This window comes from Lycium barbarum, chromosome 7 (assembly GCF_019175385.1).
Source record: "Lycium barbarum isolate Lr01 chromosome 7, ASM1917538v2, whole genome shotgun sequence".
NCBI classification, from domain to species: Eukaryota; Viridiplantae; Streptophyta; class Magnoliopsida; order Solanales; family Solanaceae; genus Lycium; species Lycium barbarum.
This window is the reverse complement of record NC_083343.1, coordinates 126,629,744-126,699,356: the sequence shown is the minus strand read 5'-3', so window position 1 is coordinate 126,699,356 and position 69,613 is coordinate 126,629,744. Positions and strand designations below refer to the sequence as shown.

At 33.6% G+C, this 69,613-nt stretch overlaps 8 protein-coding genes across 18 annotated transcripts; 3 read left to right on the top strand and 5 right to left on the bottom strand.

Annotated features, from left to right (window-relative positions):
• Positions 1 to 2,660: 2,660 nt before the first annotated feature.
• On the top strand, positions 2,661 to 9,170 carry LOC132604268 (uncharacterized). 5 transcript variants are annotated; one of them, XM_060317701.1, is made up of 9 exons: positions 2,663 to 2,826; positions 3,284 to 3,547; positions 4,071 to 4,133; positions 5,529 to 5,583; positions 6,981 to 7,045; positions 7,351 to 7,464; positions 7,855 to 7,983; positions 8,333 to 8,405; positions 8,553 to 9,170. In XM_060317701.1, exons 1-8 carry the CDS (start codon positions 2,749 to 2,751, stop codon positions 8,369 to 8,371), a joined length of 807 nt encoding a protein of 268 aa, XP_060173684.1. In that variant the 5' UTR covers positions 2,663 to 2,748; the 3' UTR covers positions 8,372 to 8,405; positions 8,553 to 9,170. The 5 variants fall into 5 exon arrangements, 4 of the variants coding, with proteins under 4 accessions (XP_060173685.1, XP_060173684.1, XP_060173683.1 ...); XR_009568689.1 differs by having other exon boundaries at positions 2,661 to 2,826; positions 7,351 to 7,472; positions 8,333 to 9,170; XM_060317702.1 differs by having other exon boundaries at positions 2,661 to 2,826; positions 3,289 to 3,547; positions 8,333 to 9,170.
• A 9,344-nt stretch (positions 9,171 to 18,514) lies between these two features.
• LOC132604267 (guanine nucleotide-binding protein subunit gamma 2-like) lies at positions 18,515 to 22,416 on the top strand. Its single transcript, XM_060317699.1, has 4 exons — positions 18,515 to 18,861; positions 20,479 to 20,531; positions 20,986 to 21,030; positions 22,112 to 22,416. Exons 1-4 carry the CDS (start codon positions 18,673 to 18,675, stop codon positions 22,191 to 22,193), a joined length of 369 nt encoding a protein of 122 aa, XP_060173682.1. The 5' UTR covers positions 18,515 to 18,672; the 3' UTR covers positions 22,194 to 22,416.
• A 260-nt stretch (positions 22,417 to 22,676) lies between these two features.
• LOC132604266 (phytochrome-interacting ankyrin-repeat protein 2-like) lies at positions 22,677 to 26,379 on the bottom strand. Of its 2 annotated transcripts, none has more exons than XM_060317697.1 (3): positions 25,344 to 26,379; positions 23,706 to 23,877; positions 22,677 to 23,173 (listed from the first exon to the last, which is right to left on the bottom strand). In XM_060317697.1, the coding sequence occupies exons 1-3, from the start codon at positions 25,464 to 25,466 to the stop codon at positions 22,959 to 22,961; spliced, it is 510 nt and encodes a 169-aa protein (XP_060173680.1). In that variant the 5' UTR covers positions 25,467 to 26,379; the 3' UTR covers positions 22,677 to 22,958. The 2 variants fall into 2 exon arrangements, with proteins under 2 accessions (XP_060173680.1, XP_060173681.1); XM_060317698.1 differs by having other exon boundaries at positions 25,358 to 26,379.
• Positions 26,380 to 30,523: 4,144 nt separating this feature from the next.
• On the top strand, positions 30,524 to 33,117 carry LOC132604265 (uncharacterized acetyltransferase At3g50280-like). The gene is made up of 2 exons (XM_060317695.1): positions 30,524 to 31,421; positions 32,194 to 33,117. Exons 1-2 carry the CDS (start codon positions 30,562 to 30,564, stop codon positions 32,720 to 32,722), a joined length of 1,389 nt encoding a protein of 462 aa, XP_060173678.1. The 5' UTR covers positions 30,524 to 30,561; the 3' UTR covers positions 32,723 to 33,117.
• A 1,294-nt stretch (positions 33,118 to 34,411) lies between these two features.
• LOC132604264 (alkylated DNA repair protein ALKBH8 homolog) lies at positions 34,412 to 40,304 on the bottom strand. 4 transcript variants are annotated; one of them, XM_060317691.1, is made up of 8 exons: positions 40,234 to 40,304; positions 38,548 to 38,860; positions 37,655 to 37,756; positions 37,436 to 37,522; positions 36,235 to 36,360; positions 35,786 to 36,076; positions 35,279 to 35,344; positions 34,412 to 34,800 (listed from the first exon to the last, which is right to left on the bottom strand). In XM_060317691.1, the coding sequence occupies exons 2-8, from the start codon at positions 38,842 to 38,844 to the stop codon at positions 34,726 to 34,728; spliced, it is 1,044 nt and encodes a 347-aa protein (XP_060173674.1). In that variant the 5' UTR covers positions 38,845 to 38,860; positions 40,234 to 40,304; the 3' UTR covers positions 34,412 to 34,725. The 4 variants fall into 4 exon arrangements, with proteins under 4 accessions (XP_060173674.1, XP_060173676.1, XP_060173675.1 ...); XM_060317693.1 differs by having other exon boundaries at positions 40,239 to 40,273; XM_060317692.1 differs by having other exon boundaries at positions 40,102 to 40,234.
• A 3,451-nt stretch (positions 40,305 to 43,755) lies between these two features.
• On the bottom strand, positions 43,756 to 46,586 carry LOC132604263 (large ribosomal subunit protein uL30w). Its single transcript, XM_060317690.1, has 7 exons — positions 46,433 to 46,586; positions 45,344 to 45,513; positions 45,164 to 45,261; positions 45,020 to 45,077; positions 44,420 to 44,499; positions 44,237 to 44,339; positions 43,756 to 44,156 (listed from the first exon to the last, which is right to left on the bottom strand). Exons 2-7 carry the CDS (start codon positions 45,509 to 45,511, stop codon positions 43,941 to 43,943), a joined length of 723 nt encoding a protein of 240 aa, XP_060173673.1. The 5' UTR covers positions 45,512 to 45,513; positions 46,433 to 46,586; the 3' UTR covers positions 43,756 to 43,940.
• A 2,181-nt stretch (positions 46,587 to 48,767) lies between these two features.
• Positions 48,768 to 50,306, bottom strand: LOC132601914 (transcription factor bHLH53-like). The gene is made up of 2 exons (XM_060314963.1): positions 49,729 to 50,306; positions 48,768 to 48,965 (listed from the first exon to the last, which is right to left on the bottom strand). Exons 1-2 carry the CDS (start codon positions 50,302 to 50,304, stop codon positions 48,768 to 48,770), a joined length of 774 nt encoding a protein of 257 aa, XP_060170946.1. The 5' UTR covers positions 50,305 to 50,306.
• Positions 50,307 to 51,210: 904 nt separating this feature from the next.
• Positions 51,211 to 58,127, bottom strand: LOC132604262 (rop guanine nucleotide exchange factor 14-like). Of its 3 annotated transcripts, none has more exons than XM_060317687.1 (8): positions 57,655 to 58,121; positions 56,092 to 56,261; positions 54,494 to 54,844; positions 53,710 to 53,864; positions 53,277 to 53,351; positions 52,933 to 53,184; positions 52,083 to 52,430; positions 51,211 to 51,774 (listed from the first exon to the last, which is right to left on the bottom strand). In XM_060317687.1, exons 2-8 carry the CDS (start codon positions 56,171 to 56,173, stop codon positions 51,586 to 51,588), a joined length of 1,452 nt encoding a protein of 483 aa, XP_060173670.1. In that variant the 5' UTR covers positions 56,174 to 56,261; positions 57,655 to 58,121; the 3' UTR covers positions 51,211 to 51,585. The 3 variants fall into 3 exon arrangements, with proteins under 3 accessions (XP_060173670.1, XP_060173671.1, XP_060173672.1); XM_060317688.1 differs by having other exon boundaries at positions 54,494 to 54,829; positions 57,655 to 58,115; XM_060317689.1 differs by lacking the exon at positions 53,277 to 53,351 and having other exon boundaries at positions 57,655 to 58,127.
• Positions 58,128 to 69,613: the final 11,486 nt, after the last annotated feature.

The window sequence follows — 69,613 nt, the reverse complement described above, 5'->3', positions numbered from 1 at the left end:
TAAGAGCCCGTTTGGCTTAGATTATAAGTTGCTGAAAACAGCTTATAAGCTGTTTTCGGCTTTTTTGAGTGTTTGACTGGCTAGTTTATAAGTTATTTTGTGCTTAAAATAATCCCAAAAAAATAAGTTGACCTGTTTGGATAGGCTTAAAAAAAGCAGCTTATAAGCTGAAAACAACTTATAAGCTGTTTTTTTTAAGCCCATCCAAACAGGCTCTAACGGGCAAGGTGCATGGGTTTTAAAGTGGCACCTTAAATATGAATTTTGGAGCAATCTGATATAAAATATCCCTACATGTTTGATTTTCTTTCTTTTGTTTGCACGGATTGCCCTTTATTTGGGCTAGTCTTTAATTTTTGCCTTTCAAATTGGTGGTCTTTAAATTTTACCCTCGCCTAACACTCTAAGGTTGTGGGTTTGAACTCCAGCTCAGTTAAAAAAAAAAAATCGCAAGGCAGATTTTCGCCAGGCAGACTTTGCAAATCTGCCCAGCAAAATTCTGCCTTAAGATAGAATTTCGGCTGCACAGGTAGAAATTCTGCTTGTGAAGGCAGAATTTAAAGACCACCATTTTGAGGGGTAAAAATTAAAGACCACCTCCAGCGAAGGGCAATCCTGCAAATTGCCGATTTTCTTTCTCATCTTTCTTTAACAACTTATAAGCTATTTTTTTTTTAAGTCAATCCAAACAGGCTCTAAGGGGCAAGGTGCATGGGTTTCAAAGTGGCACCTTAAATATAAATTTTGGAGCAATCTGATATTAAATATCCCTACATGTTTGATTTTCTTTCCCATCTTTCTTTTGGTATCAGGCTCCAGTACAACTTTTGCCACATTCTGACAGTGAGTTGTCCTACTAATTTATCATTTTGATATTTAGATGGCTTGTTTTTAATTTAATTTGATAGTGTTTTTGCTCCTTCTATTTTCCAGGATTTGATTTTTTTCTTTGTTTTTTATTTTATGTAATGAGTTAAATTGGTTTTTTGTCTTGGTGGGTGGTTACGGTGATTTGATAAGTTCTCAAAGAATATGAACGTGGAGAAGGAATTGTCTCATCGTATGTAATTAGTTGATTCTTCATCGCTGTTATTTTTGCACACGGGAAGTTTAATTTCTTTTTTTGAAAAATAAATCAGTAAAATTATATTTGATCAAGACAGAATTATATATTGAGAATAAAAACTAACCTTAATTGTGTCTAATTTAGGAGATTTAATCGCAATGAGAAGGCGTGCAAATTATGTTTGTGTAATTTGCTCGAAATAACTCATTTTGTTATGTTTTGAATCATATTTTAAATGAATAATTTGATAGCAAGGAAGACAAAATTATTCAATGACGGCTTTTACAATATATTTGGTTCTTGATCAAATTGGAAACATCTATATATATATATAGATGTTTCCAATTTGATCAAGAACCAAATATATTGTAAAAGTCGTCTTAGAGACATAGCCCTGGTGACATGGCACTCTCTAAGACCAGAATAAATTTTCACCCTTTTTCTCTATTTAAAAATTGAAACAAAATCTTAAAAATATGGAAACTCTTCGGAAAAGTTGTGTCCTAATTAGTGACAAATCTCTCCACTAACCGTTGACTTCTTCTTATTAAAAGAACGTCAAACTCCAAGCACCAAATAAGCATGGAAATCATTCAACGCTCCCCAATATACTATCACACAAAAAATAGTGATAATTTTAAACTTTTTCCATGCAAACGTAACAAAAAATCAGATAACATTTGAAAATTAAAATTCTTTTACTACTCTTACACTCCGCCAAATCGCAATGGAGTTGAGACTCGAACTATCGGACATAACTGATCAATTGTCGTAATATTCCTAATCCTCTAATTTTTCATCATTCCTTTAGAGGCGCTGCATCTTCTTTAACAGGGTAAATATTTATTTTCCCCCAACTTTTATATCTAAATAGTACATATAACTAAATAATTAAGTGGTTGTACGAAGCGGGACAAAAGGGAAAGAAAAGGCAGTAGAGTATTTGAGGAGGATTGTTGAGAGGGAGTTTGAAAAACAGAAAAGGACTAGAAAAAGAGCATTAAAAGGAAAAAATGAAAAAGGGATTTTTTTTTTTTGGAAAATAAATACATAACAGAAGTCAATGGACAACCTATGCAAATGTTGGTATTGCCACTTATTTCATTTTCTTTTTTGTTTTTTTTAATTATTTACTTTTGGTTCCATGCTTTTGTTATTTGAATAGAATTAGTTTTCAAAAAATCATCTACTTTACTATCTTATGAAAGAATAAAAATAAGCTAAAGAAAAATTACCTATTTATATAATTAAATTAATATGATTATGTGTTAAACCCCGTCAGACACATATATCAAAGTGAAAATTTTCTTCAAAATTATTTCTTATACAAATTTTGATAGTGAAAAATGTATTTGAATGTATGCTCTAATACTAATGAAGATGTTTTATTTGTGATTTAATTAATTATTCATATGTTTGAAAATTTTATCTAGACCAAAAGTGTATAAAAATGTTAATTTTAAGTTTATTGATGTTTTTCACACCGCGCAGGGTAATATTATTAGTAATTCTATAAGGTAAATTAAAAAGAAAAAATGAGGCACGTGGGGACATGGAGGGTACTACTATACAGAGATGTTTAGAATATAGATTATTCAATTTTAATGAAGGAATCACAAGGTCAATGAAAATGTCTCATTTGGTACATACACCCCAGGCTGGGCGTAGAATTGTTGAAAGATATGAACGATGCCAAGGAATCCTCTTCTTCAGAGTGTAATTGCTCTACTGAATTTCAGAATTCACAACAAATGGATTGGGTAAATATCAATTCTTTTTCAATCTTCCCCTTCATTTATGCTTTTATAGCAATTTGCACATGTAAATTTTGAATCTTTACAAGTTGGGTACTGTTTTAATCAGCTCAGTGTTCAAGATTCTCTAAAGGGACAGCTGATTAATGAAGATGTTTAGTTCTTTTGCATCAGTAGTAATTTTTGCACATGTAAAATTTGAGTCTTTACAAGTTGGCTACTTTTTAAATCAGCCCACGGTTCAAGATTGTCTAAAAATGTAAAGTTTTTGGCTTTAGTAATAATTTTTGCACATGTAAAGTTTGAATCTTTACAAGTTGGGTACTGTTTTACTCAGCTTAGTGTTCAAGATTTTGTAAAGGGGCAACTGATTACTGAAGATGTATTTTTTTTTTTGGCTAAAGTAGTAATATTTACACATGTAAAGTTTGAATCTTTACAAGTTGGGTACTGTTTTAATCAGCTCAGGGTTCAAGATTCTCTAAAAGGGCAACTGATTACTGAAGATGATTTCAAATGGAGATTACCCGCAAGAGAAAAAGAAGGGAGCTGTGAAATACTGAAGTATGTTGGTGGGGTTGACTTAAGTTTCTCAAAAGATGATTCAACTATTGCCTGTGGCACCCTTGTTGTGTTGGATTTGCAGACTCACAAAGTTGTTTATGAAGATTCTTCTATTGTTAGACTTCAAATCCCATATGTTCCTGGTTTCCTTGCTTTCAGAGAGGTCTTGTACATATACTCATAAGTGATTATATTCCATCCGCCCCAATTTGTTTGACATTATTTCCCTTTTTGTTCGCCAAAAAAATTAGCAACTTTTCTATATTTAGAAGCTAGTTAATGTTACATTCACATATTGTGGTTCACATTACTTGTTTGAGGTTCCACTGGATGTAAAAACAATTGTTTGGTATCCATATTCTGCTTATGTGTTTAAAGTTCCAATATTTCTTATTAAACTCGTGTACAGTCAAACAATGTCAAACAAATTGGAACGAGGTAATATGCTTCGTTGATGTCTATTTCTGCAGTCCCTTATCATTTTGCGACAACTTTGAAACATATAATGATGATTTTCATGGAAATTGTTTAAAATAAGAAAATGATTAGATTTGGCAGGATGTTGTTTCTATGTTTCATGAGAGATTAATCTTTTTCGATATCTAACTTATGTAAATTATAATTTTTCTTAACATTCTTGTGTAATGTGAACTGACTTGGCATATTTATCCAACTAATTCTTTTAGGCTCCTGTACTCCTGAAGCTTTTGGATAAAATGAAGAACAATGGTCATCCTTTTTACCCCCAGGTATTTGATTAGAAATTTCTTCCTTTGTTACCCCTCTCCTTGCTTATTTCTCATTCTGCAAATGGTGGACAACTGTTCTAAAGTCTATATACTGACTCGAATCAGCTAAATGTTATGATACAAGTGTTATTTTTCACATTGATTGCTTACTCTAAGTATGTTATTTATCCAGTAAATAGAAACTTTAGAGCTATATATATTTCTCTTCAAGAAAGACATTGTTTTGGATTTGGTCAGGTTAAACCAAATCTGCACCTTCCTTGCACCCTCAGAACTCTTCTCCACACCCAACCTGCTCCTGGTTATAGACAGGAATTCCAATATCAACCTCTAATGAGATAGAGGAAGGAAAAAAAAAAAAAAAGCTAAGAGGAATTACCTGCTAATCACTAATCAGTAGTGTAGAAGATTTCGTTCCCAACCTGGAGGACGTCGAGTTCTACAAACAAGAGCCTCGTGGTTCCAATTTAAATCAACTAATGGGCAGCATAAGAGGGCTAAAAACATATATACAAGTGCCGAGTAGTAGTTTACTTAATTACTTAAGGGGAAATTTTGTCATTTAACTTAGATTTCCAATGCATACACAGCCAGGAAAGGGTTTATGCTACAAGATGTGTTGCCTATTGGTAATTCTAATTCTATCTCCTCCCTTCCTCCTCTTGATTACTTAGTCCCGACATAGGTTCAATGTACGTTATTGAGTTGGATAGGATTCTGCCTTTGACATGTTGTGATGAAGCTAAGATCTTATGCCTTTCCCGCATCTGAATTATAAGAGAGTCGGTAGAAAGTTGTCACTCCAGAAAATGCGAAAAGAATGAAACAAAGCTAAAAGAGATAACTTTTTCATTGTATGAATGGAAAGAGACCTAAAGTTAAAAGAAAGCTAGGAGTTTGGATTTCCTTCAAATCCTTCAACCTCTTTGGAATCAGAATTCTGAGAAAGTATTTTGCCAGCATAAAAAAGTTCTCAGCATTCTTGCAAACTAAACGAAACAGCAGGAGAGTTTACTCCTTATTCCCCCAAAAGAAAAAAACAGGAGAGTTTACTTTCCCCCACTTTTGGTTTTGTAATTTCTTGTATGTCTAATTTGCTGTTGCTGAAAGATACAGTTGCTATGCTTCGATTTTCATTATTCTTGGCTAACAGTTCGTTCATGCTTTGAATTAAGAATCCTGTGGTTATCTTTCAGAGTTTCACTCTTCTTTCATTTAATTTGAATAATGAATATTCATGCTCTTCCTTCCACCCTCAATGGTAAAACTTTTGACAGTAATGATGAGATCTAGGATGTAGTGGTACTACAGCTTCCTGATCCCTTACTCCCACACCACCGGGCGTTGTTCTGTTGAGCTGGCTATTCTAAAAGTTAATGCCTGACATCTATTTAATGCTTATGTTCACAGCTGCTGATAGTTGATGGCAATGGATTGCTTCATCCTCGAGGCAAGTTCTTTTGCTATCTGAAGCTGGAAAAAAAGAGAATCCTAAGTGTATCAGATTATTTATGAATTATGACTCATCATTAGAAGATACCATGCTTGCTCCATTTTTTGTGTATAAGGTACTCTGCAACATAAAGAGATCATCCATCATCGTGATCATATCTGGCATCCTATTCTTCAACTTTGCATTTTATACTCAAACAGTCAAACTTGTGTCATAATCCAAACAGTTACTAACTTTTATTCTTAAAACCCATTTTAAGAGAAATATCGGCTTGCTTAGTTAATTTTATTCACACGGAAGCTGAGTTTCCCATATCTCTGTACCCTTTTTTCTATTTTATAGCCTCTTAACGCATATTGGCTAGTTTTCCTCAGATAATAAATCAGGAAATGATTATTATCTTTAGATATTTCTGTATTTTCGATCTCCATTTTTATATGTGTGTGGCTAATGCATTCTTCAAAACAAAAGAGACTTGGAAATTAATTTGTTCTCAACCTAATGTGATACTGTAACTGTTTACCTGATTCAAAAAGTACATACTGTAACTGTCTTGATCATTCTTTAAGACTTTCAGTCACATGGAGATCCATGCACTAAATTTGCGGCACTAAGTTGAGTCTGATATTCGTGTTATCAGAAGGAGATGATTAATGAAATCATAATCATCTTGATCCTGGTGATGATTTGAATGGATTTAAAAGGCAGTCACATGCTAGTGCTAAGAGTACTTTTTTAGGTAAATGAAAGCTGAGTAAGGGATTAGATGCATTTTCCAGATAAGAATTCGAATTATAGTTCATAGTGTTGTTTCTGGCAAGTTGCAATCTTATGTAAGAAAGGGTATAGAAACTAAGGATACCTGCCCATCTTTTATACATGTAGTACATAAGATATGCACAAGACAAACCATAACTTGATTAAGAAAGTCACTCAAGTGTCCATAAAGATGGTAAAACTGCATATGTACTCCCATGTTTCAAAAAGGAATTTAAGTAGTTTGCCGCCTGAATCTAATTAACAAGGTCTGTACTGTTTCAACCCCAAGCTCTGCCATCGCTTTGCAAAGATATTTCAGCTTTAGTCATCGGCTTGCATGGTATAATTTTAAATTCAGCTCTTGTTTGATGTGTTTGGGTTTTAAACAGTTGTTCATGAAATCTAATAAGAAATAGTGAGTTTGATTTTACTGATTAGTTTATCTGCTATCGGTTTTTGTATCACACTATCACTGACTGTTCTACTTGGGAGATTTGACATATTTGAGTTCATATGGACTTGAATCAACTGGTTTCTAAGTATGAAGAAAGGGATTCCTCCTGTTCTCATTGTTCTACATGCTTTTTCACACTTATTCTTGCTAAAGCCTCTACAACTCCCATTATGTTTTACAGGTTTTGATTTGGCTTGTCACATTGGCGTCTTAGCTGATCTTCCTACTGTTGGTGTGGGAAAGAATGTAAGTTCAAACTTCTTTGTCCACCTGAAGTTTCATACAAGATATGCACAGACTCAATCTACATAGGCTTTTGTTAGTTCCCTTTTCTTGCCCTGGGATTCAGAAATAATCAACTGACATTACTCTATGCGGAATACTGAACTGGAAAAAATACTGTTATTCTGCCCGTTGACTTGTTTATATAATTTTTACTTCTTGTTGATACATAAACTTAGCTCAAAGCTATTACATTATTCTTGTATAATTAGTTGCAACATTTTGGAACTGGTTTATAAATATTTCTTGTTCTTCTTTTCTTTTTCCAGCTGCACCATGTGGACGGTCTTACACAATCTAGGGTAAGAGAACTCCTTCAAGCAGTGGACTCTCCTGAAAATGTCTTGCCCCTAGTTGGGGACTCTGGATGTACCTGGGGAGCGGTAAGGAGGTTGTTAATTTTGTAGTGTAAAATTTTATGTTTCATTATTTTCTAATGAATGCTCCCATGAATCACCCTTCAGAAAAGGTGTGGATTTTGAGGTTCTTTCTAACTAGTAACTACATATTATACCTTATGCTTCCAGTATGCTGTATGGGCTTTCCACATTGATACTCTGTGGCATATTATGTATAATTTTACTACACACAGAACATTATGTTATGCTATCCCATGGGATATGCAAAATACTCTTTTAACCACTAGTTCCAGAAATCACAAAATCAGCTGTATCTTTGGGTTGACTCAATTACTTGTGAGTTTTTTGCTTTAGTATCTATTGTATTTCATCACAAGGTTCAAATTAGGTGTAAGTTGATTAAATCCTATGCAGGCAATGCGATCATCTCAGGGCTCTTTGAAGCCTATATTTATTTCAGTTGGTCACCGAATATCTCTCGCCACTGCCACTGAAATTGTGAGGATGACTTGCAGATTTCGTGTTCCAGAGCCCATCCGGCAGGTAACTATTAGAAGTTATTTGCACAGTTGCTGGTGGTGATGTCTGATTTCTATATGGCTCCGGCCCTGTTTGGCATAAGGAATTAGCATTATCTCTTGTTTAGAACTTCTTTTTTATTTATAAAACTTTTGCCAATTCTTTTTCTTGACACACACGTCTATCAAGTATGGTCCAACAGGTTGAAAATGAGGCCACATGCATTGTAGTTAGCATCGTTTCATCTCTTTCTAATAAAGAGTTGACAGAGACTCAACAGTATTTCTTCAATATGTTCTAATTGGTTTATGGGTTTTGGAATACTAAGATATTTATACTTTATAATTCAATTCTTTTACTTCTGATGTTGTAGGCTGATATAAGATCAAGGGAGCGCCTGCAGAACAATTAATGATTATGTCCATAATCGCTTCTCTATATATTTGGTAGGTTCTGAGTTTGGTGAATTACAATTAGTAATGTTGGTAATATGATTCAAGAGTAATAGGATGTCGAAATATTATAAGAGGTTGAGTTCAAGAGTTGCTGAAATAAATCAAATTCACCCTTTTTCGTGCTTTATTGTTTTCAAGCTGGAAATTTCTGCTACGTTTGACATGGTTGCGGTCAAGGCAAATGAAGGATCAAGGTTTATGTTGTCTTTGCTGTGTGAACAGCAAACTGATAGTGTTTTTTATAGGATGATTGACAACTTCCTGCTTCAAGATCTGTAGATATACTTACTACTTAAATAGTCTTCCGACCACAACCGACCCTCTTTTCCAAACTCCAAGACCTCATTGTAACCTGTCTCAACATGGTCCAGGCAAGCTTAATTTGGTATTTGTGTCACTCAGGGATCGAGGATATTATGCTTCAATTTGGCCAGGATCAAAGTGTCATTTTCTCGGTCCGTCTTCTGTTAGTGTTTTTTCATTCATACCATGGAAAGCTCGACTAAACCAGGAATTGTATAGGAGTAATGAAGAAGAGAGAAGGCAAAGAACATTGGATTCTGTAGGTACAAAACAGAGAGAGAACATTAAATTCTGAGAGAAGAAAAACATTCATACAGCTGCTATTTTCCATTTCATATTTGCTTTAGGATATCAGCATTTTTGTTAGCTTGTATAACTTATGCATGTCAGGCAAAATATGCGCACAAGTTGGCCTGGACACCACGGTATAAAAAATAAATAAATTATAAACTCTGTATGGATTTTCTTAGAACACCAACTCAAATTTTACACGTGCCCGTAATTGTGCTTCCTATGAATTATTTTATTCCAATTTTTAGTCGTGATTAGGATTGTTTATGGTTCAGTTTGGTTCGATTTTTCACCTTAAGCCAAATCAACCATGTCGATTAGAACTGAACCAATGGACAAAGCTATAATCTACTGAAGAACAAGTTGTTTATTTTCACAAAAATGTTTTTTTGGAATTTTTGATTAAGTCGAAGGTTTAGTACCTTCTCCGGATAAAAAAGACGTGTCCAACAAAAGATTTTTTTACTAATGATAATACCATTTTTATTTTTCAATTTATTCATGATCTAGATAGTTCTTTCTGGATATTTTTCGTCTTCTCAGTCTCAATATTTGCACGATAATTGATGCAACAATTGTCACAATAAAACATAAACATCCTTACATTAGACTAATGACACATGAAAAAATGTCTCCCACAGTGCTCAAAATTTTGATAATAATAATAATAAAAAGAGTCACATTTTAAGCATTTATACGGCTTCTTACATAACATTCAATGTGGTTTGGCCCTTTCGCGAATTTCACGCATAACCGAAATTTAGTAGAATTATTTGAAGTCCATAAGTGAGATGGAGTGCAGTAACTCTACGTCCACAAACCCTTCCACAACTCCACATCCACAAACCCTTTCACAGCTATTTGAAGAACTTGAAGCTTCTGACATTTCATAAACAAGTGAAAGAATAAGAGAGAAAAGTGAGGGGTTGTACGATAAGTGTGGAGTTTCAAAATGCAGTTGCAATAAATCATTGGCTAACATAAAGTGCACTACAAAAAAAAATCTGAGAACTATTTGTGCCATAATATTCAGGAATTTCAAAGGCTCAAATATGCCCCTAACGTTTGCGAAATTGAACAAATATGCCCTCTAATATTTTCCGTTAACTCAAAGGCATGTATGGCAAAAAAAAAAAATTTAGGGGCATCTTTGCACCAACCTTTTAACGACGGGCAAATGTGTACAATTTTGCAAACGTTAGAGGCATATTTGAGCATTTGCCGTTGTTCAAATGATGACAGTTTTGTTCATTAACACCTTTTGTTACATATTGTTTCATAACATGTCTTAGTATATCATATTGCTTTGTATCTTATTGTTAGGATGAATACAACGTTTGAATAGATTGTATCGTCTACTGTTAAACTCAAATAAAAAAAGAGGGTTTTCTCTTATAAATCCGCTAAATTCCGGCTTTTTTTGGGGGGCATTTGAATCGTTAATCAAACGTTGGATTGAGGTCAAGCTTCTTGTATTAGAGGAAAAGCTCGTTGGTCAAGGTTACACTGATGGTGAAATGGCTGAGAAGGTTCTAGAAGCGGGACGAAGCCTTGAAGCTGCTGTATTGAAGAATGCTGAAGAAATCACTTCATAAGTGTAACTTTTTTGTTCCTGTTATTAGATAGATAAGCAATGATACATAAATATACCTTCAAATTTGGCCTCAGCTAACAACTATGTCCTCCAATTTTAGATTTGCACAAGTAGACACCTTAACTATATAAAGTTGGACATATAAACACAAATGTTGACATGGCACCTTCAAAATTTATGTGTCACATCAGCATTTGTGTTTATGTGTTCAATTTTATATATGTTGAAGTGCCTACTTGTGCACATCTAAAGTTGGAGGGCATACTTGCTAGCTGATATCAAATTTGAAGGTCTATTTATGTATTATGCCTATTGATAAAGTTCTATCTTGTATGCGGGAGTAATTTCATATGTGCATTGTTGCTACTCATGCGAATTATACTGCGCTAAAAGCAATTCATAAACATATTGTTCAAAGATTAGTTCTACAGTTTTGTTTACAGGCATTGTTGAATCTCTACATTTGACAAACTAGTGGAGTATATTTAATTGTTATTTTTACTTTGATCAATAAAATACGTATTGTACACTTTTTTCTTTAATCACGTGTCGTCCGAATTGAATTTTCTTGGTAAGATGTTTAATAGGATGGCTAATAATGTGTATTGTTATGCACGTCTACTCTTTTCTTCATTGGGATTTTTTTTCCACAAGGGTAGAGGTAGCCTGGTATGTGGAATTTTGGCCCAAATTATGTATATATATTAAGAAATGCATTAAATATATCAAAAACTAAATTTTGAGCCAAATTACTAACACTTGAAATGATCGGCCTTAAAATCCAGAATTTATAAATTTTAAATTTTAAATCAGTTTTTATTTTCCCACATAATTTTTCCTAATAGAGTTTTAATGAAAATGGACAGTGTTGTGAACAAATTGAATTGAATTGTGGATGACTGTTGAACATTCATATACGTACCTATCTATTCTATCAACCATGTGAACTATACGTGTATGCATTAAATATTCCACTTCTTTCTTGTGACTTCATTCCGGCCGTTTAAATGCTTTGAAAATTGAAAGGCATACTCAAATGGGGCATCCTATTAATTTTCTCCGGAATTGATTTTTCATGTTATATTTTACTTCTCTAAAATAACATTTTACCTATAACAGCAGTGACATTTATTATAGCGGTACACTCTTTGTAAAATTACCTCTCTATAACAGCCATACTCGAATATTTTGTAAAAATATATTATGTATAAAAATAAAATATTAATATTCATGGTAATCATCAAGAGAAAGCAATTGCATTCCTTTTTGCTGAAAGTTTGTATAAAAATCTTCGTCAATTCAAGCGTTATATTATCAAATAAGACATTAGACTTTACGAAACAACCTACACGCGTAGAATTCTTATGTCAACTGGAAATATTTAAATTTTCAATTAATTTAACATCTGTTCCTTGGATTTTGATTCTTTATCGGCACGGTACAATTAGTTATGGATTTATTTGTCACTTCAATTTTTAATTAATGAAATAAAATTAATTGAGATTTTAAACTTAACAAGTATTTTGTTTTCGTTTATAACATAAAAAGTGTAGAAAAATATTTTTTTTGCATACTTTTATTTATAACAGCTATATCAGATCCAAATATTAAATGCCAGTATACATACATAACAACACCTCACTATAACAATCATGAAATTTTTGGACAAACGCCGCCATTATAGGGAGATTCGACTGTATAACAATTTCAGACTTCTTCCTCTATATAACTAGTTACAATTGTTGTATATTTTCTATTATTTTATAACATAGACCATTTTGTTCCAGCATTTTTTTTCCTTTATGCATTATGTATTTGAAATTACTTTAATTAATCTGGAGTCGTGCAATCTTTCATCCAGTAAAAGGAGAAATGTTTCCTACTAAATATTTCTTCATTTAAAAATTCAAACCTATTATGAAATATTAGAATAATATGGTGGATGTCCAACTCTTAAAGATTTAACTCCCATAACTCCTCCATTACTTCCTCACCATTATGTGGTTATTACTCTCACACCTCCATGATCTCCCCCATAACTATCTCATGATGTCAATTGGTAAATTGGTAAATGTCATCTTTAAGACATCCTTTGTAACTCTACCTCTATGTAATAGTATAAATAGAGGTATATGATGTGATACGAAGACATACTTGAAAACACTTATACACACTTGATACTTGGAAGAAATAAGAAATACTCTCCTCTCTTGTCTCTCTTTATCTCTCTAATTATGTTGCTTTCATCCTTTAATATTGTTACTCTTTTAGTTTGATTTTACAACACGTTATCAGCACGAGTCTCTAACCTGTTGAGTTATGTATGTCTACGAAGTTGTTCTACATTGAACTGTTTTTCTCAAAGCTATGCTTCGCTCCTTCATCTGTTCTTAAAACCACTGTTTGTAACCACAACTTTTTAAGGATCAAAGAAAAAATTATGTTTCCAAATTAGCAGAAAATGTAACACATATATGGATGTGCTATCATTTCCTTTACGTGATTGTCCAGTAGAAATTTTATATATTCTAAGATTGATATTATATTACTGTTCTTTAATTAAAGCTATTCTGGCATATAAACTAAGCAGAAACCAGAATATGACATCTCATACATATGCTGGTAAGTAAGTTCTCATCTAAAAGATTCTACTTTTATGACAATTATCAACCACAACTTGACAAGTTATCAAGCTATGTAATAGGTTGATTATTTATTAAATGTTTGGTTGTTTCCATTTCCCTGTCTGCTTGGCCCTTTGTCAACATATTCACATTGAAAGATTTAGGATTTTTAAGTGGCAGTAGATTATACAATCTACGGAAAGAATTCTTTATCAGTTATATATGTTTATTGATTTGTTGTCAATTACAAAGCTGATATTTATTTAGTATACCTGGTAATATAAATATTAGTCTACTTATGAGTAAAAATTTTTCGTTGATAAATTTTCTCTCTATTTCGTTGATATAACTGAGACTGCTTATATAATATATGAGTAATAAGTATTTCTAATAATTGAGAGTGCATGAGTTACAATATTGATATCCAAAAGGATGCTATAACATCAAGATGATGAATAAATGCCAGATTAAGAGGTATGTTAATATCCACTATCTTCAATTAAATGTCTTTTACGTGTTAGTTTTCCAATCCAGAAAAAAAAAGAGGCTAGTACTGACACCCTTTGATGTTTAATTTATTGATCTTGAAGTTTTATATTTTAATACAATTTGTGAACTTATGAGCATGACAATCTGTATAGATCTTTGTGTCTGGATAATCTTTCCTTCCGAAGAAATTATTGGTAAGTCTTCAAATAGTCAATTAGGATGTGTTAAATATTTTGTTCATTCAGTACAGATGTAAATGGTTATATATTTTATAATCTTTGTTTATGTTTATAATCATAAAGTGGTAATATTTTTAAAAGGTTCGAGATTGATCTCACTGTACTTTGGCCTAGTATGTCATTGGTTGAGGGTAAGACGGTGGATTCAAATCCTACCGCACCATGAGGATAAGACATCGGGTTAAAGTCTCGGTGCACCATGATTATAAGATGTTTGGTTTGAGTCCCATCGATTTATGGCCTAACACGCCTTTATATGGATAAGACGTTGGGTTTGAGTCCCGATGCACAATATTAATGATATAGATGACTAAGGCAAAATAATGTGTATTTGATGAAAAAAATCATAAAGGCCGTTCCACTTGATATGCTCCATTCTGTGAGGGGAATGTGGTAGCAGTGCATAATAAGTCTGAAAGAAGACAAATAGTTAAATATGTGAATGAATGTGGGCGTGCCAATGGACGGAAATAATAATAACCATCATTGTGATGATTATAAAAGGAAGAACATTATGGGTTCTCAAAATGGTCCTAATAAAGGTGAAGGTAATTTTTGTCATCAATATGGTATGAAAGTTGGCTACGCGGTTGTCGTGCGACCTAACTTGATGAAAATTTATAAATCCTCCGTCAAAGCAAAGGGTACAATTTCAAAGTGATGTCGAGGTGGGTCTTTGAACATGATAAAGACAATGGGCTTATAACGAAAATTTATGAAGCACGTATATATGACTACAGTCCATTCCTTGAACAGAATATTGTGACTTGTGATGAGCATCGTGAATGCTCGCCCATTTTGAAAGTGAAATGTGAATAAATTATGGATAAGGACGTGCTCATGTATGGTTGGATAAATACCACAACTCTCCTCTACAGGAGGTTCGAAAAAAATAAAAAAAAATTATATTGGCATAAACAGTCATTGGTCACGTATTTTTAGTACGTCATAAATATTGTGGTATGCCTCATCTTGAATTGCCGAAGGGTAATAGCCGGAAATAAATCTTGCATATAAAGGTTTTGACCATGACCATAATGACAATTACTCCCTAAAAGGAGATGTTCACCGAATGGATGGTATTATGAACTATGTGGTAGTACATAATTAATTAGGAGCTCTGGAAAAGCTAATATGTTATTACCTGGAGGAATGAAATTGTCCATAATATTGGTGTTGTAGTAAGTCTCAAAAGAAACTTTTTAAGTTTCAAAGGCATTGACCAGAAATAAATTATATTGAGACTATAAATTATGGGAAGGTTTAATATCTTTATATTACTACAACTACAGCCAGGAAACAAAATGTATGTGAAATGTTGCCCGTTTTTCCTCTGAATTTGTACCACATAAATATAAGCATGATGGAATCACATGCTATGGAGGTTGGCATGACCGGTTGACCATCCCGGTTCAGATGTGATGCGAAAATAATTGAGAATTCATGTGGTTATATTTTGAAGAAATAAAGAGATTCTTCAAGAATTCTCTTGTGCTACTTGTTCTCATGATGACAAATTGATTAATTTACCAGCTAAGGTTGGGATTGTATCCCATGATTTTGGAACGTATAAAAGGTGATATATATATGGGCCCAGTCACCTGCCATGTGGACCGGTTTACTATTATATGGTTTTGATAGATGCATCTATGTTATGGTCACATGTGCATATGATATCAATTTGCAATTTGATTTTTGCAAGGTTGTTTGCTCAAATTCTTAAATTAAGAGCACCATTCCAAATTATAAAATAATGTTGATAATGCTGTTTTATATCCAAGTTGGTTTAGCAGAAATTGTATGCCTCCAATTATAGCTAAACAATTGGTTATGAGAACAAACTCCCAAAAAGAAATTTTGCGATGAGATATGTTATTTAATATGTAGCAGCACTTGTACGCATCAAGCCAACAAGTTATAAAAAGTTCCTCCATCATAATTGGTTTAGGGTCAGGAACCAGATAATTCCTATCTAAAAATTTGAATGTGCGGTATATGATTCAAGTGCTCCACCACAACGCACAAAGATGGGTCCCCAAATAAGGTTGGGAGGTAAATATTAGATTTCCTAACATTAGGGGGAGGGATGATAAGTGGCTGAAAAATAAGGTATATGTAATGAATTATCACTGATATGATCCTCCTTGAAAAGATAATTCAGGTTAACTGCCAGACGTATTGCTGACCCAGAATTAAATATTTTCCAGCTGCAAATGCTCCAGTTAGAATTAAAGTCCTTGAAGGACAAAATCTATGACGATAGACCAATCAGTTCCAACCATAAAACTCCTTGAAGAAGGAGAGGAGCAAATGATCAAGATGGTCATAATAATGAGGCAAGTGCTTTAAAAGAGCATCACGACATAACACTTCATAAGACCTTGGGAAAGGTTCATATACATGAAAACGATAAAAAAAAAACGAAGAGATCTCGATAACTTATGTCGAATTGGAACCGATATCAAATGACCGTCGACGGTATCTTTGAAATAATGTAGCGCTCGACATTATAAATGGTGATGAGGATATTGAATTCAAATCTGTCAACGAATGTGGACAGATATAATGATTGGCCAAATAAAATACGCAGTTTAAATATATTTTGTTTCACTTGGAAAAGTGATGTTTTGGACCTATAGTCGAAGGACCTCAAGGTACAATGTCAGTGGGGTACAAATGGGTTCTTGTGCGAAAAGTAAAATGAGAAAAAAAAAATCGGCCTTGTGGCATAAAGGTTTTTCATAAAAGCCCTGACATTATTGTATGTAGATGCATGTATTCTCCTGTGGTGGATGCAATGAGGTTTCTTATCAGTCTGGCAATATATGAAAATTTTGAATGCGTATAATTAATGTTGTCAATATGGCTATATAGACAACGAAAGAAATCTATGCAGAATTTAATTTGTTCTGAAGCATTTAAAGGTTTACGAAACTAAAGCTTTAGCAAATATTTATATGGGTTAAAGTGATTCCATTGAGTACCCCAATGGTTGTGACGTTCCTAGATATAAATAAAGATGACCTCGTGCAAATAATGGGTATATTGGATTATATAATACAAAAGAAATATTTGATATAGATTTGTTTATCCTAACAAATATTATCAAGGTTTTGTTGATTATGTCTAAAATGCATGATATTATTTGTATCATTACATAAAGTTTGTTCTTCAAGCAAGTTACTTATTTGCATGTGAAGATACTGCCGCATTATGACGTTCGACATGTCGGTCAACTATTGATACTTATTCAAGTCCTGCCAAGGTGATAGCTACTTACAAAGCAAGTCAAGAATGCGTGTCTAACAGATTCGACATATTTTGCAATAGTATGATGTTTATTTGGAAATGAAGATTTCAACAACATTGTATGAAGAAAGATTTCAACAATATTGTACGAAGCTTGCATAGCTCAATTGAAAAAAGGATATAACAAAGGAGACAGAATACAACACATTTCGTCAAAGTTCTTTTCCAGACATGATCTTCAACAGAAAGTTGAGAAGCCGGTATATAAGATTTGGATGCGTCATCTCCAAGAATTTAGTGATATTTTAATCAGGGGGAGTATAATACGTGCTGTACTCTTTTTCCCTTAGCTGAGGTTTTGTCCCACTGGATTTTCCTTGCAAGGTTTTTAACGAGGCAGCAAGCAATGCGTGTTACAAGATATGTGTACTCTTTTTCCTTCACTAGGATTTTTTCCACTGGGTTTTTCCTAATAAGATTTTAACGAGACACATTATCTATATGGACATCCAAGGGGGAGTGTTATGAAATATTAGAATAATATGATGGATGTCCAACTCCTAAAGATTTAACTCCCACAACTCTTCTCCATGATGTATAGTTAATCCTCCATTACTTCCTCACCATTATGTGGTTATTACTCTCACACCTCCATGATCTCCCCTATAAATATCCCATGATGTCAATTGGTAAATGTCATCTTTAAGACATCCTTTGTAACTCTACCTCTATGTAATAGTATAAATAGAGTTATATGATATGATATGAAGACATACTTGAAAACACTTGTACACACTTGATGATTGGAAGAAATAAGAAATACTCACCTCTCTTGTTTCTCTTTATCTCTCAAATTATGTTGCTTTCATCCTTTAATATTGTTACTCTTTTAGTTTGATTTTACAACAAAATCGAAAATCTCTAATCAATAGTTACAACTTAGAATGAGAACTTTTCACTTTTTTAGGGATTTTTTTTTGAATTTATTTGAAAATCAGCGTTTGACCATGAAAATTCTAAATACAACTTGAATTTAAAAAACACCTAAAATCTTATTTTTACTTTTTTTCATTTTCAGTACATTCAAATAACCAAATATTCTTTGTAAAAATTATAATCAAACACAACTCCATCTTAAATTCCAGCTTCAAAATTTCAAATTAAAATAAAAAATATACTATTTGATTTTCATGGCCAAAATTTCATCCAGTACATCATATTCTTTTGATGATATGTGTACTATTTTGTTACTTTATTCCAAATTCCCGCAAATCTCAGTCCCCAACTAACCTTTTTGACCATATAATATTCCCTATTCTTACAACAACTCCTCCTTTGATCAACTTTCTTACAACCCCCGACATTGACTAGTCATTATTCATTTTCTTTCATCTGTCGGTACAAAAAACAAACCACCAAACAAAAGAAATACACAAATCAATCTCCATCCTTCTCATTTTTTTCCTTTAATGGAGTCATTATCATCATCTACTTCACAAGAACTCAATGAAATACAACAAACAGACCTTCCTTCATCATCATCATCATCATCCATAAGACCCGTTTCAAGAACTGAGGCTCCGAATAATATGGTTATGGGCAAACATCGTCTTGCTGCTGCAGTTTCTGCTCTCAATCAGCAAATCCAATTCATTCAGGTTACTTTTCACTATTTTTCTTCAATTTTTGGTCCATCTTAGCCTTAAAAATACCTACTCCCTTCCTCCTCATTTATGTGATATACTTTAACTAGACACGGAATTTTAAGAATGAAACATTTTTGAAACTTGTGTTCTAAAATAGGTATTTTTGCTGACACTAAATAATTTCGAGAAAAGGACAAAAATGGTCCCTTAACTGTGATAGTAGGTTCAAAATAGTCCCTTAACTATGCACTTAACGGTTTTAGTCCTTTAAGTTTGTTACAAGTTAACAAAAATGGTCCCTTAACTATGAGAGTAGGTTCAAAATAATCCCTTAACTATGCAATTAACGGTTTTGGTCCTTTAAGTTTGCCATAAGTTGACAAAATGGTCCCTTAACTATGAGGGTTGGTTAAAAATAGTTCCTTAAGTATGCACTTGTTCCTTAAGTTCACCAAAAGTTAACAATTTTAGTCTCCGACAAACTATTTATCGAACTCTGTCTGTTAGATTTGACTAGAACTGTAAAAAAAAAAAAAAAGGAAAAAAATTAGCGAGAACTCACATTTAGAGGTACACATTATTAAAGAAATGATCAAATACCTCGGGACAAAATTGACGGACGTCAGTCGGTTATAGGAAAAAACATACAGACTTGATAATGTCAGAAAATGATGTCTCGAAACACAAAGACCGACGGACTCTATCAATTAAAACTGAGGGAATCCATCGACTAAATAAAATACACTAGACTTTAGAAATAAATTAGAAATAGCAGAAACTAAAAAAGTTGTCACTACCAAAAACAAGCGAAAAAAATGATGGACGGAAACCGATGGATAAAATCGAGGGACACTATTTTTTTTTACGAAAACCAACGGAAGTCCATCGGTTATTTTTGAGGAAAAATACGCGGAAACTATTTAGAAAAAAAAGAATCACTACACTGGAAGTATTTAGTTTTCTCTAGTTTTCAGTAAAAACGAATCTAGTGTATGTTACTTAGCGAATGGACTCCCTCGATTTTAATCGACATAATCCGTCGGTCTTTGTGCTCCGAGACACTATTTTTTGACATTATCAAGTCTGTAGGTTTTTCCTCAGTTTTTTCCTATAACCGACTAACGTCCGTCGGTTTTGTCCCGAGTTATTTGACCGATCTAGAGTTATCACTAATTTTCCCCTTTTTTTCATAGTTCTCGTCAAATCTAACAAATAGAGTTCGATGAATATTTTGTCGAGACTAAAACTGTCAACTTATGGCAAACTTAAAGGACCAAAACCGTTAAGTGCATAGTTAAGAGACTATTTTGAACCTACTCTCATAGTTAAGGGACTGTTTTTGTTAACTTGTAACAAACTTAAAGGACTAAAACCGTTAAGTGCATAGTTAAGGGACTATTTTGAACCTACTATCATAGTTAAGGGATCATTTTTGTCCTTTTCTCAAATAATTTCATTAAAGATAAAAGGAGAAGTTTTAAGTAAAATCATTTAAATGTGACATTTTTTTTAGACAGACTAAAAAGGAAATTGTATTCACATAAATTGGGACAGTGAGAGTACTATTTACTGTGTGTGTGTGTGGTGTTTTTTTTTTCCTGATTTGGGATTTTTCGTATTGTTATTTAGGAAGAATTGGATCAGCTTGATTCAATTGGTGAAGCCTCCATTGTTTGCAGAGAGTAAGTTCTTGAAAAACAAACAAAAAAAACATTCCTTTTGTTTCAATTTATGTAATATAGACTGAATTGGTATGAATTTTTTTTTTTTTGAAGAAATATTATTATCTGAATCATGTCATAGTATTTGTTGCGACTGTAAAATTGTTACCTTAAACATGTCCGAACATTTGTCTCAGACCCCACTTGTGAGATTACACTTGGTGTCTTGTTGTAAATATGTCACTAAATAGAGAATGTAAAATTATTTGTTTTTATTAGCTGAATTTGATTGGTGATGGATCATGGATGGAATGACATTTAGCCACTAGCCAAAAATGAAATGTAGAATTGTTGATGAACTTTTAGATTTTTAGACAAGTCGTTTGTTTGATAGAATTTAAAAGTTCAACGGGAAAAGAAAATTAAAAAAAAAAATCTCTAATCAACTTAATTGGTTGTGTTTATTTGGTTGCAGATTAGTTTCAAGCGTTGAGTTAATACCCGATGCTCTGCTTCCAGTGTAAGATTTACCTTAATTTTCTGCTTTTATTTTATCATTATGGTTTAGAGTTTCTAATCCCCCGTTTGGCCATAAAAATTATTCACTTTATTCCGGAAATTTTTTTCACTTTTTTCCGGAATCAGCGTTTGGCCATAAAAATTCCGAATATAACTTGAAGTTGTATTCCGGAATACCAAAAACTCAAAAAACTTATTTTAAAAAAAAAAAAATCACTTTTCTCACTTTTTTTCAACTACATTTCACCAAAAACTACAATTTCAAAAACTATGGCCAAACACAACTCCAACTCCAACTCCAAAATTCCAAAAAAAAAGTGAATTTTTTTTTTGGTATCTATGGACAAACAGGGCCTAAATATTGAAACAAATTTTTATGTTTCAAAACAAAAGAATAGTATGAAGTTAACTAGGTATTCTCATTTCTCAGTAGACAAGAATAAAAATGAAAGGGAAAGGAAGAGAAAATAGAAGAGGTTAAATAGATGTCAGTGGAGGCAAAAACAGTAGGTCATTTATTTCAATTGTCTGAAGTTGTATGAACAGAATTACACGACACCCGTTCTGATGGGAGGTAGCAAGTATCTCGTGAAACAAGACACCCCAAAAAAGTTAGTTCAGTGCATGGACTATAATCTCTTTATATAGTTATGGACTATTATCACCACTTGAACTAACTTCTTTTATTGATTTCGGTCTAAGGTCCATTTTTAAAATAAATAAATAAATAAATGAAACTAGACTCATTCTTGATGTTGAGCTAACTGGTGTTGGATCATCCCTGTTATGTTGCTACATACTCCAAATGTTAAACCTTAAATTGAATAACATGTTTAGCTAGGCAGCTGAAAAAAACTCTACTGCCTAGCTGTAATCATTTGTAATCGTCCTTAGTGTTTATTCCGAGTATAATAAGTGTATAATCAATGTGTAATGTATACACATATTATACTGGTATAATGTATATACACTGATTATCCCGGCTAGAATTTATAAAAGATAAAGATTATGGTTCCCTCTTTTTAAATCTCTTGAAACAAGGTGTAAATGATTCTCAAAGAAATTAGTGCTTATGCTTGCAGGACTAGGGGACCAATAAATGTTCATTTGGATCGATGGTTTCACGGAACTAATGATTCAAGACGCAACAAACGCTGGATATGAAAGGAATTCAGAGTTTTAAGACCCTTTATTCCTCACCAAATTGTAACAGAGATTAAGTAAAGCAATTCCAATAGCATCTTCATTTTTGGTTTCTTTTGTAATTAGAAATTTCAATTTCTGTGATGAAAACAGACATGCATGTTAATTTCAACCAAACAAATCTTGTATTTGAGTGGAGAAAGGCCAAAGAACCGGTCCATTATCCATTGAGTTTTAAACCATGCGCCAAATGGCCCTCAGAAATTTCTCAGTTATCAGCAAAAAGGGTTAAACAACTTCAACCAAAATTACTTGTTGCTAGTTTTCTCAGCTGCTCTAAGATGCAAGAGACTAGTTATGGAATACTTTGAGCCAGCAGCTCGGCATCGAATATTTACACACAAGGTTGGAACTTGCACAAGCCAAGTGAAAGTTTAACGAAATGAAATGTTTACGCCATAAGGTTTAACAAAGCTCAGAAAAGAAGATTCAGAAACATTCACACAGCAGACAGACATTTCGTTGAGCCTTTAACTACCATAGCAACTGAAGTGAATACCACATGACATTGTAGTTTACTTGGTAAAAACTACTAATACAAGCGATCTACAAGGACAAACCATATATTCAAGGCTCCAAATCCAACTGCAAGTCTGCAGCTGTGGAGTTTAATGACAACAATTCTAGATATGGCAGTTGAATATGAATAGAGAAATCCAGAACATGGCTGTGCTTGTCAACATTTCTTCCTCGCGGAACATGTGCAGAGAAAAGTCTTGTTGCACCTCAGTTTCCCGAGCTGTAAGAGGCCTCACCAGATGATGAACTCTCTAGTTGCAGCAGCCTCATCTCCTCATAAGCCCATTCGAGACCAGGACAGTAGTGGAGTGGAGGATTGAACCTGGTATCATGGATGTCATCCGGCAAATATGCACCATTTCTAATCAAGAATCTGATTGCTTTCCTCTTTCTTTCTTTAGCTGCATGATGTAGTGGAGTCCCTGGAACAAACAAACGAGCACAGAAGAAGATAAGAGATGTCAGAGAGGATGAACAATGATTAATTAAAACTGATAATGGGGAAAAGGTTGCTTAACGGGTGTATTCAGTATGGAGGAAGTCAGTTTCCAGATAAAAAAATTCCAATTTCCCATGTTCGGTTGGTCAAAATTTTTGGAAAACATTTTATCTAGGAAAAGAAGTTTCTTAAAAATGAGGAAAATGATTTCCCTAGTGAAAGTAGGGAAAACAAGTTACACACGTGGCATTCCACATTGATTGTGTCCCTCCCCATCTCCAACTCACCTCATTCTCACCCCCACCCTTGTAGCTCCCATCCCTTACCCCCCCCCCCCCAAAAAAAAAAAGCCCCTATCCCTCACCCCACCTCTCATAGTATTTGTCTAGATTATATAGAATGCATTTAGGATAATATTTTTTGTTTATGGACCGAAGACAAGAAAATAAGTAAGGAACCCACGTATTTTTCTGAAAAACATTTTCCTTCACACCCTAATGAATATTAATACTTACATCCGCAGGCACCCTTGGTTCGTGCATCAATATCAGCACCTCTCTCAAGCAATGCATCCATAACTCGGAGGTGACCACCCTTAGCAGCAAGATGAAGTGGAGTCGCACCAAGTGACTTACGGCCCCCAGCAGTCAAATTTGCATCCATGCCTTCATTAAGAAGTCTCTTAACCTGTTTGATAAATAAAAAATAATCAGAATAACATAACCAATGGAAAGCAAGGCAGAGATATTACAGTGAGAAGAAAAGGTTTAAAAGGTGTGGATCTCTCGGAAGTACACATGCATAAGAAACTCTCATAGCATAAGTTGCTTCTTTAAAAGAATAAAGAAACAAATAAAAAATCAGAAAAAGGACGCAAGGTAAACCGAAAATGTAATGAAAAAGGGCTGATAATACCGAGAAAAGCTACATCCTGCAATGAAATACTATTGCAACAGGAAAAGATTGAGCAAAAGTTTGTCACAAAATCGAAATCAGTTAATCTTAGTATTCAGCTGAACAAAAAAATCGCGTGAGCAAACTGCAACCTACTAAAATTTCTTTATCTAAGGGGATCAATCTTATCACTTCGCCTCACTCCTGAAAGTACAAATGATTATTGTCTATGTGATTTCCTCTATGAAACGGAAGAGTAAGAGTCTCTGCCCAAAGATTGTTCATGAATTAAAGATGATCAAATCAATGGTTTCCTTCCAACTTTAGCATTACTTCCTAATAATATTTGATATTGTGAAGATGAGCATGCCAGCATAAGCTGAACTTTAGCATAACAGATTCAACACCACTGTAGGATGGAAATAAAAAATTCATAACTTTCTACGGAGCTAAAAATATGACGAAAAGACTTCAATTTTCCTTTCTCAATACATAGGATTAAGTGTGTTGTTGCTTCATTCAGAAAAGTAGTCAGTTCCTTCATGGACCTTATATATTTGCTGTTTTTCTTTGTACCTGTTTTCTTTGTACAACATAAGAGTCAATGGAATATGCTTTAAGCAGTCTTCTGTTTACAAAATTCTCTTCACAGGAGCTATCCAGTTGCCTAATACAAGATTCTTCTTATGTCCTAATAGGCAATCCCTCTTATCAAATGTAACACTTTCTTTGTAGGATTCTCCCTTTAAGACGCAATGATGACAACCTTAGGCATCAAGTGGAGATGAAGAGTAAAAAAAAAAAAATAGAAGATACGATGGCGCAATTTTTCTCTCTTTTTTGTTTGGGTTTTGGGTGGTGGGTTTTTGGAGGGGGGAGTGGGGGGTGGTGTTGCACATATTTTATACTGGCAAAACAAAATTTTGCTTATATGCTGAGAAAAGCTGAAAATCAAATAAGTTTCTTTGCTACTAATTCACAACGGTACATAAATTTCAATCCCATAGTTCTTTCCTAAAGGTATCATCCTGCGGAATACTCTATGATTCAAGGTGCAACTTGCAACTTTATAGAAGAGTACAACTAGTTTGTCTCTTCTTCTTGCCAAGCTCCTATTAGTATTAACTAAATATACATAAATAATCAATATTTCCTAGTATCTGTATGTACTAAAAATAAGTTCATATATCGAACACACAAATGACATTGAACAGTATAATAATACACTATCAAAGATGCAACATAAAAAGAAAATATACTTCTTTCAGGTCACCTTTCCGAGCAACAATATGAAGCAGAGTCCAGCCTCGGTCATCCATATCACCACCTCCAATCTGCATTCTTCTCGAACCCCTACTTATATTCAATCGCTCTTCTTGCATTTCTCTTTTTTTTTTTTCTGTTTCCTACTTTACTAAACCAAGCTCCAGATTCCAGAAATACACACCTCAACTACAACAAAAAAAAAAAAAAAAACCAATATTCCCTCACAATCAACAATTTCTAACACACAACTCTATTGAGTAAATCTCAAGACCCTTTTACATCACTAAAAACACAATCTTTCTGATGAGATTGTTATTATCTTCTGATTGCCCAAACAACCAACAAATTCTTGAGCAACTCATAAGACCCAAAAGTGGTGATAATTTCAAAGACCCTTTACTTCAATTTACATGATTGATTGAAAACAGAGAACCAAGAAAACAAAACAGTGGCAAAAAAAAAAAAGGAGGGTTTAACGAGAGGAATGATTAGCTAAGTTGTAAGGAGCAAAGGGATTCAAACCAGGGCAAAAAACAAGAAGATTAGTGAGCTTAATTGCATTCAAAACACAATCTTTCTGATGTAATACCCAAGAAAGTGATAATTTCAAGAACCCTTTACTTCAATTTACATGATTGATTGAAAAAGAAATCAAGAAAACAGAGTAGTAGCAAAAAAAGGAAGGTTTAACGAGAGGAATGATTAGCCAAGTTGTAAGGAGCAAAGGGATTCAAACCAGGGCCAAAAACACGAAGATTAGTGAGTTTAATTGCATTTATAGGTGAAGAAGTAGCAAAACGAAGAAGGGAAGATATCATCATAATGAAATTAATACTAAAAAAAACAAATATATATATCCAAATTCTAATAGTAGTAGTTATATGAATCCTAAACCAATTTGGAATGTATTTGGCGGTTGCATATATGTGTTTGATATAGGGATTATTGTGCTTGATTTGTAAGTAAAAAGGGGTTTGAGAGAAAAATGAAACCCTCCAAATTGCAGGGGATTTTTCAGTATAGAATTTGAAAAAGGATAAAAATGTTCCTTAACTAAGGTTCGAAATAGTCGCTTAACTATACACTTAACGGTTTTAGTCCTTTAAATTTGTTACAAGTTAACAAAAATGGTCCCTTAACTATGAGAGTAGATTCAAAATAGTCCCTTAACTATGCACTTAACGGTTTTGGCCATTTAAGTTTGCCATAAGTTGACAAAATGGTCCTTTAACTATGAGGGTTGGTTAAAAATAGTCCCTTAAGTATGCACTTAACGGTTTGATAATGTCAAAAAATGATGTCTCGAAACACAAAGACCGACGGACTCTATCGATTAAAACTGAGGAAATCCATCGACTAAATAAAATACACTAGACTTTAGAAATAAATTAGAAATAGCAGAAACTAAAAAAATTGTCACTACAAAAAACAAGCGAAAAAAACGATGGACGGAAACCGATGGATAAAATCGAGGGACACTATTTTTTTTTTTTAATTTTTATTATTTTTTACGAAAACCAACGGAAGTCCATCGGTTATTTTTGAGGAAAAATGCGCGAAAGTCCATCCTATAACTGACTAACGTCCGTCGGTTTTGTCCCGAGTTATTTGACCGATCTAGAGTTCTCACTAATTTTTTCCTTTTTTTCATAGTTCTCGTCAAATCTAACAAATAGAGTTCGATGAATATTTTGTCGAGACTAAAACTGTCAACTTATGGCAAACTTAAAGGACCAAAACTGTTAAGTGCATAATTAAGAGACTATTTTGAATCTACTCTCATAGTTAAGGGACCGTTTTTGTTAACTTGTAACAAACTTAAAGGACTAAAACCGTTAAGTGCATAGTTAAGGGACTATTTTGAACCTACTATCATAATTAAGGGACCATTTTTGTCCTTTTCTCTATAGAATTTGGTACACAATAGATGTATACAGTTCTAGGAGGAATTGAATACCATACAATTCCTTTGTTTTTACTATAGTGCAAATGTGGTCCATGACATAAGATTTAATGAGTATCTAAGTCCATCTTCTATTTTGTCCCAAATGGTAGTCTTAAGATTCTTTTATAGTCTTGGTCGAGTCAGCTCGTGTACACGTCGACTAATTGTATATCCCAGATCCATTAAAATAAGTAACGAGTTATCCCGCCCACTCGACTAACTCCACTGGCCCACTCCTGCATATTTTTCTTTTGAGTCGAGGGTTCATCAGAAATAGCCTCTCTACCTCACAAAGGTAGGGGTAACGCCTGCATACATTTTACCCTACCCATACCTCAGTGTGAGACTACACTAGGTATGTAGTTGTTGATACCGAATAACTCGGTCTCTGAGTACGTACTATCACTCATCAATGAGTAACTTTATCAACTTGACTAATTCCAAAATGTATCTATTACTTTCCACTAGCACATGTACTAAGTAACAAGTCTGTTCTATTTGTCCCAATTTTTTTTTTTTTTATAATTGTCTTATAATCGGTGTCATGTTGTGCATACTTCAACTAATTTCATAGGATAACTCTATCCACTTGACTAATTTCATAAAGTAACTGTTGCCTCCCACCAACACAGGTATACCGAGTAACTCCATCCATTAAGACTTGGACATATGTGAAGAAATTACCTAATAATTTTGTCTCTGCTGAAATTTGAATCCAAATCTCAGGGTAGTCGACTAACTTCATTGATCGCTAGTCATATTCTTGGATGCGTAACCTTAAGATTAAGATATCTTATTTTACATATTTGATTATTAAAATATCATATCCAAATTTAAATACTGAATAACTAAAAAAAAAATTAAACATCTGAATATGTATAATTTGAATTAACCATATATGAATGGGGATGTAACAAAAGTTTATGTTTATTGCATGCATGCAGACACGCGATCTAAGGTCTTGCTCCAATTTCATAGGATAACTCTATCCACTTGACTAATTTCATAAAATACCCGCTGTCTTCCACCAACACAGGTAGACCGAGTAACTCCATCCATTAAGACTTGGACATATGTGAAAAATTTACCTAATAATTTTGTCTCCACTAAAATTTGAATCTAAATCTCATGGTTGTCGACTAACTTTATTGATCACTAGTCATATTCTTGGATGCGATAACCTTAAGATATCTTATTTTACATACATATTTGATTATTAAAATATCATATCTAAATTTAAATACTGAATAATTAAAACAAATACTTTTTAAACATCTGAATATATGTATAATTTGAATTAGCCATATATGAAGTGGGATGTAAAAACAGTTTATGTGTGTTGCATGCATGCAGACAAGGATATAAGGTCTTGCCCCAATGTTTGTACATGCTCTTAATTACCCGCCCCAAAGGGTCATAGATTGATTTGTCAATTGATTTTGTTCTTGATTTGCATGGGACCAAGAATGAATAGGATAGCATTATTGTGAGCAGAGTAGAATTTATGATTTAAATATTATGGATTTAACCTTTAAAATTATTAAGATAATTCAGATCGAAAATTTAACCTCTATGAATTTAATCTTAAGATTTTTAGCATTGAACCCATGATATTAAAAGTTATGAGTTCATATATACTATTTATTATAATTTTTTACATATAAATTTATACTCCGCATAGAAAGTTAGGCCCTTTCTACAAGGCTAGATACGCTTGTGGATTAATTCACGACATTTTTAACAAAAAAGCCAAATATACCCCTGTTGCTGTTGGAAAAGGTCAAATATACCCTTTATTATATTTTGAATCTAAATATTTGGTAAATTTGTTAGGTGAAGCAATTTAATTTTAGATCTCATAGCATGTGCTTCTGATCATGTCATGTCAGCTACATTATTGCTTGGACAAAAATGACTTTCATTATTGTCTTTCTCATCCCTAAGAAGGAAATGGTTAAATGTACTCGTGACTCTTTTAATTTATGTGATACATTTTTTTTAATCTGTTAAAAAAAAGATATATTTTTTTATTTAAAATTTATTTAATTTAAATTTTTTTATTTTACCCTTAATAAAATGATTTACAAACACACAAATATCAATGGTTGTTTTAGACCATAAATTTTAATAAAATCTCCATTTCTTTCTTAAACTTCATACATAGTTAAATTATATCACATAAATTGAACGGAGGGAGTAATTCTTTACCATTTGGATAATGAAAATCTGTAAATATTTTGTGTTTTATTTTCAGATATTTTACAAATAAAAAATAAAAATCTTCTGAATTTCACATATTTTTATGTTGTACGTATTCGACCAACTTGTCTAGTGGCGACATCTTTTGTGTGTTCCCAACTTTCAATTTACGTGACACGATTTCGAGACTCAAATAGTTTAATTTTAATTGTAAATTTGTACATAAATTTTTTAAGCTTTTTGAAATAAAATTTATATATATTTAAAATTATATAAAAAATACTATAATTCACAATAATAAACAATTAAAATATTTAAAAATTATATAAAAATTATGGTTAAAACAAGGACTTGTCATAATAGCGAAATTCAAAAGGTGCCGCGTAAATTGAGATGGAGGGAGTATTTCATTTCTAATGCTATTTCATCTTTCACCTCCTCACTAATTAATATTTAAATTTCTTAGATAACTGCTCCCATTATATATACCTTCCACGAGAAAATGACAAAAAATGGTTCCTAAATTATACTCCGAACAGATTTGTTCTTTAAGTTTGTCAAAAATGAGTATTTTTTTTTTATCTCTATCAAATATTAAAGAAACTATGTCCGTAATATTTAATGGGTACGTTGAAAAAACAAAGAATTTAGCAGGAACTCCATTTGGAGGTATTATGTTTTGCAGTTCTGCTATTTTAACTCTATTTTCGGAATATGGTATAATTTTTTTATGTGCAATTTTTGTTAAGTTTGGTCTATTTTTGTGTGTCTAGCACAGGTAATTGTGTTGTAGTTTTTAAGATTTAATGAGTCTTTCTAGGTGTTTATAGTTTAATCTGTTTTCCACAGTTCTCATCAAATCTAATAGATAGAATTTGTTAAATATTTGACGAAAATTACTAATTTAAAGGACCAAAACTATTCAAAATATACTTTAGGGACTATTTAGAACCTACCACTTTTGTCATTTTCTCCACTTTCCACACCCTATCCTTTCCCTCATAAAACCATAGAGGCTCTTCAATTCTGTGTCACTAAATCCCATTCCACTTCCTCCTTAGAAAAAAATGGAAGAAGTTCAAATCATCTCTGCTTGTTTAGTTGGAGCATCTTCAAACTCAAGCAATGGCAACAAACTCATTTCCCAAAATATTGAAATGACACCATGGGACTTGCAATTCCTCCTTGTTGACACTATCCAAAAAGGTCTACTCTTCAAAAAACCAACTCCTCAACAACAAGAAAAAAACAACACTAATATGTTCAAATCATTGAACTCCACTGTTTCTTTAGTTGACCACTTGAAAACCTCGCTTTCGCGCACCTTAGACTTTTTCCCTCCTCTAGCCGGTCGTTTTTCTGCTACCAAAAATCCCAACGATGACTCAATTACTTCTTTTTCCATCACTTGTGATAACTCTGGAGCTGAATTCACTCACGCGATCGCTCAAGAGTTAACAGTAAAGGAGATTCTTGAATCTTGTTACGTGCCAACTATTGTTCATTCACTTTTCCCACTCAATAAAGTACGTAACATGCAATGTGTTACAAAGCCTCTCCTTGGAGTACAAGTAACAGAACTCGTAGACGGTTATTTCATTGGTTGCACTATGAGTCATAGTGTAGGCGACGGGACTTGTTTCTGGCATTTCTTTAATTCTTGGGCTGAAATATCCCGTGGATTTGAGTTTATTAGTCGATTTCCGGTGTTAAAAAGATGGTTTCCTGAGAATATAAAGACTCCAATTCAACTCCCATTGAAATTGGATGATGAAAAATTATATGAGTGTATGGAGCTGCCAATATTGAAGGAAAGGATTTTTCATCTCAGTAAAGAAAGTGTGTGTAAATTGAAAGCAAAAGCTAACTCTGAAATGGGTACTAAGTCCATTTCTTCTCTGCAAGCTTTCTTGGCTCATCTATGGAGGTATACTATATTTTATTTCAAGCGACTCAAAATTTAATGTGCCTATTGTTTTAATTTTTGTATACAACATGTCTGTTCATTAATTGAACAGATGTATCCGATATTTATAGGATACATCTATTCGTGAAAAGATACATTGTTTATGTTTCACTCTCTATAAGTACCTACCACACCGGCCAGAAAATCATATCTTGAATTTCCTTGACTTCGTCCTTTGCTCATCATCTTTGAACTCGCTTCAAGAGTCCCTTTTCTTTGTTCGCTACAATTCCTACAGAAACAGTAGAAGATTACTAAGTGGTTCATTGTTTCTTGATACGTAGTAGAGATGGAGCTACATAGGGTCAAAGAGGTTGAAGCGGATCCCCTTCATTGAAAAGTATGTTGCACAAATAAAAACAAGTTTTTTGTTACTAATAAACTATTGAATTTCCTTGGCATAAGAGAAAATTTTAATATAGTGTCAAAGAGGGTTCAAAAATTATTTTAGGCTACAGGATGAAATCCCAGATGTGACACTTTAGTACATATTTCCCCTTACGTAAAATCTTGGCTTCACTATTGCTTTGAAGTGGGATATCACTTAGTTGTTTGCACCTGAGTAGCGACTGAAATTTACTTTGAAGAAAATCGCCGTCTATATCATGCCTTAAACCAACTTTTTCACATCCAAAACTCTCTTGTATCTTTTACTGTTAATTATTGCATCTTATATATTCATATATAACGCGTTCTTCTAATTAGTACTTCCATCTCTAATATTTTCCAACAGGTCCGTTACTCTTTGTCGTCAGGTTAACGCCAACGAAGAAGTCACACTCACCATCATCATAGGCACTAGAACTAGGCTAAATCCGCCTCTACCCGAAGGTTACTGGGGAAATGCAGCATATTTGAAGCCAATTAAGATAACAGCAGGGGAAATACTAGAAAAAGGACTTGGCTGGGCAGCATTGCAAATGAACAAAGTTGTTGCTTCACAAAACTATGAAGAAGTGGTCAATTTATACGAAGGGTGGGTGGAAAAGCCTGTGATATTTAGTAGAAATGCACTTTTTGTGGCTAATAGATTGACAATTAGTAGTTCACCAAAGTTTAGTATTTATAGTTGTGATTTTGGTTGGGGCAAACCAGTGGCTGTGAGGAGTGGGATGGCAAATAAAGGTGATGGAAAAGTTACATTATTTCCTGGAGTTGAAGAAGGAAGTGTAGATATTGAAGTTTGTCTTGTGCCTGAGACTTTGTTAGCAATGGAGAATGACTCAGAATTCATGGAATTTGTTACTGTCTCAACTACTTAGGTATCACAAAAATCGCTAAATCATTTTTTCTTAACAAAAAGGTTACTCAATTTTGCCGAATTAAGTATCACAGGAAGTTACTGTGGGAGGAGACAAAGGAGACGTTTTTATGATACTTAGTCAAAATTGACCAACTTTTTGGTTCATAAAGATTGCTTAGTGGCTTTCCGTGATACCTAGCCAGTGATTCTTTTGTTACGAGATATAGTTTAATGATTTTGGTGAGATGAAATAAAAGTTGAGTGAGCATCCGAGAAATTACCCGCACTTCTTGATGATGGAGTTGTGTTAGGAATTAGGAGGGTGTTTTTTTGTTCTGTACTGTTTGGTTTAATCAAACAATAAAGGGTCCTTTAGTTGGTGTGTGGCAAGGAGAGTTAATGTTTACACTACAATGTTTGGTTCTTATTTTTCTCAGTTTTTTATAAATGATACTTGTATTAGTTATGTGAAAATGTATATATTATGCCGAATAGAATGTGAAAGAAAATCCGTAAGATTCGTCAACACAAAAAAATAACATAGTAGTTTTTTACTTCTATGGCCTCTCTCTATTTCCCTTGTTTAACTATTAGATATTTAAAGCTCATTAGCCCGACTAATTCAAATTTATATCAAAAAAGTAAAAGTATTTTTCATCAAGAATTTTTTTATTTTTAAGACCCAAACTCCAGATTCGCTATGAAGAGAGCAACATGTTTTGTCTTAATCCTTGGAAACAATATATTGTTGTACATTGTGACAGGTGACTTGCTATGTCTCACGAGAAGAAAGTGGACATTAAAAACGTTTTCATGCCGTGGATTCTGTCAATTTCACGTGGTTTAGAGTTGATAAAATGTCCAAAAAATTAATTTTCATGAGAGTGGTGCATTTTCAACTCTCGTGTAGTGAGCCATTGGTCAACACTCAACAGTCAACTGTACTATACTTAAAAAAATTGTTAAGCCAAATAGAAAAAATTCCATCGATTAAAACCAACTAAGCATATAAGCTTAGCTTATACGTACTTTTTTAAAAAAAATATATATTTATCTACATATTTAGTAAACATCAAAAATATCTAAAAGTCAAAATCAATCAAAAGTCATAAGTTAATTACTTATGATTTTGTAGCTTATAAGCACTTTTGATTTGACCATATCTTTTATGATTTTATCCGTAATATCTTTTGTCATGTTCGAAATGTTATTCCTAAAACAAAACTCCTAACTATTCTCTATTCCATTTCCATCGTTCATCAGTTTCTTAATAAAATACTTTTAAATTTGTTTTTTTTATAAATAGCTTTAACTAATTCTTCATTTCCAACATTTAAGATCACAAGATTTTAAAAGTATTTTGATACATTATACACATCTTTAATTTAAGACCAAAACTTTAAAAAAAAAATCACTCATTTTCTTATCCTCCGTGTTTAGTCAAAGCCAAAGAAAGTAGTTGATATATATATTTTGTTTTCACCGGTTTACAAAAAATATTTTTGAATGTTAAGTTGGGAAAGGCGTCTAAAGATTCAATTTGTAATGAACATTCTTTATAAGGGATAATTTCAAAGGCTTCCTTTCACGGCTTCACAAAACTAACTTACCACATGGTTTGCGATATTACGTCTAGCTTTCTTATTTTGATTTCTTTGTAACAATTGTTTTCAACTACTTATCATTAATGAAAAGAAATTACGATGTGACACAAACTCAATGTTATTTTTGAAGGACCAGGGCAACATAGTTAAAGACTAAAGTCTGCTTTAAGAAATAGAAAACAGATATATATGTCCTGGAATTCTGCTGCACTAGACAAGAGTGCAAGACTAATCCCTCTTCTTGCAAACAAACGAAAAGAGAAAAGGATGCAAGAAAATTTGACATGGCATCTCATTCCAACTTAAATATGATACAGTTCTCGACCTGGCCTGGGTTGTTGTCTGTAACAAAATTCATACAGAAGATACCCGCGTGAATTATCATCGATTGAATCTTCTGGTTTCTGGCAAAGCATAATCAGTGTATAATTGTCTTTTGCTTCTGAGAATCACAGTATTCGGGGAACTTACACTCGCATGGTCCTTTTCTTACCTGCATCAAGAAGGGAAAGATCTTCATTACAAGGGGCCTTGGGCTAAGTCAGTTAGCTTATGATCAACATAAATATGAAAATAACAAAAGCAACCCTCGCCAATAGTTCAAATATTTTCAAGATATTGTGTACTGTTCTTCAAACTTTAGGCGCTAGTTTTTTCCCACTATTTAACAAAGGCCCTTCATCAACAAAAACCTAAAGGATTTCATATTATATATTAATTTTTCCAGTTTTAGACTCATTATAAACTTCTGATGCATCTTGCCTATTAGTCCATATAATCTGCAACAGCTCCAATTCTGAACCTTCACCTCTTCACTTTATGCAAGTTAACACTCTTGTACACATTGTATAAAACGTTCTACATTCTGGAAAAGGTAAAGCTGAACATCCACATTAAGAAAGTAACGTGTCAGCCATTATTAACATCCAAGTAACTAGTTTGAAGTTAGAACCAAATCCAAATCCACATACCTTGCGCAATGTAAAGGACACTCTTCTTGAAGCCCTTCTGATTCTGGTGTCGTTCACTACATCAATCTACAATGCAGAAGTTTGGAAAATCAACGGAAAAGTACTAACCAAGACTGCCATTATAGTTGCAAAATCCATGTTAACTGTTTATTCAACTCAAGTTGCTATAGGAGCTTCAAACTCATTTCCAAATTCTCCTAAGAGACAGATAAATACTTTCAACATTGGAAGTCATCAACCTATTGTGAACCCTTCCAAACTGGATCTTTTTGCTATCAAATTACCACCTTAACTATTTCTCGTCCAAAACAGAATTCACGTTCTATGATGAAATACTGGAAATAGCAGTAATAAGGATAATCTTCTTGGTTTAAAACAAAACTTTCAACATCTTAGAATCTTAAGTCATCCCCACAAAAGAACAGGCAAAAAGTTGAAAACGTTGACTTCTTATTATTATTATTATTAATTTTTTTGAGGGAGGGGGGGGATGATGAGCATAGTTACCTTATGGTGTGGAATGTAATGGTGCCAAGCATAGCGTGCTTCCCCTGATAATAAAAGAATAGATCGAGGGGGAAGATAAATAGCCATCCTCAAGAACTTTGAGCTCTTGTCGGAATTTTGAGCCTCTTCATCACTTAATGTGTCAGGGCTTGTAGGCCAAACACCAGTAGAATACTTTCTGAACTCCATGATGCAAGGCCCTGCCAATGAAAGGCTGAATATTAATCCTTCAAATGCTGAATGGGTGTCAATATGCGGAGACAAACCCACTCCGGGTGGATATTCATTAACCTGTTAAAGATTTTCAAAAATATTTCTTCAAGTGTACTATAAAGTTTCATGACATCCAAAATATTTAAAACAAAAGATATCACTGGAAATGAAAAAAATTACGACATCGCAATTCAGACAAGATAAGTGAAGAGATATCAGATGTGAAATTAACTCACCGTGAGCTGGTCCAAAAGTACAGTTCCAGTGTAACCACGCTTTTGAAACAATGACATCTTTTCAAGTATTGGGGAAAGAAATGATGGAAGTTCACCCAAGTACTGGTGTGTGTTGACATTCCTTGTCTGCAGTGGTGAACAGAGAGAGAATTCAATAAATTTAAGTAGAAAGGCATTTTAGTTCTTAACACGCTATTAGCCTTTGAAAGTTTAATAATCTGAAGAATTAAGAGAGATCAACAGCCTTTAGCAGAGAATGTAAAGAGTTCCTAAAGTTGTAGAGCACAATGTTATGCTCTAGATCCATAATGACAGCTTGTTTCATACAAACAGAAATATGATTGGCAGCTGCAAACGAACTTATAAAGCAGTTGTCAATTGTCAATGAATAAAAAAACGAGAAGGGGAAAGATAATGTTGACACCTCAGATGTAAGTCTATCTACACCATTAGGTGGCAATTAGAAGTTCTCAAATGGTCTAATCAAACAAAAATTGAGGTTCAGTGACTCTTGATTGGACAGTCATAAGTATTTCGTGGGGGATTTTGTATGATTTACTGATTTTTTTCATAACCGAGAAATCCGTTGTTTCCTAAATTCTAAACTCAGTAGGTAATGGGCCCTCCCCTCTTCCAATGTATAAAAAAAGGGGAAGGGGAAAGATAATGTTGATACCTCAGATGTAAGTCTAATAACGCCATTAGGTGGCAATTAGAAGTTCTCAAATGGTCTATTCAAACAAAAATTGAGGTTCAGTTGACACTTGATGGGACAGTCATAAGTATTTCGTGGGGGATTTTGTGTGATTTACTGATTTTTTTCATAACCGAGAAATCTGTTGTTTCCAAAATTCTAAACTCGGTAGGTAATGCCCCCCCCCCCCCCCCCCCCCCCCCCCCTCCTCTTCCCTTCTCCACTAGGATTTGAACTCATAACGTGCACCAACCACACATCCTCTGGTATACTGATTTACTTGTTTTGTAAATGCTAATTCCTGCAAACAAAGGACACAAGCAAGGGAAAACGAGAAAGTTCAAACAAACTTATCTTCTCTCATCTTTGATATGATGTTCCTAAGAAACTATTTCTTCGTAAACAAATATCTAGCAGCAAAAATTAAGAATCAAAATATGCTTTTGCTATATGCTGGTATAATTACTTGCATTTCCATAGTTCCAAATACCCACGATCTGCACTTACACTATATTGGAACTCATAGCCATAATGTTGGACCCTTCTTTTAGCAAGTTTTTGCCAAGGCCTTGTATCAACTGCTGCAAGTAATTCCTGAAGATTCAACAAAACTGAGTTAAACTTACGTGAAACTTCTCATGTAAGGTTTGAGAAAAGATGGAAAAAATATAAGAACAGTGTAAGTAAATGCCTATATGCTTTTTCCCGCAAAATGAGATCCCTGACCTCCTCCTCTTTGGCACTGATAAAGTCATGAATCAAGTAAAGACCAGGAATATCTAACTCTGAAGCTTCCATAGACACCTGAATTGAGTCATCAACTGCAACCTGAACCAGAAAGCAAGCTCGTCAATAAAAGAAACATATCCAAACTATCAACAGAAGTTACTCAAGGTGGTAAAGACAAAAAAGCTCGGCAGCCTCTATGCTGAAATGATACAAGTTCAACTTAATACCCTCAGTCTACAGATACACTGACTAGTTTCTTATTCGATAAAAAAAGGTACTCCCTCCGTCCCAATTTATGTGAAGGTGTTTGACTGGGAATAGAGTTTAAGAATGAAAGGAAGATGTTTGAAACTTGTGGTCTAAAATAAATAGATATTTGTGTGGCTATAAATCATTTCATTAAGGGTAGCATGTTAGTTTAAAGTCAAATTGTTAAGTACCATATATAGAAATGTGTCATTCTTTTTGGGACTGACTAGAAGGGAAAGAGGGTCACGTAATTTGAGATGGAGGGAGTAATACACTGACTAAATGACATGGCCAAAGTCAATAATACAAACATTATTTCATGAAAATGAGAATTTACGTCAAGCATGACCACTATCAGGCACAACTGCCGAACTTAAAACACATGCATTGTTTCCTCTATCACTATATCATTCTTCAGAAATCGGATTTTCACCTACCAATGATTATCCAGAAATCAAAATATGTGTCCCTTAGAAGTTATTTGCGATCAGCTTCTTATAAATTAAAACATGCTTTAAAGCTGATTGTCTAAAATTAATTGTGTATTCAAAATAATAATTGAATCAACAAGGAGAAGCACTATAAAGATCTCATGATAAATGTACAGAGTCAAGAGATTATTGTGGATAAAGATATTTCACCTGACAAACAGAGGGTACTGAATACTGAATATGCAAAGACCGGCCACCGAGCTCAGGACATGCACGTCTATTCAACGCCGTCAGGGCAGATTCTGCAGACTTCTCTTCATGATAAGACACAATAACTCTAGTGCCACTTTCATCAGCAAGATGGACTCCCTTAACTTGGCCATATGCACCAAATACAGCTTCAATTGTGTCCAAAGTTAGTCCAACCGCAGGTCCACAATTGGCCACATAAAGATTTGAACTTGGTTCACTAGTCCCTACAGGACGTTTAAATCTCGGCAAACCCATGAATTTTGATCAATACCTACAACCAGAAAGAATGTGCCCTTACCTCACCATTTTTATCTATTTTATTTAGTTATTGAGAAAAACTGAACAGGAGATATCACCATGTCCCTTCCCATGTACAGAATCATTCAAATATTTGATAGAAAGATAACTTTAGGGTGTGTTTGGTATGGAGGAAAACATTTTCTAGAAAATGTTTTGTTGGTCAAATTTTTTGAAAAACTTTTTCTCTAGGAAAACAAGTTCCTTAAAAATAAGGAAAATGACTTCCCCAGTGAAAGTAAGAAAAACAAGTTCCATAGTGGAATTCCACATTGATCGTCTCCTCTCCCCACCCTCTAACACATCCTAACCCCACCTCGACCCCATCCTCACCACCCCCTACACCCCCATCCCCCATAGTGTTTGCCTAGGTTATAGACAAATGCTCTAGGGACAATTTTTTTTTACTCCCTCTGTCCCAATTTATGTGATACACTTTTATTTTTAGTCTATCCCAAGAAGAATGATACATTTCTATATTTAGAAATAATTTAACTTATAACTTCCCCTTTTACTCTTAACGAAATGATTTACAGCCTCACAAATATCTATGGCTTGTTTTAGACCACAAATTTCAAAAGTCTTTCTTTCTTTCTTAAACTCCGTGCCGAGTCAAATTATATCAGATAAATTGGGACGCAGGGAGTAGTACTTACCAAACAGTCAAACATCAGAAAATAAGTAAGCAACCAACTAATTTTTTTAAAAAAAAAAAAAAATCTAGGAAAACATTTTCCTTCTACCAAACACACCCTTAGTGATTCATGATTCATCCAAGTATTAGGATAGTCACTCTTGGTCTTTCCAGGATTACTCACATATCAGACAATTACAGAAAAACACTTGTAATTAGCTGAACAACAAATCTAACCTCCAATTATCAAAATAATGAAACTTTAAATAGCTCAGTAATATAACATTAATACAGATATCTTATTATTCTACTTGGCAAGCTCAACAATTTTCATAAATGAAACGAAAAATTGACATTTTAAGCTTGAAAAAATTGTGCTAAATCAAGAAAATAAACAATTCTTGATTTGTTGCATCTTCATATAACTAGAGTATTCATTATATACAGTAAAATTCTAGCTCCCTTAAACTAATTAAACCCTTTAATTCATATTATTGTTTCACAAAAGAATAAAACTTTCAATTCTTCAAGAACATCCCTGCCCAAATTATAAAACAAGCTTAAGAATAAAAAATTGCAACCTCAATATGTACCACATTAGTTTGATCTTTTCATTAATTCTTTCTAGACAAACCAAATATTTTATGAATTAATAAACAAGAATACTATTGAAGTCATTAAGTTTACAAATGAATGAGAAAAAAAAGAGAAACCTTGCTAGCAAAACTTCAACGCCCACCACTGGTCTATTGTTGCAAAAAGACTCGAATGAATTGAGTTTTTTACTCCTTGTGTTGTTTCATATTTTTCTAGTGAACCACTTTACATTTTAGAAAATCTAAATGAAGTCCTCATAGTTAACACTCAAGTAAAATGAACCCCTTGTTTTGTTTTGGATTGTTAATTCACTACTATATCTTTGGGAAGTTAACAACTAACTCCTCGGGGTTTAGTGGTTAGGCAACAAAGTGCCTCTTAGATTAGTTTTCTATGATTATTAAACCGGAAAAGGGTCAAATTTATTCTCCAAGTATGGTTTATAGTTTAAATTTGCCCTCCGTCAAAGTTTGAGATCAAATTTGTCCTCCCCGTTAGGATATTTGATAAATTTGTCTTTATATGGATGGAGGTTTAACTTGGACTCCACAACATAAAAAAAAAAATAGCCACATAGGCTCCACGTAAGCTCTCAATCCTAATTATTTTAACCCGTAACCCATAACTCGTTTCCCTCTCAAAAAATTACGCAGATTGTCCTTCTTTTGGGGTGGTCTTTAAATATTGCCCCTCATATTTGTGGTCTTTAAGTTTTGCCCTTCGCTTGAAAAATGGCCTTATACCTGAGGTTCTGGGTTCGAACCCCCGCTCAGGCATAAATTTAAAAAAAAAAAAAAAAATCGCAAGGCAAGGCTTGGGTCGCTTGTATGCCGGACCCGGTATACACTTGTTAAAGAATAACCAAAGTTATGCCGGACCCGGCATACACTTGTTAAGGAATAACCAAAGTTATGCCGGACCCGGCATACTTATGCCTTATGGGCAAACTTTTAGTTAAGCCTTAACTAAAAGTCTGCCCATAAGGCAAAACTCTTCCTTAAAACATAGTTTAGTTATGCCTTATGGGGCAGACTTTTAGTTAAGGCATAACTAAAAATATGCCCCATAAGGCATAACTTTTCCTTAAGACATAGACTTTGTCTTATAAGGCAAACTTTTAGTTATGCTCTAAGGAAAAGTTCCGCCTTATGGGGCATACTTTTAGTTAAGTCATACCTAAAAGTATGCCTCTAAGGCGGAACTTTCCTTTAAGGCATAAACTTTGCCTTATAAGGCAGAACTTATAGTTATGCCGGGTCCGGCATAACTTTAGTTATTTCTTAAGAAGTGTATGTCGGGTCCAGCATACACGCGATCTAAGTCTTGCTTTGCGATTTTTTTTTTAATTTATGCTTGAGCGGGGGTTCGAACCCAGAACTTCATGATTTCTACGCGAAGCTCAGGATTGCAACGCGAAGGGCAAAAATTAAAGACCAACATTTTGAGGGGCAAAAACTAAAGTCCATCCCAAAGGAAGGGCTGCGAATTGCCCTTTCCCTATCCAACCCCAACAAATATTGTAACACTTGATTACCCACATTAAGAGATATCTTTTCGTTTTAGTCAGGATATCTATTCTGTCAAGTGTTCCACTTTGAGATATCTTAGGATATAAGTTGGTACCAACAGCATATTTTGAGCAGCTATGTAACCTGCTAATTAGACAATTAAGAAGAATATCCCTCCAAAGACTTTTCTCTTGTACATGAAATTACACTAATCTCACCTAGCTGCTTAGCACTCTACACCTCATGAAGGAGGACTTGTAGTAATGCTACTTGAAGAAGATTGCCTTAAGAATTTTTAAAACAGATATGTAATTACAGAAACAAACATTAACTGTTCTTCGCACACAAAGAGAGAGTCTGCTTCCGAGGTAAAGATGAAACCCTTCAAATTTAAATAAATGCATAGGTACACACACATATAATGTAAAATCATTTACATATGCTGCATAACCGTCTTATCTTCGTTTGGATGGTAAATAATAACATCAAAATTTTCTATTTGAAGCCTTAGGTCCAATCCTTTGTTACCAGGAAACTGAAATCCCTGGTCATAAATGTGTAAACTTATATGTTAATCCCCGTATAATAGCACTTACTGCTTCAATTTGCTCCAGCGCACGGGCTGCTTCTTTTAACTTTGTCTTTTTCAGCTTTCTCTTGTAGCATTGTGTAGAGCCTATTGCCTACAGCTTCCTTGTGACGTATACCAAGTTGTATGTGCCAAAAGATATCTCTCAATGTGGGTAAGCAAGTGTTACAATATCCGTTGGGGTTGGGAGCTTACGCAAGTTGTATGATTTTATGGGATGGGAAAACAGGTTGCGCGTTAAAATAATTGAGGTTGGGAGCTTACGTGGATCTGACGTGGCTAATTTTTTTGTGTTGTGGAGTCCAAGTCAAACTTTCATCCATATAAGAGCAAATTTATCAATTATCCTAACAGGGAGGACAATTTTGATCTCAAACTTTGACGGAGGACAAATTTAAACTATAAATCATACTTAGAGGGTAAATTTGACCCTTTTCTCCCTTAATAAACTAGGGTGAAGCAATTTTTATTTTTACATTTTATATTCGACCATGACCACTCTAATCAATTTAGATGATTTAGGTTCACAAGTCATTTTTCAATTTTATGTTTCGAATTAAACCAGTATTCTTTAAAGTGATCTCTGATTTCCAAATTTGATTTGGTACCGCAGATTTTAAAACTTCCTTTCACCCGTCATGATTAATATTATATAGAGATTAAAATGTCAACATAAACTTTTTAAAAAAAAGAAGAGTAGAAACAGCTATAAATGATTTAACTTTGATTTACTATCTTTTCTTTGCACTTTACTGGAGGTAATTGTCAATTAGGAATACCACTTCAAGTTAATTGTCTGAGCTTACCTGTATAGGTCACTAAGAATAATATTACTCGATACACGCCTCAACGATGGAAATCATTTTACACACCAAACCTTTTCGAAACTCAAATTTGTAAATAATACACACTATTTTTGTAACTATGCAACAAAATTGGTGAGTATTACACTTCAAGAAAAAACTAAGAACATTGAAGGTTTTAATACATATTTTTCTCCCCTGAACATGCAAAAGTGTCTCTTAATACACCTCAACTTTTGTATACATAGCCCTTTATACAACCCAGGCCCCAGCAATAAAAAGTGGGGGTCACAGATCCTCATCAGATATGTTTCTTAACCAAGGTTCTTGGTTGCAATTTTTGCATGGTCAAAAGCAAAATATAATTAAAAAAAAAATACAGTTACTATAATTAAGTTTGACTTCACTATTAAGCAAAAACCCCAAATTGCTAAAACTAACACTTTAATCTGAAGAGCATCTCATCAAATCAAATGTAGCAACTATCAGCCAATTCGTGCTTTGTAATCAGAGCACAGATCCTTCTTATAAGTAAATTGAAACTATCTGTTTATCCACTTCAATTAACAACCTTCTTTATTGCACACACACTAAGAGGAAGCATTATCCTTGGATCTTAGTCATTTTGATTAATAGAAGGCGAACCAACAAAACTCAGCTTCAATAATGTCCTCGTTTATCCAAGAAGATTTAGCCAGTGTATTCAATAGGAGGAATGTAGCACAAACGCACTCACCATTGAAGGACATAAAAAAAGACAGCCTTTAAACGAGATGAACATAAATTCAAGATCCAACACAATAAGATGGTCAAAACAAAAATGAATGTCGTATACTATCATAATTCAAAATGGCAGCTCAAATAGCAGAAATCTGAAACGGTTGGTTCACTTAAATGCCTAAAAACACAAAATTTCAGGCTCTTTAGTTCATCCTCCTGATGAGCTCATTAATGAAGTTCTCGCGGTTACCGGCATCACCACCTTCAACATAGTGATTCCTCTTCTTCTTGAGTCCACCCAAAGGTGCCTTCAACTGGAATGGCCATAGGAAGTTGTTGGCCTCCTTGAAGTGAGGTCCTACAGTCATGATCTCGTGGACAAGGTCTTCAGCACAGATAATTCCATGTTTGCCCAATCCCTGAAACACACACAAGCACTTATGAGACATCAACACCACGAAACATCGAAGTCAGAGCTGAAGCACTGCCAGAAACTTACCTGCTCAATGACAGAATTGTCGGTTAAAGCAATTCTCTGCTTGTCGAGTTTCCCGTAACCTCTCTTGTAGATCAATTCCCTAACACTTTTTAGGTTTGGGTAACTGCAACATACAAAGGAAATAAGGGACTGCAAGTATGCAACAACAGTGGAGAGGAAGACTTTCGATTAGGTGATACCTACCCATAGGTAACGTAAGGTTCAACCCTATGAAGCATGTTCACTGTGGCTTTGTTGACTTTCAAAAAGACACCGTTAAAGATCTGTCACAAAATATGGAAAGGAAGAACTAACAGTTAGAATAGAAAGGTAACAACAAGATACAACTCAAATTTTACAGATCTTTCACCAAAAACAGACGTCCAGAGAACGTACTCTGGACGTACATACATTTTTTTTTGTTTTGTTTCCAACGAGGGAGGGGACCAGAAGAATTACAAAAGAACAATAAAGAATCTCGATAACACCACAATAACTTGGCTGATTATCAGACATCTGGCATGACAAACCAGTCCAATTATCAGGATCTCAACAGGTACCTACCTATCAAGTGGGGGCAGCTATAACCCAAACACGTACTCAAAAGTGTATTTCCAGCAAACAAAATAATTTAAGGAAATGAAAAGTAGCTTATACACTGACAAACAGCCACTTATACTTGTGAATGCTACAAAACAGTAATATGAGAAGAAGCGTAGCAGACATACATGCAGTCTAGAATGCTGTGAATAGTGAATTAGAATTCCAACCAATTCTTTGAGTATAAAAAGGAGTTGCTTGTACCTGTCGCAAACGTAATAGCTGCAAAATCTTTTTGGTCTGTGGGGGCATAGCATTGATCCTAAAAGATAAAATTTTATGAGTACAATAATAGTATCCCTTCCATCATGAAATAGAACGAAGAAAGAACATCAAAATAGTTCTTACCCGCGTATCCTAATGATAAACAGCAACTTTGCCTCAGGGTCCACATAGAAACCACCCTTCAATCTAGCCTCGCGTTTCAAACGAATCAACTCCTTGTCCTACAAAAGGAAATTAAACACTGATAACCAAGCTTAACATCAAAAAAGCATGTTAACCAAAAATTACAAAGTTTAAAAATACCTGCTCTGCGTACTCCTTTGCGTACAGCTTTGCCCTGTTGTAGATCAATTTCCTGTTCTCAGCATTCTTCTTCTTTGCAGATTCAAGTTCTTGCTTCTTTGCAAGAGCCCATTCCTCACTCCTCTTCTGCTTCTTCAAGACTGACTCTGGAACTGGTGTTTCACCCATCTCTGTCACATATAAGGTTTAACTAACATTAACTCTCAACATAAAGTATAACCAAATTCATTTTTCTCGTTCAAATATAAGCCAAACAAGATGCATATTTGTAAGTTTAAAGTATATTCACATATATGTAAAGCCAGATTGTATGTGTAAAGAAGTAACAAAAATTAAAGCACAACCACCAGATTCATTTTATTTACTTTATTCACCCATTCACTTCAATATTCCCTATTCCATCAAAATATCCCAGTTTCATGGATCATAATCGACAATCATAAAGGCGACAATAATGACTATTTCTTTCAATGCTCTTCCAGTATCTCATTTTCTTCAGCATTCAAAACTCAAATGATTACCCAAAACTAATACTAAAGTAGTAATCTTTTAGCTAATAACATTTCAAAACAAGAAACCATTTCAAACACAGCAAAACAGCTTTATAATGAGGCTTCAAAATACTAAACAAAACACACACACAGCCATAAACTTGCTTAATGGTAAGGGTATATATTAAGCAAAAGTAACAAAGCACTAAAATACTTCAATTTTTTCAACATTAAAAAACTCTAATGCTTACCCAAAACTCAAACCAAAGTAATCTTTTAGCTGCTAACTTTTCAAAGGAAAAAAAAAAACAAGAAACCATTTCAAACAGAGGAAAAGAACTCTATCATGGGCTTCAAAATACTCAAATAACACACACACACACACATATACATACATACTTACTTAATTATAAGGGTGTAAATAACTTTCCACTACATGTCTAGCACAAGGAACAGTGCACTGAAACTTAGATATTTTTAATACAACTGTAATCCACCAAATTTCAGTTAAAAAAAAAAAAAAAACAAGAACACAAAATGTATATGAATCAGATAAAAATTCATATAAACAGAACAAGAAGAATTTGATTTTTTTTACCTTTGAATTGTTGAAGAGAATGCAATGAGGGGTTGTGATGAAGGGCTAGAGGGAATGTAAGTGTGCGGCAATATATGTTGATGTGTTATATTAGGGTTTTGTAAAGTATACTGTTTATGCTTTGTTCGGATCTGGATGGGTTTGATAATCTGGCCCAAATAATAATAAGTAAAGATATAAGGCTGATTTACACAAATGGCCACTTTTAGGTCACTATTTATGTTGTGTGACTACATTTTTAAAAGTTGTGTAAATGAATATTTGCTCAAATATAAGTCAAGACTGTCATCTAATGTTTGTAATAACTTATAAAAATTTAGACCATAATATTACGATTTTTCTTGTACTTCATTATCGAATTATTTTGTTGTAGTTGTTGTTCCTTTTTCCAGAATGATTTTTCATGTTATCTTTAGTATTTTGTTGTGGCTTCTTCACTTCCGTTATTTCTTTTTCCGTACTGCTTTGAAATGCTTTTCCTTGAGCCCTAAGTCTATCGGAAACAACATCCATATCTCCCAAGATATGGATAAGATATGCGTATACACTATCCTCCCAAACCCCACTAATGGAATTATAGTAGGTATGTTGTTGTTGAAATCTTATGTTTTCTCATAAGATTTTAATTTCCAAAAGAGATCTTTAGATTATGATCTAAAAAGTTCATATTACAGAGAATAAAAAAAAGAATTAATACTACAATAATTGTCCCAACTGATGAAAATTTCTGAAGATCTAACATTCGTATATTGTAGGCCCAGTTTGGAATTAGGTTTTTATTAAGTTATGATCCATTAAAAATATAGTACAAGAATGATTTGACGGTGGGTAATCTTACACTTTTGACCCCGCTTGCTGCCATAGTAAAACTTCAAATATAACACACGGGAAAAGTCGAGGTCAAAAGTTCAAAACTACCTATTTTAAGAAGTATTAGGCATAGTTTCCTGTCTTATATTTAGTTCTTTACTTCTAAGTTCTTCACTTCTATCTTTTTATTTAGGGAAAAGGGTAAAAAAAAAATCCTCTACTTTAGTTTATTGCTAACTTTTCCCTTCGTTAGCCAAAATAGTCAAATATACCCCTCCCATTACAAGTTGGGCCAAATATACCCCTACCGTTAGCAAAGCTTCAAAAATATCCCTCATTTCTAACATATTTCAACATAAACAAGTCTAATCATTAGAATTGGGTGGCATGGACGCCACATGTCATTTAACTTATTCTATGTGGTGCCTACGTGAATTTTTTTAAAACAATCTGGAAAATTGATTTTTCTAAAAACAAATCTGCTAAAAATGGCTTTAATTAAAAATCTGATTTTTTATTTTATTTTATAAAACCCGCTTCTTGAAAAAAAAATTCTGAAAAAAATTCAAGAATATATTTTAAAAAAGGGGTTTTATTAAAATAAAAAAGTTTCAGATTTTTAATAAAAGCCTTTTTTTTTCAGATTTGTTTTAAAAAAATCAATTTTCTAGATTGTTTTTTAAAATATTGCCATGTAGGCACCACATGGAATAAGTTAAATGTCATGTGGCATCCATGTCACCCAATTCCAATGACTAGACTTGCTTATGTGGGAATATGTTAAAAATGAGGGTATTTTTGAAACTTTGCTAACTGTAGGGGTATATTTGACCCCAATTTGTAACGGGAGGGGTATATTTGACTACTTTGACTAACGAAGGACAAAATTAACCAATAAACTAAAGTAGAGGGATATATTTGACCCTTTTTCCCTTTTATTTAAGCTATAAGTTAGGCATGGAAAGGCGTTCAAGTTATCACTTTAGAAAACAAACATGCAGTTTAGTAACTAAAATATATGTAAATATTGGTTTAACTATTTTGTAACTACTAAAATGTTAAAAAATCATTTTGAGGAGTGTTTCAAGTGAAATAATAGTTTTCACTCACAAAAAAATTCATTTTTCGCAAAACAAATTCAAGTCAATCTATGTCCAAACATAACTCATATCAGTTTCCAAATACTCTTTCCAACATTAACATTATATTTTTTTTTCTCAACTTTGACCAATATTGTTGGGTGTTCTTTTTCCTTTTTAACATATTATTAAAAAAAAATAACAGTTCATTAGCCATTTATACAACAAGTAAAAGTTATTGAAGGTCCATCTATTTTGAACCTCAAGACTAAAATATACATCAATGAAAGAACGGATAATTTCATTGTTCATGAATGTGGAATTTACAACAAAAAAGAACTAGAAGGTACATGGAGCCTAGCTAGGAATATAAAATCGAATATAGTTAAGTATGCAATTTCATAAAATTGCAAATGACAACAACAACAAATTAAACTGAACTACTTTTAAATTCTCTTAATTATCAGTTGTTTGGCTTCCTTCAAGACCCCAGGATTTGAATGCTGTAATTCATGATCATTGACTAGAGCTTCAATGAAAATGTCAGGAACTAAGCATTCTTCACTTGAATATAACTTTTCTTGAATCAATGGAGCTCCAACAAGATTGTTGAGTTCTGGAGTTTGAAATTGCTCTCCTTTTTCCTGAAATCATAAAACAATTTTAGTAATTAGTACCATCAAAGATTGTGGTGAAGTGATAAGTATTGTTTCATCCTTAATCAGAGGTCTATGATTTGAGCCCTGAAAATGAATTGAGAGACTTTGGTTGGGAGCGATGAAGTGGAATTTTTTTACCCGAATCCAAATTAATCGGATTCCAAAGTGTGTAATAGATATCACGTGGGAAATCAAAAGATAAAAATAACAACTTTAGTGTACGTTACAATTCTTAACATGATTATACACCATGGTAACTATTCACGCCTCTCTATCCGTAAGTGCAAGAGATTCGTTATTCTTAATCAGGTCTCGAATCTAAATCTTGAGAATGAAATCTCCTTTGGTAGAAAACGTTTTACTCCAAAGTGAAGTAATTCTCTATACAAATCCGAACAAAAAATAAATACCTAACAAATCCAAAAGTAATTTTTTTTCCTTTCCTTAATGACTAAAAAGAGGGGGAAAAGAGGCTTTTTTATAAAATATTTCAAAAAGACAAGAACTGACTGAATTGGGAACATAAAATGAAACAGAAAGAGTATTAAAATACAGTAAGTCGTGATTTTAAGTTCATGAGTTTTCGATCATAATTCTTTTGGCTTATTAAGTTTTGGATAAATTATTTGTACATATTTAATGAAATTTATGACACAAATATAGTACCATATGAACTGAAATTAAGTTTCTCCAAACCTCAAGCTAACATATAGCTTCGTCCCTGCATGCAAGAAAGCTAAATTTATACCTGATATGATCCCATGACTTCAAGAATTCCAACTTGTGCTTGCAAGAAGTTAATATACTTATAAGCAGCTTGAAACATATCAGCAGTATTCATCTTATGTCCACCAGGAATCAACTTCCCTAACTCTTCTGTTTTCTCACTTATCTTCTTTCTCCTTAATCTCGCCGGAATGCTTTGGGATGACAAATTCTTCTTCACAGTACTCACTTTCATCCCTACTCCATTTTCGGTTCTATAAACTGGCAAATTTTGAAACTCAGGCGTCGAAAACGACGTTAACTCTTGTAATATTGGAGGATTTGGCACAACCCCATTGAGAAAAAAGTCATCTTGATAGATCTTTTGGCGTTTTGGGTAGTCTTGGAAATTGTTGAATTCTGGGTATGAGTTTATTCCAGGGAGAAACAACTCGTTGGAGTTGTATGGAGGTTCAAGAAAATAACCATCTTGAATAGAAAAGCTCTCATCTTTGAGATCAAATGGAGGAAGCATAGTTATTTGTGAGTTAAATTCATCATCATGAATTGTTTCTACTAAGTAGGAATTTGAGTGGTGAATAAGATTATCCATTGACATGAACGAGCACAAACTTAACTTCAGATGCGTATGTTACAAGATAATGTGCATGTACTTTAAAAGGAAAGTTTTTATAGATGATGTATTTAGCACAAGACACTAAAAAGTCTTATTACCTAATTGAGAGGGGAAAAAACAAAAGTGAGAGAAATGAGAAATATACTTGAAAAAGATGTTGTTGAATGATTGTAGACATAACAAAAAAGTATTTTTTACGGCTGACAAAGTTAAAAAGGTAAAGTGGTAATTTTGAAAGGAAAAAAAGAGAGTAATGGTAGCTAATTGGCTAGTAGTGGGTAATATTAGGGGGTTAGTGGTGCGGGAAGTTACTGAGAGGGGAAGACCGAAGAGTAAGGTAAAAATTTAATTACTCACATTTCAATAAATACATGACACATGTAGTATGGTAAACTAGTATGGTTTGATTAAAGTTTTTGCCCACCCGATTTTTATTGTATTTACATCAATTCAATAAAGGTAAGACATGTATTTTTCATATACATATTTATCACTTAATTAAGTGATTCATTCTTACTTGAATTTAGCTGTTAAAGTTAAATTGTTTATTTTAATGTAATTATAACATCCAATATTATCGATGATAAAGTTTTGGAATGAGTGGAGTAACTAAAGTCCTGATTATTAGGAGAAAGTTTTGGAATGAGTGGAGTAACTAAGTCCTGATTATTAGGAGAAACTTTCTCTCTTCCTCTTCCAACCGTTCTACCGTTACTTGTGCTTTAAGATTTTTTTACTGCATTTGTTTTTGTTTTACTGTGGTCTTTAAGAGATTTTCTATACCTTTGTAAGTACGCCCACAAGAATTGTTTTATATCTCTAAAATAGCGTCAAAATGACAAAAATAGTCTCTTATATTTGGCAGTAGGTTTAAAATTGTCGCTCAAATTACTCCTAAGCAATCTTGATCCTTTAATTTTGTCAAAAATGAGCACTTTAAGTCTCGGACAAATATTTAACAAACTCTGTTGTTTAGCTTGTAAAATGCATGCCAACAACTATGAAAATTCAGCCAGAAGCTAAGGTTGATACTTGACATGGAAATGGTGTGTGTACATATATATATCTCTACAAAAAGACTAGCACAAAAAATATCCTTGTTAAGGAGAATTCGCAGTAGACATGCTGCTATAAGCTTCCCTGCCAATGCACCAAACTCGGTTTCAACTTGATGTTGCCTTCCTTAACTTGTCTTTGGTTAAGCAAACTCAATGTCCATAGTGTAAACATCAATTTGTATGAAAGGAGTCACTAAAATGTCCATCAGCTCTGTTCATCTGATCGATCAACGAGTGCCTCACTCAATATAGGACTCAAGTAGCCAGTAGCTGCTGGTGAGTTGGGGTTGCTTAAGAAATCTACTTGCAAAATTTCTCCGATCCTTGTCAGAATTTTGTATGCTAAGTTTAACAGAGCCCGCGAGTATGCTTCCAGAATTAAATGTGCAATGTCCTACAATGATACAGAAAGAACAAGAATTATCTGCTGAAATGAGACCTTATTTATCCTCTATTGCTTTCGCGGACAATTTTCTGATCCTTATTACTATGATAAATGATAAAAGCTGAAACGAGACCTTAATTGTAGAGGATGAATTCGCATTCTTATAGTTGCATTTGATTAATTTTACTAGTGGATAACAATTTACGGATCCTTATAGCTACTTAAAATGGCAAAAATTAAAACGACACCTTATTGTGAAGGTGAAGCTTTCTGCTGATAAGTAAGCTGTACAATCAAAATTTTAATACGATTCTCACCGTGCCATACTGGATTTTTGTGACATTGAGGAACGTCTGAGGAAGGTTTGGATACTTAAGTTTGAGCTGCTGCAGAAGAACTTCCGCTTGACTCAATAAGACCTGCAATTTGTCTAGCTCAAATACTGGATCTTTTACGAAAGACCAAGATTTTTGAACTGGAGATTTTCCACTAGCTTGATCAGTTACTCTTTCTTTCCATACAATAATGGCTTCCTCTAACCTGTTAACAACTTCAAGAACGCTGTTTTCGGATCTCAAGTTTAAGGAATTGAACATTTCTTCAGCAGAGGCTGATTCTTCAGTCAGGATCCTATAAAGGTCCTCCCTGAGGCTTGTCCTTCCAGACTGCAGGAATGAATGGAACAAATTGAGCAATTTCAACAAATTAAATACTCCATAAAGCAAAGGATTTGAGTTATATACATCGCATTGTAAAGTTTTTACACTATTGGTGCAACTTAATCTTTGATAATACGTTAGTTACCATTTTCTGTGATAAATTCTTATCAAGAGCTTTACTTTTACAAGTGATCTGATTGTGTGAATAAAGTAGGAGAGTAGCAGTTTGTGTTTGGCTAATCAATTTGAAAAACACCTTTGCCAATATTAGAGCAGCTATTTGTGCTTGGTCAAGGTTCCGAAAGTGCTTCTGGGAAAGAACTACTGTTTTCAGCCTCTGAAAAACAACTTCTGCTACTACTTAAAAGCACTTATTTTTTCGTCAAACCCCACAACTCTGTAAAATAAGCACTTTTAGCTTCTCAAAAGTTTGGCTACACAAGTTACTATATATCAGTGCATGGAACTTAAACTCAATAGAAAATAGCTTTAGTGAGAACTCTCTTGCCTTTGGAAGTGCATCCTTGATAACTGTTGGAACAGGCATTTCAGCCAAGACATTTTCATTGATAGCTCTTGCTGCCTTGAATATTTGATTCACCAATTTTCCCTGATTCAACAATTTCTTTCTTTCGGCGTCAGAGAGCCCGGCTATGGGTACCTTGGGTGAAGGAAGACACCACCTCGTGCTTTTCCTTTCTGCTCGGCTACTCACTTCCGTGTATGAAAGCTCAGCATTAACCATTGAATCCAGTATTTCCTATTGAGTTGAGAAAGAAACTTTGATAAAGTGGACCAAGTTGATTCAGAGACGAAGTGGTATAGTTTAAAAGGATTTAAGAGACCACCTACAAGAAGCATGGAATCCAATTTCCGAAGTGCTGGAAGATTCATATGGATGTCTGCACGAGCTTTTGGTGTCATTATCTGCTCGAACAAGAAGTGGAACTCACTATGTCATTTATACAACAACTATGCCTCAGTCTCATAGTACAGTCAAACCTCTCTATAACAATCATCCTCTATAACAACATGTCACCATAACAACCATGTTTTTCGTGGAATGGTTTTTCATGTTATGTTATACACTTACACTATATGTTCTCTATAACAACATTCTCTATAGCAGGCAAAAATATCGGGACAAATGACACTGTTATAGAGATTTTTTACTATAGTTGGGGTCGACTTGATGAATCCTTACTAATTTTGTCGCTCCATTTAAGTCAGTTTGTTATTTTATATTGTGAACAAAATTGAATTAGTTATTAGAAGTCAAAGTTACCTCCAATCTCTGGCCATTTGAGCCACGTTGTCTTGCAGGAACCAGCTCAATCATATGATTAGTAGGTGAGAGCAACCAATCCATTTCCCTTCTCCATTTCCTCTTTCTTTCCTCTGCAAGTGGCTCCAATTTCCACAGCTCTCCAAATACAGATGCTTTAAATCAAGTAGCAGCATTAGACATTAAGAAAATTGCATCATGAAATGCACATGAAAGTGGAAACTATAACAAAAAGATTAAGAAGAAGCTGAGCTAGTGTAATGTAACATCCTTTAATGTGCTATAGTTGGGCTTCTCTTTGTCACTTTGACTTTTTTTTTTTTGACATAATAAAGTGAGTGGTGGTATAATAACTTTGTCCTGCTCTTCTGATACAGCTCATAAATATTTTTCAGATTTCAGATTGTAAACTTAATGTTAATCCTACTAGAGCAAAAGCACAGGTTAACGTTCTTCAGTAATAACCACTCTATGAGCTTAAGAAGGCAGCTGAAAGGCTGGCAAGAACGAGGAAGTTTGTGCTATCTTTCATTCTTATTACCTAGTTTATAGTAGAATCTGCAGAATACAAAGTCTGTTGAATTCTGCTGTTCAAAAAGCTTTGCAGAGTATATTTTGATATTAGTACTCTAATATACATACACTGGAAGGCTTAAATTGAAGACGAAACTCGTTATCATGGATTGATTTTCGGAGTTAGAGAAGATGTAATACTGAAATTTAGAGTCTCTTCGTCAACGAAATTTCTTACAAACTGATTGATAAAGAAGTAACAACTAAATACCTGCAAGATTTGTAATGGCATTGGACAATGCCAATGCACTGGAAATCCCCTTGCTTCCTCCGGTCACATCCTCCCCGAGCAACAACTTTGCAAATATTTCTTTCATTGTTTCCACTTCTGAAAGTTGTGTTGTATAAGCAGGTTTTTCCTTCACATAAAAATGTTGAGGACTTGAGGGGAAATTTCCATCATAAGATCCAAAAGCATTGTTGCTGGAAGAGCTGCTTGAGTCGTCATCATATAAGGAATCTGTAACACCTCTACTAGTGCCACTTTCAATGTCATAAGACTGACTGTTTAGTATGCAGCTCTCGAGGCCATCATATGTTGTAATTCCTGAAAGTTGCATTTCTTAAATGTAGTCAGTTGCAGGTTAAAAGGGGCTTAATTTCACGTAAGAAAAACTATATACACTTCATTTGATTTTATATGGCGGTGTTTGACTGAAGACAGAGTTTAAGAAAGATAAGACTGTTGGCACATACTGTAGTCTGAGCAAATATGCTGGTTATAAGATGTGCCAAATACAGATTATACAAAATACTACCACAAACCTGAGGTGTTAATTTCAACGAATCTGGAAGAATTGACACAATGTTGATGAAAACACATACACCATTTAATTGACTTATCCATGAAGAATACTTTCACTAAGTTGAATCCCTACTGGCAGTAAATGAAAAAATCAATCTGTATTTGATTGAGTAGAAACAAAAGACCAAACTAGAAAGAGAATTCCCAAACGAATAGAAATTCCTGTAGACTGTGACTGGTCTGTAGTTTGTCCCCATAGTTGCTTGAGTGTTTCAGGACATGAGAATTAGGTCCACAATTTTACAAATCAGACAATACATAAAAACCTAGAAAACTCCCAAAGGTCTGACAAATTACTGCCATCTATCTATTTCACAATGGAAGATTCTTTACAAAAATTTGTAGAAAGTAGACAAGAAAAGTTGAAAGTGTAGCTCCTCACATGTTACACATATAAGTTTAAAATATGCAGTACAGTACCTACCAATTAAGGGTCCCACAAAAGATTCTTTAATTATCAACCAGGAAAAATATAATCTTTTTCCTCTTGCAATTTCAAGAAATTGATGCTCATTGGTTTAAATTCTTAACTTTAATAATAAAGCATCCACATATAACTAACACATTGATGCAGTCCATTTTCTTGACTTTAATAAGCAACCACATATAACTAACATGCTGATATTTTTCAATAATATACGTAAAAGACGGTTTAAATGGAGTGACATGAACAGTAAGAAATTTATATAGCTGAATGTTAATCCCAGCTTGTTTGGCATTGAAACATAGTAATAGTTGTTGTAGTATAACTAACATGTGACATTCTAGACTCATCTGGTTCACAAAAGTCAAGAAAGTTACACTAAACATCTAGACAAATGAGGTGGTGAGCTCAATTATATGTTGAAATTCTCAAACTATATGTTAGCATTGACTTGTGGAAAAGAATACTCCTCTATGTTGTATTGAAAATCTTACATTTCCCTCAATTATAGAGAGGGATAATCAGCATGTGACACCCTAAAAACAAATACTAAAAGTAGAAGAATGGAGAAAAGACTTACTCTCTTGTTCACCAAAGTCATTGCTAATCTTTGTGTCTCTTGTACAGCATGCTAGTGTCCGTCTCACAATCACCATATTCATCAATTTGCTTTGCTCAATTTCCTAAGAGTTTTGACTTCTATACACTGGCGTTGTAAAAGATTTTTTGCACCATCAAGTCACCTGAAAACTAACTAAATGTAATGGTTCATAATGAGATGTCTCATAATAAGTGAGATTAAAAACTTGTAAAATAAAGCAAGCAGCATGCTATAACATATGGTATTAAAATACACGAATAGTGCAAAAAATTAAAAAGGATTATATTGTCAGTCCATATAGTCCACCTTTCTAAGACAGTATGCCCAGAAGGGTCATAAAAATGGAGTAACAAGAACCCAAAATCCAATCCAATTGAATATCAGGTGGCATTTAGATTTTTTATTACCAATCATGATAGTGGTCCCTATATATCAAAAATATCTACACATCAGATCAAGATAAGTAAACTAATAAACTAACATGTTAGTATTACTCACTCTATTTTCAGTTTATGTTGCATAATTTAATCGAACACGAAATGTTAAATATATCATAACATTTGTGTGATTATAAAAATTTATCATTAAGAATAAATAGAATTTTAAGTTATAACAACAACAAAAGGAAAAGTAACTGAAGCAAACTAATACAATAATCAAAGTTCAAGAAGCAACATATAGTAACAAAAAATTGAAGGGCAAGAAGCTACAAATCCAAATTTAGAAAGATATTCTTTTGGAAAGAATTAATGAGAAGATTAGTGTCATCGGAAACAGTCTCTCTGTCTTTCGACATAGGGTATGATCTGCGTACACTTTACCCTCTTCAGACCTCATATTGTGAGATTTATGTTGTTGTTGTATTAGTGTCACATATACTTGCTCAAAATATGAGGCCACAATGGTCACTAGGACACTACTCGAGTCTTTGATTGAAAAGTCAAATTTTAGGAAAAAGAAACTACTTTTCCTAAATACTACCAAAACCCTCCAAAAGAATAATGACCTTTGACACAGTCAAACAACTTTTTATTACTATAATAATTTAAAAAAAAAAGAGTTTAAAAAGGTTTTGTACTGTTTCAGACGATTCGGATTTATCATGATGCCGATTTCACTGATCTTCTGAACTTAAAAAAACAGAAAATCTATACGTAAAAAAATGATTAAAATTGGATCTTGTTGCATCTACAACATTTTCATTCACGAATACTGACAAAAAAAATTAGATAAGAATTAAGGTTTTTTTTGGTATTACGTCGCGTACTTAGCGGCGGAGCTAAAATTTTTAATAAGAGTTCTAAATATAAAAAAGTAAACATACGAAGATGCCAGAGAGTATTCGACATCTACTATATATATATACATAAAAAAATAATTTTAACCATTTATAAATACTTCCTAACAAAAAAAAAATTCATACTCAACTCGAACCTGAGAGCTCTGATGGGCGATAAGAATAAAGTTTTAATTTGAGCAACACCAAATAAAAGGAAAAAAAAAAGAGAAGAATGAAAAGAAGAGTTAGAACAAGAAGCTAACCTTTTTCTTTCTCCTTCAAATTTAATCAAAATGAAGGTCTTCAATATTCTAGCGTGTCAAAAGGATCAAAATGGGCATTTAGCTTTTTCACAATTCTTGGTTCTGTGTAGCAAAAAAAGACGATTTCTTTTTCTTGTTTGCAAGTATGAAATGGTGGAAAACAAAGATATAATAAATCAGTGCTGTGTAGTCAAAGAAAGAAACAGTAAACGAATACTGAGAATAGACTGTATATTTTGACTAGAAAAAAGAAAGAGGATGAACTATGAGAATGGTGTTGTAATGAAATTTGAGAAGTGACAGAAGAGAGCAGACACAGAAGGAAGGAGTTGCGTGTGTGAGGAATGGGAGAGGGACATTTATGGTGAAGAGATACGTCATATGTGCACCATTCACGGCAAGATCTCGGATTACTAGTTTTAGAAAGGCCAAATCGCAGAAGGTCGTCTAAGCTTTTTTCATTTAGACTCTCAATTGAAACGTTGATCATCCGAACTCCCGAACATAAAATAAACTGTGTCATTTGAACCTCTCGTGCCAGCTGGGCACATGCGTGAAGCTCACTGCTTTAAATAAAGCGTGAGAGACCAAATTTTTCTTTTTTAAAATTTTTAATCATTAAAAATTAATTTTAACAAAAAATTTATTTAAATAATTTAAAAAAAATTAAAAAACCCAACCCATTCTCTCCGATATCCCACTTCAAACCGCCGCCACTGCCTCCTCCGCACCGCGACCGCTTTCTTTTTTTAAATTTTTAATCATTAAAAATTAATTTTAACAAAAACTCTATTTAAAAATCTATTTAAATAATTAAAAAAAAATTGAAAAACCCAATCCATCCTCTCCGATAGCCCACTTTACCGCCGCCACTGCCTCCTCTACCGCCGCTGCCGCTTTCTTTTTTAAAATTTTTAATCATTAAAAATTAATTTTAACAAAAACTCTATTTTAAAATCTATTTAAATAATTAAAAAAGTTGAAAAACCCAACCCATCCTCTCCGATAGCCCACTTCACCGCCGTCACTGCCGCCGCCGCCGCCGCTCCACTTCAAAATCTATTTAAATAAATCTCCGAGAAAAAACGGCACCATTTTTTAATTATTTAAATAGATTTTGAAGCGCCGGCGGGGGGCAGCGGCGGCAGTGGCGGCGGTGAAGTGGGCTATCGGAGAGGATGGGTTGGGTTTTTCAAATTTTTTTAATTATTTAAATAGATTTTAAAATAGAATTTTTTTTGTTGACATGGCTTATTTTTTTTTTTTAAAACAGGTAACATGACATGGCTTATTTTCATTGGTCTATTTTTCCATGTCATAGCAAGTGAGCTTCACGCGTGTTCCCAGCTGACACGAGGGGTTCAAATGGCACAGTTTATCTTAAGTTCGGGGGTTCAGATGGTCAACGTTTCAGTTGGGGGTCTAAATGGAAAATCAGAATAAGTTCAGAGGTCCATCTATGACTTTGGCCTTTTAGAAATGAAATTGTTTGTAGTGATAAAGAGCATATTATCTCAATTGCATACTCCCTCCTTTTCAAAATATTTGTCTAGTCTTGACTTGACATGAAATTTGTTTAAAAAAGCAAAGATTTTTTTTAACCTTGTGGTGATTAACTAAAAATGTGTATAATGTATCAAAATATGCTTTAATCTTGTGGTTTTAAACATGTTATTTGAAAAATTGGAATTAAGGAGCTGCCAAACAAAAAAGGAACATTTTTTTTTAAACGAATTAAAAAACGAAAGTAAGACAAGTATTTTGAAACGGAGGGAGTATGAGCCCGTTTGGATTGGCTTATAAGTTGCTTATAAGCTGTTTTCAGCTTTTTTGAGTGTTTGGCTGACCAGCTTAAAGTCATTTTGTGCTTAAAATAAGCTCAAAAAAATAATTGGACTCATTTGACTTAGCTTATCTAAAGCAGCTTATAAGCTGAAAACAACTTATAAGTAAAAAAAAAATAAGTTAGACTACCCCAACTTATTTTTTAGTAGCTTATAAGCTGCAAACAGCTTATAGACATAAGCCCATCCAAACAGGCTCTATATGATATTAGTCAGGTCAAATACGAATTAGTGAGTCCAAGAAAAATATCGTGACAAAAAAAAAATTAATGATAAAAAACACATCTGAACAATCAATTTTTTGTCAGTTTTACGTCTTAGTCCTAACTGAACTATCACCATCTATGCATTAAAACACACCTCAAAACTAATTAGCCAACTATCAGTTGTTTCCGTTTCCTACCTCTTCCTTTTTCTACCTGAACTATCAACGAAATATGTTTTTAATACATAAATGGTGATAATTTAGGTAGGAAAAAGGAACAACTGATAATTTAGGTGTAAAACTCGCGATAAAAATGATAGTTTGAATATGTTTTTGACCATTATCTCAATGAAAAAATAGAATGAACAAAGAGGTGGAGGCTACAGGTAATAGGTAAGTAATTGCTAGTAAATTAATAAACTAACATGTTATTACTCACTCCATTTTCAATTATGCTGCATAATTTAATCGAACATGAAGTGTTAAACATGTCGTAACATTTGTGTGATTATAAAAACTTGTCATTAAGAGTAAAATAAAAATGTAAGTTAAATTACTTCCAAATTCAGAAAGATATTCTTTTTAGAAAGGATTAATGAGAAGATTAGTGTCTCATATACTTGCCCAAAATCTGAGTCCGCAATGGTCACTGGGACACTATTCGAGTGTTTGATTGAAAAGTGAGATTTAGGAAAAAGAAAAAATAATGGTAAAAAACAGAATGAACTCTTTTTTTTTTTTTTTTTTTTTTTTTTGCCAGTTTCACATGGTGATGGTTCAAGTAGAAAAAAGGAACACATGATATTGGGGTATGAAACTAGCCAAAAAAAAAATGATAATTCAATGTGTTTTTTTTATCATTAATTCGAAAAAGAAACCACTTTTCCTAAAAATTGGCCAAAACCCTCCAAAAAATAAAGAACCTTTGACACAATCAAACAACTTTTTATTATTATAATAAAAAAATAAAAATAAAAAGTTTAAAAAGGTTTTGGACTGTTTGAGACGATTCAAATTTATCATGATGCCGATTTCACTGATCTTCTGAACTTAAGAAAAAAAAACAGAGAATCTATACGTAAAAAATGATTAAAATTGGATCTTGTTGCATCTACCACATTTCCATTCACGAAAACTGAAAAAAAAAATGAAGGTATTTTTATCTATAGGGGTACCTGATTAATCAAGATTCGTGTCATAACACCCATTAAACACATCCTCGGGAGTTTTTCATACCCAGAATTCGAACCAGAAAGAACTCTGATTAAGGGTGATAAGAATGAAGTTTTAATTTGAGCAAAACAAAATAAAGAGTTAAAACAAGAAGCTGACCTGTTTCTTGCTCTTTCAAATTTGATCAAAATGAAGCTCTTCAATCTTCTAGCATGTCAAATGATCAAACTACGCACCAGTAAAAAAGACCCCACATTTAGCTTTTTCACAATTCTTGATTCTCTGTTGAAAAAAAAAAGAGGATTTATTGTTCTTGTTTGCAAGTGTGAAATGGTGGAAAACACCGCTATGATAAATCTATGCTGTCTAGTCAAAGAAAGAAACAGTAAACGAATACTGAGAAGACTCTATATTTTGACTAGTATAAAGAAAGAGGATGAAAGATGAGAATGGTGTTGTAATGAAATTTGATATGAAATGCCAAAAATGAGAAGTGACAGAAGCGAGCAGACATAGTAGAAAGGAGTTGCGTGTATGAGGAATGGGGTACAGTGTGTGAATTAGGGTGGGCATAAATATCGAAAATCCAAAAATCGAACCAAACTAAATGAATTCGGTTTTTCGGTTTTTGATGTTTCGGTTTGGTTTCGATTTTTTTAAATAACAAATTTGGTGTTCGGTTTGGTATTCGGTTTCAGATTTTTGATTTTTCGGTTTAACCGAATATTTAATATAATATTTTTTTATATCAATTTGTTGCTTCTGTTACTGGTTGCTGCTGCAGTTGCTGGCCGCTGCGGCTGCTGCAGTTGCTGGCCGCTGCTGCTGCTACAGTTGCGGCGCTGGCTGCAGTTGCTAGCTAGTGCTGGTACTAAAGACATTCTTGATATGTTGATCATGAATCATTTGATAACGGGTGACTATTGCTTAACCAATGCCAAAAAATTGAATTAGAAAACCGAAATCGAACCGAACTTCAAAATACCATACCGAACCGAACTAATTCGGTGCGGTGTTCGATTTCCACTTAAAAAAAAATCGAAACCGAACTTTGAAAAAACTGAACCGAACAACCGAACGCCCACCCCTAGTGTGAATAACGACACTTATGGTGAAGAGAGGAAGAGATACGCCATTCACGTCAAAGATGAAATCATCTTTAATAAAAATGTACTCCCTCCATTCACTTTTACTTATTTATTATTGACTTTGCACACCCTTTAAAAATAATAAATGAAATACATAATTTATTATGATACCCATATTAATTGATGTATAGTTTTATTCGACTTGAAAAATAATTTGAAATGAGTAATTAATGTTATGCGTAAAATAGGAAAAAAATTGTCTTCTCTTGATATGCTAAAAGTGACAAGTAAAAGTGAAAATCTATTTTTAGAATACTGGACAAGTAAAAGTGAACAGAGTGAGTATTATCCTAAATTAAACTTGGGAAAAGGGTCAAAAATACCCCCTTTACTTTGGGAAAATTGTTAAAAAATTTCATTACAAATTTAGCTCAAAAATACCCCTCCCGTCATTAAAGTTTTCAAATGTACCCCAATCTTAACGGAAATCTCCAAAATAATTCGATTTTATTTTTAAATCCGCTTCATTTAAATTCGAACCAACTAAATAAAAAACCCATATGGGTTACCGCCCCTGAGCCTAGTTGCTCCAAATGTAGGATTCGGGAATAAGTTGGTCGCATATGAATTTTTATGTAGTTGGTTTGGATTTAAATGGAGCAGGTTTAAAAATAAAATCGGCTTTATTTTGGAAATTTCTGTTAAGACAAGGGTATATTTGAAAATTTTAATAGCGGAAGTGGTATTTTTTACCCAAATTTATAACGGATGATATTTTTAGCTCTTTTTTTAAAGTAGAGGGGCATTTTTGACCCTTTTCTCATCAAACTTTCTAGCACAAATATAAGAACCCGATTGGCCACGAGAATTATTCACTTTATTTGAAAATCAGTGTCTGAGCATGAAGATTTCAAATACAATTTTAGTTGTATTTAAAATTTAAAAAACACCTAAAACCTGTTTTCAATTTCAGTACATTTAAACAATCAAATATTCTTTGCAAAAAGTATAAACAAATACAACTCGATTTTCAACTCCAGCTTAAAAAATTCCAAATAGAGTGAATAATATTTGATTTCTATGGACAAACGCTTACTTAATTAGTCGGGTACTAGAAAAATATCGACCGGGTGAGAGAAAAAAAAAACTGAAATTATGAAAGAGGTGGAGGCTCAGGTAGCAGGTAATGATTGCTGGTCTATGCCACTTGGGGTAATAAGGTCGTTATCGATACACTGTTGGGAAATTATTCGTATTATGTACACCAGATTAAGCAATTTAAACTTAAAAGTTAGTAATATCGAAATTTAAGTAAAATTACATATTAATCAATCATGATATGATGAAGTTCATATTTATAAAGACATGTCATAGATGACATTTGGTTTAGTGCAAAAATTTGATGTAGTTATGTGGTTAAGAGCAGTAGCGGAGCAAGAATTTTTAACTAGAGGATTCAAAAATATGAAGAAGTAAATACACGACGAAGCCAAAAGGATTCAACATCTACTATATATATACATATACATAAAAAAAATATTAACCTTGTCTACCTAGCTCCGCCCTGGTTAAGAGTCTTCTTGTGAACATTTAGTGAGTACATTTTTTAGTTAATGAAACCCATAATGTTATGCAAAGAAAACAGTTAGGAACAAGTCTGTTGATTGTAACACAAAGAATAATAATATTGTCTCTTGTTTTACTTTATATGAAGGTATTTGATTAAACAACCACATATTTCTTTCATTCGCCTTCCAAACCTATGTCATGCATCCAAATCTGCACTAAAAAATGCTAAAACTCTCAAAACTTTAAAAGCATTATTAGTGCAGAAAAAGAAATTCCCCGAGACTGTCTGTGATCACTCGAACCATTTGGTAACCAAGCTCAAAGGTGCATATAGAGTTATAAATTATGTATTCATTTAGTCATTTTTTTCAATTTATATTTGTTTAAAATCAAATCATACCAAACCAAATGCTGTAATTTTTAATTTTAATATCAAATCAAATCAAACCAAAATTAAGATCTTAGAAATACTGTAGTAAGGCTCCTCCACTATACTTGATAAGAGATGGGCCAGAATAATCGCCAAGTGAGAAGTCACGTTGTCGCATTGTGGGCGGACTTGGAGCAAAGAGTGCTGCTTCTTTTAGTTAGCACGTAGTAGGCATTTGCACGTGCGATTTGAAATTATAAAATAAAATTAGTATTTGGACATGCATTTCATCTTATAGTTTCGAAAATTTTAAATATAAAACTTAACCTATAAATTTATATTTTATAAAAAAAAATTCATAAGTTGTTAAATATTTTTAACAATTACTCCACCAACTATTTACCAACCTCATTAACTTCCACCAACCATTATTTATGTTTACCACGTGGGAGGATTATATTAAAGAGTAGTTACATTACTATTCATGTTAAATTTTCGGTTTTATTGAACTAAAGTTTGATCAATTGATGTTGTATTTTTTAGAAAGGTCTTCTAGTAGCGTATTAATTTTGTTATGAACTATAACTTGCTCATTTGGTAAGATTGCATAAGAATTGAGAATGTTTTGATAGTTTTCACAACTTGTGGAGTGTTTACGTCTATAAGGAAAAATACAACTTAAGATATCCAAATTATATATCCAAACATAATTTCAAATCATGATTTGAAACCATAGTTTCAACCCATGTCCAAACGACACCTTTGGATTTTATTAGGAGTGGGTGCCGTGTCCATTCTTGTCACCATCTCTCTCTTAACATCTCAACTTAGTTTTACACTATTTGCACACCATCAGAAAAGGGCAAACTCACCTCGTGTTGTCCCCATTTTCCTGTGCTGTTCTTGTCAATCTACACACTTCCGAATCTTGTACCTTGCTTTCGTGATCAGTAGAAAGTTTGAAAATTATGCCGCGTAAGATCATCTACAACTAATCTCCATCACACTTTCGTTGTGATTACTAAAGATTGCTTATACACTAAACAACCATTTATTTACGTTTACTAAACGATTTACTTTCATTCATTTTCATTAGTCCATCGCAAAACTAAGGAAACCATACGTGTCTAAGGCGGCATGTAGCAAATAGAACAAGGGGGTAATATCTCGTGTTCTCTATCCAATGCAACTTCTCAATTAGAATCCAACCTAATGAGTTTGAGGGCTCGGCGAATTCGTCTACATCAACCTTGGTCAATGGTTAGAGAAATGTTGGCAATTACTACCACAAATGGCCGGCCATAAAGCAACTCAAGCAAGTGCCCCCAATTTTTTCTAATAAAAATATGTATAATTTTTTTAAAAAAATATTGTCGTAATTTAAATTTGGTACTTCGTGACATGACTATTTCTTGTCTGAATGTTATATAATTTTTTGGAGTGATATAACGTATATATTTACTGTTTTTTTTTTCTACTAATAAGCAATAGAAGGTTTTAAAAGATAATGTACCCAACCTAACTTTTAAATGATTGTCACAAACACGTTGGGAAAATCGTATCGAAAGTATAAAAGCAATAATATTTCAAGATCCACAAATAAAAAATGTTTTATTGAAATTAGTGATAATTCAAAAACTAAAAGTGAAGATACTTAATTCACAACATATATATGGGTTTGATAATTTTGAGTTTTTATTGGGTATGACTGTTGACACCCAATTTTGTCCCTCTTTTATTTAATTTACTCGGGTTTTTAAATTTACTAACGAGCTAAATACTTTATTTTTTCACGATATTTTATTGCTACTACTATTAATATCACTACTTTTATTTTCAACATTATGAGCATTACTTTATCACAAATTTTAAACAGTTAGTCATCGTTTCGTTTTCGGATTCAGATTCGTTAAATTAATTACAAGACAACACTTTGTAAAATCCTTACTTTCTATATACTAATTACTGTTTATCTTCACATAATAAATATTGTACTAGTTATTAATTTGGAAGCCCAAAATAATTGAATAGCGGAGGAAGGACCAATATTTTTTAGCCAAATTAATGGCCCAAAATACAAATATAATATCATTTCCCTACCCAATTAATCATCCCACATTTTAATACCCAACCCACATTATATCAGCCCAAATCCTACACCAAATACCTAACCCGGTTCAGTCCAGCCCAAACCTTATCACCCGACCCGGCCCACACTTTCTATTTCCTAAACCAAACAAAACCTAATCCCTTCACTCCCTCCTTCACCCGCCGCACATCTCCCTCTCTCTCTACTCTCCCTTCCTCCCTTCTCCCACTACGCTCCTCCCTCTCCTTCTCTCTTCACGCCCCTGCTCCCACTCTCCCCTGTCTCCCCCCACGTTCTCCCTGCCACTTCCACCATACTGCTGACCCCCATGCGTCTGTCACCTTTGTCCCCCACGCCTCACGCTTCTCTCTTTCCCTTTCATCATCACCACCGCTCATCTCTATGAAGAAAAAGCCCTATAAATAATCCTAGTTGAATCAGGAGAAGGGGGACGAAAAGAGGATCCGGAATCTACAAAAAATTCCCTTACAAAATACAAGTTCTAATCGCCTCAAATTTGCCAGAAATCCTTAGATTTTACAACTTGCAATCGTTCGATTATCGTTCTAACTTTAAGACCGTTAAACATTCGCTCTGTCTTGGTGGACTTTGACCACGACAGAGATTTCAGACTCATTTGTATCGAGCCCTAATCTGTTCCCAACGAGATTAGATTCGAGGCCTCGACGCCCCGTTCACTGTACCCAAAACAGGTCGGCATTGTCCCTCTTTGCTCTATTTATTTTGAATATTGTATTCGGGTGCCTAATTAGTTTACTTGAATTTGGATATAATGAAAATGACTATAACCTATGTCGATGCGCTTTGTCGATTTGATCTGATCTCTATCTCATGCTCTATGTTCGGCTCTGTTCTGTGTAAATTTATGTAGTTAGATTAGTTTAGTTTAGCTTGTTTCTAATCTGGTACCTTTAGATTGCTCGTTTGTATTCCTTGGTGTAACATCCATGTCTTTCATTTGTAGCTTTTTTGTTTCATGTTCTCTAGTCGTAATTAGCTAGATCATTAAGTTAGATGATTAGTGCCTGCTTATTCCCACTTCTGTTTTGGATTTAACTTCATGTATATCGCGAGCTGAAGATGAAATTCAGATTCGTTCCCTTTAAGCTTTACTAGAAGTGATTTCGTTCTAATACGCTTTGTGTTAATTTTATTATTGTTGTTCTCGTGATAAGGAATAACTAAATCTTGAGTTAGAGGACTAGTGGATGAATACTCAACGAATGCCTTTCACTGTTTGGTGTGCTTGCATCTACTTTAAGTTAACATATAAAGAGTTTATAATTTGAGATACAATCAATGTGCTCTTTCTTCATTTATCAGACACATTATTTCTTTGCTGATTAAGTTTAACGTATAGTTTTGAATTCAGTTATTCACATGTTCATCACTCCCCTGTCCCCTATGTTTTCAGTTCCCATTTTTTAGATTAAGCTTATGTTGCTCGGTTTATCCAGCTAAATCGGCTTCCCTTTATTGTTTGTGCCAAAGTATGATGTTTGTTCTTCATGTGTCCTTTGTTTAGTTGAAGTTTATGTTAGCTTAAGTCCTGTGTTCATCCATCATTGTGTTTCTCTGCCCATGTTGTTCAGAATATTGCATTCTTCATGACGATGAAGGTCCTAGTTGACTCAAACAACTTTTAAAATGCATAAATGATGGTCTGGTCTTGTAAAATCTGACTCCTGCTGGACATTTAATGCTTCCTCTTGTCTGTATTTTGGTCCTTATATGTTGAGTAGTATGGGGCTCATTTAGATTAGTGGATTTGATTGCACGATCCTACTATGGTTTTTGTTTTAGCATCCTATGTCAGGAGGATTATTAGGCTATGCCTATGAATGTGGTCAGGTTGTTGTTAGCGTTACTGTGGGCTTACAATCTTGTGATCTGCTGTTAATTTAGCTTTTAATGTTTTCTGAGATCACTTATATGTTTAAATAAGATAGTATTTCTTGGATACTGTTTTCTGTTTGCTGCTTCATCTTCAATCAACTTCTCGGCTCTATGTTTCTGTTTGTTAGAATTCAACATTGTTTAGTTGATTTTGTAAGCATCTTAGCTCTACTTTGTGTTGGTGTATGAATTATGAAATACGATATAACGAACTATTCCCTTTTGAACTGAATTCCTGCCACAGTTCACGTTAAGTTTCAGTTTTTGTTTTGAGCTGAGTTATCACTGAATGTCGAGTTTGAAAATGCTGCTTTTAAATTAACTGGGCTGCTGAAAATTTCCAACGAGTGTTTACTATACTTGGCTGGATCGATTCTTCATTTGATACCTATTTTTAGCAGCGATTGCTGTTTGGTGGTTGCTTTACTATTTTTTGTTACATGTTGTGCTGCCTCTTATTCCCCTTTCTTCCATCCATCTATCATTTATGTATTTCATGGATTTGCCCTCCCTGCATTGGTATTAAAACTGTTGGTTGTTGTATACGGTATAATTGACCATTTTATAGCTTGCAAAACACTTTGACTTACTATGATGCTGTTGATAGAAAATATACGACAGCGTCCCGTACTTTCTTAAGCATCTTCACTAGTCTCGTTTAATTTAATACGAGGGAGAAAGACTTTCACTATTTACCTTCTATACCTCTTTATGAATGTGTATGCATGAGATATACCTAAATATACGCAAATAACTTGTTGATTTGTTTTGAGGTACATTTACATGCTTTAACTTCACTCGTTGATTATGTACTAATCCTTTTTCTTTCATTTTTTTATGCATGATCATCTCGCATACGAATCCGAGGGACTCGTTTTCTTCCGTATTTGGCGTTGGGCTAAAAGCCCAACATGATTCCATTCTCTATCCAGCCCGCCCATAGCAACAACAACAACACAAAAAAGAAAAAAAAGAAGCCTTTCTGGGCCGAAGCCCAATAGTAAACAGAGTGCAGCAATTTCCAAAATGGGTTGAACCCATTTAATCATCTTTACTCCTTTATTTTGTGCCTTTGACTTGTATTGTTTGATTAACATTTTTCTTATTTTGTCTTTCCTTAGCTTAGATGAATTGTAAGAAATTAGTAGGGATAATTTTAGAAGTGATGGGTAGTAATTTAAGGAAAACCAATGATTAATTCCATAAATTTCACCTTCCTTGATTTTCATTGTTAAAACTACTATAGTATCTATACTGTTATTTTAATTGATTTTCAAAAATACATGACTACATATTTGAGTTAAAAGAATCAAGATTCATCCTTACTACTTTAAAATTTAAAACATTACATATTTGACACTGCTAACTCGTTTAAGGAATAAAAAGGGTAAATTAACTCGATGAATGACTCTTTCAATTTAGTTTCCTTCCAACACTTAAGAAAATACATATTGAAATACATATTTGTCTAAAATAAATCTTTAAAACTCTTATCAAATAACTCTTTTAAATTTTAGTCATTTCCTCCACATATAAACATTGCATGTCCCGCTTTCTTTTAGTTTATTCTTGACTAAAACCCTTTTATGCAATTGTTATTTTCTACGAGCATTACTTTAAACAATGCTATTACACTTTCGTCTTAAAACCTTGACGACATTTATAAGCCGTGTTTACAAAATAACATTAGAAATACTCTTTTAT

Coding starts and splice junctions, on each gene's coding strand:
- LOC132604264 (XM_060317691.1), bottom strand. CDS start 38,844: ATGGGTTTGCCGAGATTTAAACGTCCTGTAGGGACTAGTGAACCAAGT. Junction 37,523..37,654: donor TCAGTGCCAAAGAGGAGGAG/GTCAGGGATCTC, acceptor TTGAATCTTCAG/GAATTACTTGCAGCAGTTGA. Junction 36,077..36,234: donor TACTTTTGGACCAGCTCACG/GTGAGTTAATTT, acceptor AATCTTTAACAG/GTTAATGAATATCCACCCGG.
- LOC132604268 (XM_060317701.1), top strand. CDS start 2,749: ATGAACGATGCCAAGGAATCCTCTTCTTCAGAGTGTAATTGCTCTACT. Junction 2,827..3,283: donor ATTCACAACAAATGGATTGG/GTAAATATCAAT, acceptor TGTTTTAATCAG/CTCAGGGTTCAAGATTCTCT. Junction 7,046..7,350: donor CTGTTGGTGTGGGAAAGAAT/GTAAGTTCAAAC, acceptor TTCTTTTTCCAG/CTGCACCATGTGGACGGTCT.
- LOC132604263 (XM_060317690.1), bottom strand. CDS start 45,511: ATGGGTGAAACACCAGTTCCAGAGTCAGTCTTGAAGAAGCAGAAGAGG. Junction 45,078..45,163: donor TTTATCATTAGGATACGCGG/GTAAGAACTATT, acceptor TTTATCTTTTAG/GATCAATGCTATGCCCCCAC. Junction 44,157..44,236: donor ACAATTCTGTCATTGAGCAG/GTAAGTTTCTGG, acceptor TGTGTGTTTCAG/GGATTGGGCAAACATGGAAT.
- LOC132604267 (XM_060317699.1), top strand. CDS start 18,673: ATGGAGTCATTATCATCATCTACTTCACAAGAACTCAATGAAATACAA. Junction 20,532..20,985: donor GCCTCCATTGTTTGCAGAGA/GTAAGTTCTTGA, acceptor ATTTGGTTGCAG/ATTAGTTTCAAGCGTTGAGT. Junction 21,031..22,111: donor CCCGATGCTCTGCTTCCAGT/GTAAGATTTACC, acceptor TTATGCTTGCAG/GACTAGGGGACCAATAAATG.
- LOC132604265 (XM_060317695.1), top strand. CDS start 30,562: ATGGAAGAAGTTCAAATCATCTCTGCTTGTTTAGTTGGAGCATCTTCA. Junction 31,422..32,193: donor TTCTTGGCTCATCTATGGAG/GTATACTATATT, acceptor ATTTTCCAACAG/GTCCGTTACTCTTTGTCGTC.
- LOC132604262 (XM_060317687.1), bottom strand. CDS start 56,173: ATGAATATGGTGATTGTGAGACGGACACTAGCATGCTGTACAAGAGAC. Junction 54,845..56,091: donor TGACTTTGGTGAACAAGAGA/GTAAGTCTTTTC, acceptor ACTACATTTAAG/AAATGCAACTTTCAGGAATT. Junction 53,352..53,709: donor CAAATGGCCAGAGATTGGAG/GTAACTTTGACT, acceptor TTGTTCGAGCAG/ATAATGACACCAAAAGCTCG.
- LOC132601914 (XM_060314963.1), bottom strand. CDS start 50,304: ATGTCAATGGATAATCTTATTCACCACTCAAATTCCTACTTAGTAGAA. Junction 48,966..49,728: donor AAGTCATGGGATCATATCAG/GTATAAATTTAG, acceptor TTATGATTTCAG/GAAAAAGGAGAGCAATTTCA.
- LOC132604266 (XM_060317697.1), bottom strand. CDS start 25,466: ATGCAAGAAGAGCGATTGAATATAAGTAGGGGTTCGAGAAGAATGCAG. Junction 23,878..25,343: donor GGAAAGGTGACCTGAAAGAA/GTATATTTTCTT, acceptor TTTATCAAACAG/GTTAAGAGACTTCTTAATGA. Junction 23,174..23,705: donor AACCAAGGGTGCCTGCGGAT/GTAAGTATTAAT, acceptor TGTTTGTTCCAG/GGACTCCACTACATCATGCA.